This window comes from Benincasa hispida, chromosome 3 (genome assembly GCF_027475165.1).
Source record: "Benincasa hispida cultivar pf3 chromosome 3, pf3_genome.v1.1, whole genome shotgun sequence".
NCBI classification, from domain to species: Eukaryota; Viridiplantae; Streptophyta; class Magnoliopsida; order Cucurbitales; family Cucurbitaceae; genus Benincasa; species Benincasa hispida.
In genome coordinates, this window is record NC_143480.1 from 78,782,624 (window position 1) to 78,854,712 (window position 72,089).

The window sequence follows — 72,089 nt, forward strand, 5'->3', positions numbered from 1 at the left end:
CAACGCCCAAAGCCCAAGATTGAGACTATGATTCGAAATTCAAATTCGACACCTAATGACCCAACATTTTCCTACATGCCCTACGACCTAGCCACTCCATCCTTGCTTGTCTTAAATGCTTCTAAATCCCCATAAACCAACACAAGTCCTGTTAGTATATTTTGTCCTTACATGCTTCTTAGGAAAATTTCCAAGAGGTCACCTAACCTAGTATTGTTCCAAGCTAAACATACTTAACTATAGATTAGTTCTTATGATTGAACTATCGAAAAGAAAGGTACACCTTATCAGTGTAGGTAGTAACGTTCAGTTCTTTTAACCCTTTCTTAGCCATATTTTCATATCTTCGAGATCTCTCTCATTCAGATGTGATGTCGATTATTCATACTCCCGATCTAAACTTGAGGTGTTGTGGAAAGAAATCCGAATGAAGGGCAAATTCGTAACTTCATTCGTCCATAATATCAACGAAAGGTCAATTTTCAAAAAGTGGGAATTTTTCCCTCTGGGTCTCTAAAAATAGGTTGGTTGTGCAGTAATTTCTAATAACATCTATATATTACGACAAATAAAATAATAACCAATGCTAGTTGAAATCAAATCTACTTTTTCTATTTTGTAAGATCATGTACATCTAGCGAAAAAACAGTGACTTTTGCAATAGGAAAAAAAAGATGAGTTGCGTATATTTATATATAATTCTGGGTCCCTGCAGATGAGGGAAAACAGATTAAAATTCACGAAAATAAATAGTGGGATCCACCAAATAAAAGATGAAAATGGGTTGACAATAAATGGAAATCACCTCTTTTTTATTTCCAAATTTGTGTAAAAGCTAACAAATGACTGTTTTAGATGAAGAAATTTGAATCACTTTAGAAATAGCATCTACCAAACAAGAAAAATGGAAAAGAAAAGAAAACAAATAGTGAAGATATTTTCTCCCATTATATTTCAAGTGGTTGATTTCTAATACATTCTTTAACCAATATCAACATTATTATAAATAAATACAACCTTCAAGGAAGACAAATTTTTTTTTGTACGAATGACCTCATTTGGGGGGCCCAAATGAAAAATGACCACTTGTAGAGAAAGTAATGGAAAGTGGCCTTCTGTTTGTGTCATAAGCATGTGATTTTACCGATTCACCCCTGAGATGCATCCCTCGCGCCTACCAATACGAATTTACTTGATCCTCAATGGCTTGTCACATATTCTTCGATGGCTCGTCATACGTTCCTCGATGCACGGTCACTCGATACCCAACTTTATGGTCTCTCGATACGGCTGCAATTGACACATGTATACTCGATCATATCCACGTCATACTCAATGCTCAATTACTTTATACTCGATTATTTTGAATTCATAATCTGTTTGAAGGTCACTCGATATCCAGCTTCATGATCACTCGATACGGCTGCAATCGACACATGTATACTCGATCATATTCACGTCACACTCGATGCTCGATTATTTTATACTCGATTATTTTGAATTCATAACCTGTTTGAAGGTCACTCGATACCCAGCTTCATGGTCACTCAATACGGCTGCAACCGACACGTGTATACTCGATGCTCAATTAATTTATACTCGATTATTTTGAATTCATAACTCGTTTGAAGGCATTTAAAGTCCATTATTTCACCATTTCCCACGAGCTCAAACTATTCTCTCTGTTCGTTCGATTGTAAATCCTTCAACGACAACACCTCTACACTTGAAACTCCACTATCTCTACATTAGGTGATATTCGTCTCCTTTGTAGTTTGGCATCATTCACTTGAAACTCGACTATCATCAGGTAACATTCTTCTCCTTTTTTGTATTTTGGCATCCTTCACTCAAAACTCGACTATCTCTGTATCATGTTCCTCGATATAAGCTTCCATGTTACTCGATACTCGACCAACACGATTTTCATTTCTATTTCCATATCTTACATGTTTGGCTAGACTTCAAGTTTGTTTCATTTCATTTTTCATATTTTTGTTATTTCAAATCGTCTGGAGTTTAGGGTTTAAGTTGGATAATGCATGAAGGTGGAAAATCAAATCGAATGCTCGACAATTGACCATCTAGTCACTTGTAGTGTAGAGAGTAAGGGACACCTTGTAGCATGTATCAGGTATCGAGAAATCGAGTATCTTGTATCGTGCATCAAGGAACGTGCATCGTGTATCGAGTATTAAACAGAATTCTTATTTATCACTGTTTTTTGTTATTCTGTGCAGTATAGATAAACAATTCAAGATTCCTTCCCAGGATCATTTTCTAGGCCAAGCGACCAGCCTATCCTCTCACATTGGGATGACTAACAAGATTGTGAAAGAGAAGCTTACTCCCACTCAGCTTGCCCTCTTCAAGAAGACTGTATTTGGGCGATTTGTGACATGAACATTATCTTTAACAGTCTATTGGTCCATTACATTCTATTGAGGGAGGTTGAAGACCATAGGAACGATTCAATGACATTCGATTTGAATGGTACAGTTGTAATATTCAGCAAAGAAGACTTTCTATTGGTGATGGGATTGTGGCAGTCACCTAATCCAATAGTTGTGAGTAAGGCTGAAGGAACTAAATCTCTACGTAATAGGTACCTGAGGAATGATTTCGCACAGGACATCCATATCGGTACCTTAGAGATAATGTACAAGGAGATAGAGTTTGAGAATGATATGGATATTATGAAGATGACATTGGTTTACTACACTAAATTGGTTATGATGGGAAGGGAGAAGATGAGGGCCAATGTCGACAAGACCTTATTAATTGACGTGGAGGATTTAGATTACTTCAACTCCATGGATTGGCGAAATATGTTGTGGGAGAGGACGTTACTTGGACTACAAAGAGGATTCGATGGTAAGTCTGAGAACTACAAAAAAAAATGTCCAAGATCAACGAGAACTACATCGTCAAGTACAACTGGGGTTTCCTCATGCTTTTCAAGTAATATTCATTCACTGGCCATAGGAGATCTACTAATTGTAGTGTCAATGTCACTTACTACTTATGTTTTTCTTATAATCGTTTATGAATTATGGTAGGTGTGGGCATACGAGATCATTTCAACGGTTGCCGGAAAAGTTGCAACCCGACTCAATGGACATGTCGTACCTCGATTCCTGAGTTGGGAGTGTATATACTCACTCCCAACCAAAACAATAGTGCGAGACATAATTGAGTCCATCGAGGTTAATGTATTACATCACAATTTACTTGGATTTATGGTGAATGTCACATATAACTAACAAATTGTTCGTTGTTTTGTATAGACAAGGATTACACCCACACCATTGATCATGTTCAATAGGGAGAGGCGGTACAGGGACACTAGGGTCAATAAACGACCCGTATACGAGTGCATTGATGATCATACCATGATGAGGATGCTTGTAGTCACTCCAATGACTACGGGAGTCACGAGCATAGGGCCTACGAGCCAGAACTCGATGAGCATCAGTCTCATGAGCTCCCTATCGATGAGTATGAGATTCACCCACTTCATAACGAGTCTCACGAGCTCCCTACTGACGAGTATGTGCCCCCAACTGAGGAGCGAGGGTCGCCTCGGTTGAATACAGCACATTCTGAGCCCATGAGGGGTGTGGGCATTCGCACATCGCTCCGTGACATAGATCAGATAATGGCTATGATGGAGCATAAATTGGAAGATATACGGTCTGACTTAAGTGTCATTCAGGCCGACGTACAAACAATCACCAGCCTACTACGGTCATAGTTTCGGGTACGTAATATCATCTTAAACTTATTCTAATATAAATCTATATCATGTTGTGTTTGACCTAACATACTTTGTAAATTATATAGGGTTTACGCGTGGAGTCCACCAAGGCTATTGACCCCATACCTCCACATTCCATCAAGACTCGTGACCTAACCCCTCCATCAGCTACTGAGTCCCATAACCCGGAGTTCCAGGACCACATTCCTCCACCCACCATCGAGACCAATGACCCCATTCCTCCACCTTCCACTGAATCATATGACCCCATTCCTCCATCAGCCACCAAGATCCAGAACCTCATTCCTCCACCTTCAACGAAGCCTGTGAACTGTGAGGGGGAATAGAGACGAACAAGTAAGAAGAGGAAGCTAACACAGCCGTAAACCCCTCCAGTTGACACGGTAAGGGCGGCTGGAAAAAAGCAGAAATACATTCAGCTCAGTGAACGTTTGATTGATATCGTTTCCTACGACCCGACACACGCTATTCTAAAGGACTTAATGGATGAGTTCATGGTCTGGTTGAACAATGTGGACATGGGTCCTCACTGGTCGAGAATGAAGTCCTATTAAGGACAAATTGCACGATGAAAGAGTTCTTCCAGGAGCTGACATGCGATAGTAATTGGGTTGAAACGACGTAAGTTACCATCCCTTATTACATTTATATGCTTATTAATTAACTTGTGAACTACAAGTTCTCAATTTTTTATTCCTGTTTCTCCGACGGAAGTTTATTAACAGGTCGAAGATATGTGCTCATCGGTTTACGACATTGCCACATGGCATATTGGTATGTATTATAGAGTGTTTAAATTTTAATGTACAATTTTGCACTATTGGTATACACTTGAACCTATTGGTATCTATTTTGCAGTCACTTGAACCTCCAAGGTTCAGATAGCTTGTTCGAGGCCATACGTGGGAAAACGATGGAAGAAGCTACTAAAGTATGGGAGAAAGAGCACACATATGTCAATTACGTGCTCGGACTGGTACCTAAACATCAGCTCGAATAGGCAAATGTCGATTACATCTATAGCCCAGTCAACTACAAACAACATCGATTTATGTTGGTTGTGGACATGAATATCAGACGCATCCTTTTGTATGACTCACTACCCAAGCACATCACATCAAAGGATCTGTTAAAATTCTTAGCGCCCGTATGCTTTATTCTCCCTTCACTGGAAAAATTCTACGACCAATATGATGCAAAACCTGGCCATGCACTCAGTCCTTGGAAGTTGAGTCGTATCAAAACAAGCGCACTACAGGGGAATACACTAGATTGTAGGATATTCAATCTCAAGTACTTTGAATACTTGGTGACCGGGTCAAGTATGGAGAGCTTACAACAGGATAAGATGCATGATTTCAAATTGTAGTATGGTGTCGAGTTATGGACAGATCAATTTTTTTATTAGGGCATATCAATTTTTCTATGTAAATTTCGACATCATTTTGACATTATTTATGTGAATTTTTATACCATCTATGTGAATTTTGACACTATTTGTAAATCTGACACAACATTTTGATATTATTGAAGTAAACCCTAATTAAGGTTAATGAGAAAAATTAAGGAAAATTGGAATAGAATTAGTTCCTATTGAAGATTAATTTTAAGGTCTTAAATTAATTTTAGAGCAATTGAAGGATCACATTGCAAAGCAAACTCTACCTTGGATCGAATTAGAGGTTTGGGAAAAGTTTAAGTGAAATTCTATACTTGAAGATTAATTTTTAAATAATTGGATTATGGTCATTTGGAGGATAACTAGAGGATTATCAATATAATTTCAAGATAAATGGGAGTTGGAGGAAGCAAAAATCTGAGGAGCCGGTTAACAGTGAGTGGTTTACTTTCGAATGTTTTGATATAGAAACTAAAGTATGCTATGATTTATGAAATGTGATGGCATGATTTGTTTTACTTGTTCAATATTTCAAAAATGTTTAAATCATTATTTCTAAACTCTCGATGGTTTTATATGATCTTGATTTATTAATGTAGTTTGGAATCGGAGTTTACAAACTTGCGATTTGTATGGTTTTTATGAAAACCTCTTAATGGTGGAATCAAAGTTGTTGAATGGTTGTAGAAATTGTTTCAATCTACTAATTCTTGTACCCGAGAGATGATTATTTTCCCATGCTACTTGAATGTGTTTCAATAGCACTGCTCAAGCGATCAGGGGACTACGGGGTTAGAATTGGCCAGGGTATACCGAAAAGTCCATAGGAACCTGCGCCTGTAGCGCCACCTAGACTATCAGGGGGCTACCACCGAGGTCAAATGTGGCCAGAATATATCGGCGAGTCCAGAGTAACCTGGGCCTGTGGTGTGTATCTATACTTAGCCTTGAGGTAGCTCTGCGTGTACCTATGACCTTGTGATTTGATTTACACCGTGGGGGTATTCTTTGTCCAGAGTAATCCAACCAAACCGAATCCAAATTGTATATAGTATGATGTCAAGTGTGGGCAGATCATTTCTTTTTATTAGCATTTTCATGTAAATTTTAACACTATTTGTAAATATATACCACGTAAATTTTGACATTACTTGTAAATCTAAGACAATATTACTAAATATATGGTACAGGTAAATCAACCATCTATATAGTCAACATTTATCGAGCATTGTCGAGTATCGTGTAACATGCACCCAGTATATAGTACATGTAAATCAACCATCTATATGGTCAATGTTTATCGAGTATTATCGAGTATTGTGTAACATGCACCTAGTATATAGTACATGTAAATCAACCATCTATATGGTCAATGTTTATCGAGTATTGTCGAGTATCGTGTAACATGCACTGAGGATATAGTACATGTAAATCAACCATCTATATCGTCAATGTCTATTAAGTATTGTCGAGTATCGTGGAACATGCACCGAGTATATAGTACATGTAAATCAACCATCTATATAGTCAATGTTTATTGAGTATTGTCGAGTATCGTGTAACGAGTATATCCTGACGAGTATTGAGTATCAAGTGACTATGTATCGAGTATTTATCGGAACGTCTCTACATTATAGAATGAACAATCTATATAATACAAAGTTTAGAGGGTCTCGTATGAACAATCTATATAATACAAAATGAACAATGAACAATCTATATTGGACGTTTGTTGGGTCCCCTAATTTGTCCTTGCACGTTTGTTGAGTTTGGACGTGTCAAGTGGTTCGTTGCACTTTTGTCTGTTATGTCCCGATTGGCCACACCGTCCACATTTCTTTAATGTGACATGTTCTCCAGTAGACGGTATCCTGTTTACCCTTCGTCTACCAACCTGTACCACTCAGAAAAGGAAGTATTTTTACCTCAGTATACCTTGATGGCTTTTTCCATTCAAATACATGACCAAGCGGGTTTTAGGTGGCCATTTTTCATTTGGGCCTCCCAAATGAGGCCATCCGTAAATAAAAAAAATAAAAATAAATAAATAAATAAAAAAAACCAAGGAAGACCTAGTTAAGACCTAACCTAATCATGTCTTTAGATTCTAGGGCTTAGGGCATGCGTGGACTATTGCTATTGTAAAAAACATCATTACTTAGAGAGAGATTGTATGGTGATGTTACCATCAAACTCAACTACAAAAGGACAAAAGCAAGTGCTTTGTCAAAAAGCATTTTCGATACTTCTAAATGCTTGTCATTTTTTAAAAAAGTACGCCAAACATGATATGATAACTTTGAGCGGAGATTTTGGTGAAGCATAGCCTAGCTTAGGAAGCTTCTTGAGCACTGCAACACTAAAAATATGCATTACAAGTTACAAGGTACTGTACATTTCATTACTTCTTTTACATGGACTCTTATATGAAAGTGTAGTCGTGTCGTGTCCGTGTGTTGGTGTTGGTGTTGCAGATATCAAAATAGATCAACAATTAAAAAATAATAAAAATAGTACCAATGTAATCAGCCAGGGAAGGAGGTGGAAGGAGATGATAAGAGTCAAGAGATGTTTGCGTGTTTAAGGGAGGGGGAGGTGACAACACCAGTGGAAGTCCTCATTGGATGGGAACCCAAGACAGCAGTGCAACAACCATCTGTCTTCAGATGAGGCTGCACCATTTCCCATATTTTCTTCTTCTGAATCTGTGCAATTCATTCAAATTAAACATCTTATGTCAACAAATATATATTATCATTAAACAGCATCTACCAAGAATAAATTATACAACAACCGTGGATTGATGCAAGAAGTTAAAAAAAAACTCAGGAAATTTGATTGAAACTCCATGGTGGCTGCGCAATAGAAGATTTTACTTAGAATATTAAAATCCTATGAGTTTCTTGCTTGCAAGATAAGTTGAAGTGGGCGTGACTGTGAGCTAGCCTAGCTACTTGTGGATGTTAGAAAGAATTAAAAATTTACAGCCACCACACCACAAGATGCTCTTTAGTTGATTTTTTGCCAGTTCCCAAATATAAATAGGAAAAGCCAGATAAGAGAATGTTTTTGGGTGAACTTGCACCCCCAGTTCCCTAATAATCCAGCTTGGAGGCGAACTTGCACCAACATAACAAATTACAGAAAAGAAGCCCAACTAGTATAAATTTGGGTTACGAAGTGGAGGATCACGGAGAAGCAAAAAGAGTAACTAAAGTCTAAGAAATGTCAATTTTAGTTTCTTGATCACCAAAGATTATAGAGTTCCTTTTAAACCACAACCTCCAAAGGAGGGCAAAGATCCTAACTGGATCAAAGTATTTTCATCCGAGCATTTAACTGAGGACCTTCAACTAACTGCGAAAAGGATTCTGAAGCTTTCTTGGGACAACACCACTGACTTTTGAACAAGCTAAATAATCTCTCCCAACAATCGGCAACAAAGGGCCAGAAAAAAAAATAAAATAAAATAAAAAAAGGGAGAGAGAGCATAACTTCAAAGGATTCTCTGAATTCTACAGAAAATGTTTACCTTCTTGACTTTCTTAGGACAAAAGGCCTTCCAAATAAGATCAGATTTTTACCTTTATAAAGCTATTTGCTTCACAATGAGCTTTGGAGAGAGATTTGACTGAAAAGGAGCCATCCTTTTCCAACAACCACACAGACGTATCATCTCTTTATTTAGTCTAAAAAGTTGAAGCTTGTTCAAAAGAGCAACTCAATCATCAAATTCAGCATCAGATAAATTTCTTCTAAGCTTTTTCCCATGCTTAAAGAGAATCCAACCACTATTGACGAACCAAAGAATCCATCGAAGACCTCTACAATACCTATGGAGGACTTAAGAGTCACATGGAAAACCTTGAAAGACACAGGAAGACCTCTGCAGGTCCCAACAAAGAATTAGGTATCACATGGGGGACCTTGGAGGACCCATGGCATACCTCTATAGGACCCGTGGAGGACATGAAGGATCTTGGAGGACTCATGAGCAACCTCTGTATGACCCGTGGAGGACCTCAAAAGACCCATAAAAGACCTCAGAGTGATTGAGTTTGAAACCATCCAAATTTTCAACGGACGATCCAAAAAGGAGCCATTGAGAGAATTAAGGTGAAGAAGATCATTGCCACCGTCTCTCTTTATGATGTTTGTATCTCTCTAGCTTTTGGAGCTCCAGTCCTGGCAATCATCCTCGACGACGTAGTCAAATTAATCGCCAATGGTCTTTTGAAGCTCACCAACGACTATAACCTGCGAACGAGTTTGCAAACAAACTGCCCTCCTTCAATTTTCGGAACCGCTTAAATCTGCATACCAAGTTTCTAACCTACTTCCGCAGACCTTCCTCCTTCGACTTCTTCGGCATGTTTGTCTTCTTCCTCCTTCGACTTCTGTCCCTCACTTCTTTTCCATTTATGGCCGACTCCATGATGTGACTATTTCACATATTATGATTTGTTGTATAGGGTCCTAGATTGGATAGAAACTTCTTATAAGAATTACACTGATGCTAACAGCAATTACGACCGTTCAATGTCATATCTGCACCAATTATGCGAGAAGTTGAGAATTCCCTTTGACAACCGCAGAGGTTTTTTTGCTTCAAATCTAGAACCAACTAAACAAATGACTGTAGCACCATCGAGTGAAAGGCATGGCCGACCTCACAAATCCCCATGCAACAAATATTAAGATGGACTGCAATACTGTTTAATTTTCATTTTTAAGGCTTGCAAAATGTTGCAACAGAGAGATCTTCGATTTCTCTATTTATACAAAGAATATTCTCATTTATCTCGATACTTTAATAGTTAGTTTTTGAGTGTTCCTCTGACAAGCTTGATGAAGCAATTAGCATAAGTGTGAAAGTGTAGTCACCTTCTATGAAAGAGTTTAAGGATTTCTTTTTGGAGGTTTCACAATGTCTCAAGGTTTATGTGCATTGACCTTAAATAGCACATGATTTACAATTGTATTGTGGAATCACGAAAAACACAAGGATTGATAAAAGTATTGTGGGAGCTCAATCATAACTATTGGAAGTTCAAAAGGTAACTTACTTTCATTGATTAGATTTTTGTCCTATCTCACTATGCATCAGTTCAAACTGAAAGATTTAGATATTTAAGTTTATACTTCTTTCTTTGCTCAGAGAAATTAGTTTATAAATTTTTTCTTTAATATGTCAGTCACTCGTGGGAGGTTGTTGGGAATGACTTGTCAAAAGGTATCCTACATTGGAAGTTTTAAAATGTTTAACTGTACATTTTGACCAAAACATTACAAATTTAATATTTTAATCGTTACATTTTTTTTTTTACTGTTTGACCGTTTCAAATCTAAAATCAATTTTAGATCTGAAACATTTTTTGAATTTTCTTATTAATGGAGGATATAGATTTTGGTTTGAGAACACAGATTTTATCTTCTCATTGTTTTTCCATCTCTCAAAGTAAACAGTTTTGGCTACTTCTAACATATTTCTTTCGCAAACCTTCTTCCTCCTTCGACTTTTGTCCATTACTCCCTTTCCATTTATGGTCAACTCCATGCATATAGACATGATTATTTCACATATTATGCCTTGTCGTAATAGGGTCATAAATTCGATGGAAACTTCTTATAAGAATTACACTTACTCTAGCAACAATCACGACTGTTCATTCTCATATCTACACCAATTGTATGAGAATATGAGAATTGCCTTCAACAGTCGCAGAGGTTTATATGCTCCAGATCCACAATTGACTTGACCAACATCGATTGAACCAATACCAACTATTGTAGAGGACCCATGAGAGAGCCTAGTGGAGGGTCAAACACCCACAAGAGAGCTTAATAGTACCCATGAAGAACTTAGGAGTTACATGGAAGACCTCTACAAGACTCATGGAAGACTTAAGAGTCGTATGAAGGACCCATGGAAAACCTTTGCAAGTCCATGGAGGATGAGAAGATGCTTCTTATAGACACAATTTGTCACCAAATAAGGAAGATTGGACAAATGCTAAAATGTTGATTAGGTTTTTAAAGGTCTTTTATGATGTGACATCAAAAATTTCAGGGTCTTTGTACACCACTTCGAATATGGTTTTTCATCAGATTACAGTGGTTCAGAATTGTATACGTTTGAATGTTGGTAGTGCAAATGCAATGCTAGTTGGAATGGCCAATAGCATGAAGGCCAAATTTGAGAATATCGGGGGAATAATGAAAAAAATAATCTATTGTTGTATGTTGCTATTGTGCTAGATCCTCAAAAAAAGCTAAGGTTTGTATCTTTTTGTCTTTAAAATTTTTTTGGGCCAGAGGTTGCCAAATCTATGGAAAATGTAATGGAACAATGTTGTAGACGTCTCTTTCATGAGTACAGTATTACTCATACTCAGATACTACTACTAATACACCAATTGTCTCAGCCTCGGAGACCATGATTGATTGTGATCAAACTGAAAAGGTGGGTGAAGACTTTGTCTATGATACAATTGATCTTGATTTTGAAGGCCATGAGACTACACCTTTCGAACAGGGCTCAGAGATTGATATTTATTTGTTGGAAGCGAATGTTAAGAATGAAGATGATTTTGACATACTTCAATGGTGGAAGAGGAACAGTCATCAGTTTGAGGTTCTTAGTCGTATGGCTAGAGATATTTTGGCAATTCCAGTATCTACTGTAGCGTCTGAGTCGGCTTTTAGTACAGGAGGACGTGTTGTTGATTCATCACGTTGTTCATTGGCTCCAAAAACAGTGGGGGCTCTCATTTGTACTCAAAATTGGCTAAATTCTGGTCCAATAGATCTTGAAGTTCAGCATGACATGGATGAAGCTTCATTATTTGAAGAAGGTATTTATTCATCATTTGTGTAGTTGTAACTTGTTAGATTAAAATCTTAATAAGGTTTTCTTTCTCTTCTCAATCTTAATTATATGGGATTCAGAGCGGTAATGGACAATAAAAAAGACATTCAAGACCTTCCAGATTTTGCAAAGTTGTCAGATAGTGATTAAGCATTTATCATTTGATTTTATTGTAATTTGGTTGTATTTGGCAATTGACTTTATGTTTTATCGTAATTTGGTTGTATTTGACGATTGATTTTATGCTTTATTGTAATTGAGTTATATTTGACAATTGACTTTATGTTGTAATTTCTAGTTTGATTGTGTTATATGTGACTATGTGTCATGTGACATTTCTATTTGTGACGTACACTCTTGACTCTCATTAGTTTTGTTTTCAATTATATATGTAATATGTATTATGTATTAAAGGTTCTTTAAACAATTAAGCGAAGCGAGCAGTAACACAATCCCAAACAATGGACATGTTAATTGTTAAATATTAAGGGTTGTCAAATCAAATCATATCAATATCTTATTTTTAACCTCTAGGCTAGCTCTATTTTATAAGTATTAAAATAATAAAATGTGAAATAGTATCTTGAATTCTGATTCACAATCACAAATTAAAAGAGAAAACTAAACATGATTGATAAGATTTTGGTTTGGACAAATTAAAAGAGAAAACTCGACAAAAACCAACCAACCAACCAACCGACCGACCGGTCAGCCAGTCGTGTTTGCGTTCAGTCGCCGGCCGGGATCGGTTTGGACATATTCCAAACTGATTTTGGTCGGTTCGAGGTCGATATGGTCGGAAAACCGACCCCGACCCCGATGATCATCCCTACTGACAGCATAGGAAATATCTAGTCTAGTTTGAGATAAGTAAATCAACTTTCCCACTAGACGCTGACCGGTCAGCCGGTCATGTTTGCGTTCAGTCGTCGGTCGGGACCAGTTTAGACATATTCCAAACCAATTCTGATCGGTTCGAGGTCGATATGGTCGGAAAACTGACCCCGACCGGCCGATGATCACCCCTACTGACAGCATAGGAAATATCTAGTCTAGTTTGAGTTAAGTAAATCAACTTTCCCACTAGACGCTGATACCTCCCTTTATCAACAAGAACTTGTCAACAGAACCTCCCAGTTTCTCATTGAATTCAATAGGAGTGTCAGCAAGTCTACATCCAGTCATACCTATTTTCTTTAACACGTCAAAAGTGTATTTCCATTGTGAGATAGAGATCTCTTCTCTTGATCTTACCACCTCCATTCCAAGGAAATACTTTAGATTCCCTAGATCTTTGATCTCAAACTCATCAGCCATTTTCTTTTTCAGCCTGGTGGTCTCAGTTCATCATCTCCTGACAAAACAATATCATCAACATACACAATTAGAAGAGCAATTTTCTTGGATACTGACATTTTTGTAAACAACGTGTGATCAGAGTATCCCTGAGTAAAACCTTCGGACTTAACAAAGATAGTAAACCTGTCGAACCACGCTCTCGGGGACTATTTCAAACCTACAAAGACTTACTAAGTTTACAAACCTGGTGATCAAACTGAGCTTCAAAACCTAGGAGGGTGAGAGGGGCTCATATAAACCTCTTCTTCTAATTCACCATTCAGAAATACATTTTTCACTTCAAGTTGATGGAGAGGTCAGTCTTTATTAATTGCAATAGAAAGAAAGACCCGGACCATGTTTAACTTCGCTACAGGGGTGAAAGTCTTAGAATAATCTATCCCATAAGTTTGAGTAAACCCCTTTGCTACAAGTTTGGTCTTGTACCTGTCTAGAGTTCCATCTAATTTATACTTCAAGAGTGAACACCCACTAGCACCCAACTAATTTATGCCCTTTAGGAAGAGTAACAAGGTCCCACGTATTATTCTTTTCAAGAGCTCTCATTTCTTCCATGACGACAGTCTACCACTCAAGAATTTCCATGGCATATGTATGTTTTTCGATATTGTTACTATATCAAGGGTGGCAATGAATGCCCTGAACCCAAAAGACATATTACTGTAAGACATACAACTATACATGGGGTACTTGGTGCAGGATCTAATGCCCTTTCTCAATGCAATGGGCATGTCAAGAGAGATATCATAATCCTCTGGTTTGTCTAATTCCTCATCTGTAATGGGATTTTGATTACATTTTTCAGTCTGAGGAAGAATTCACCCTCTCGTGTTTCTGTCGAATCTCATCACTGCCTGCAACCTTATTATTTTCTGGAACTAACATATCATTCCTATCATTCTCAGCTAAATCAACAATACCATCCTCAACACACAAGTTAGTATTATCAGGGCCAGTAGTACCTTGCATTGGTTCATATTCATGGACCAGAGTCGGCGAGCAGTAGGGGACACCATTTCTTTTCTGAGATTCTTCTTGTAGTAGGTTCTTGTAGTAGGTTATCCAAGGGACATGTTTAGTGGGTAGAACAGTGTCATGGACACTCAGGATGGGTTCAAGAAGGAGTTTAGGAAGGTCAATAGGGAATGAAGATGTGGACCAATTAGTCTCTTCACTAGTACTCTCCCCCTGAAGATGACTAACGGGAAAGAAGGTTTATCCTCAAGGAACGTTACATCCATGGAGATGAAGTATTTTCGGGAAGAAGGGTGGAAGCATTAATAACCTCGCTGGTGAAGGGAATACCGAACGAAGACACATTTCTGAGCACAAGGGGCAAACTTAGTTTGGTTCGGGCCATGACTATGGACAAAGGCAATGCACCCAAAAAACCGAAGAGGGGCATCAGGAATAAGTCACGTGGTAGGGTATGACTCCTTGAGGCATTCAAGAGGGGTTTGGAGTTAGAGGACACGGGAAGGTATTTGATTAATAAGATAAGCTGCAGTTAGAACTGCATCCCCCCATAAGTAAGATGGAAGTGAAGTAGACAGCATGAGAAACCGTGCAACCTCAAGAAGGTGACGATTATTCCTTTCAGCCACCCCATTCTGTTAAGGTGTATAGACACACAAGCTTTGGTGGACAATGCCTTTAAAAGACAGAAAATCACGAAGAGTATTATTAAGGAACTCACGATCATTATCACTACGAAGAATAGTAATTTTGGTGTTGAACTGAGTCTCAACGGTAGTGTAAAATTGTTGAAATACCAATGAAACCTTAGATTTATCAGTGAGGAGAAAAACCCATGTAAGACAGGTATGATCATCAATAAAGGTCACAAACCAAGGTTTTCCCGAATAGGTGGTAATACTCGAGGACCCCAAACATCACTATGAATAAGGGTGAAAGGCTGAGAAGGTTTATAAGGTTGAGACGGAAAGGTGACCCTATGTTGTTATGCACGAATGCACACATCACAAGATAGAGAAGAGACATCAACTTTATTGAATAAATGAGAAAATAAATATTTCATATATTTGAAATTTGGATGACCAAGGCGAAAATGCCACAACATACAATCTTTTTCTGAAGTTGAAAAATAAGAAGACAACAAACTAGTCCTATAACAGTTCCTAGAGGAAGCATCATCATCAAGGAAATAGAGTCTCTTATTGTGTCGGACAGTGCCAATCGTCTTCCCCGAACTCAAGTTTTGAAAGAAAACATTATCTGGTGAGAAGGTAACTTGACAATTCAGATTTCTAGTTATCTTACTAATAGATAGTAAATTGTAAGATATTTTGGGTACACACCGCACATTCTGTAAAGTTAAACCATCAAAAGGAGAAATATGACCCTTACCCGCAATAGGAGCAAAGGACCTATCTGCAATCCGAATCTTTTCATTACCATCACTCGGAAGATATGATAGAAAACTATCAAAAGATCCAGTCAAATGATCTGTAGCCCCTAAATCAAGTCTCCATGGTTTCTTACCATTTATGGAGACTAGATGTACCTGATTAAGCAACCGCCCATGGGAAGAGATACCAGGGTCACTTTGGCAATTCACCTGAGGTTGTGACTGGGGGGGCACTCACAGATTCACTCATAAGAGCCCGACCAGGATTGGGCTTGTCATTTGGAGAACATCTTCTGCCATTCGGTGGTCTACCATGTAACTTCCAACATTGATCTTTCATATATCAAGGTTTCTAGCAATGTTCACACACTGAGATCTATTTCCCATTTTTCTTGTCACTATCAGAACCAGATAATTTCGAACAAAAAGTAGCAGAATCAATATCAGATACAGTCCTGATGTTCATAGCACTGGCTCTGTCTTCCTCTAGACGAACCTCAGAACACACTTCCATAAGAGAAGGTATAGGCCTCTGTCCCAGTATACGGCCTCGCATAGCATCGAACTTGGAGTTCAAACCAGCTAGGAAATCATAGACATGATCGACTTCCTCAATCTTGGAATACTGAACACCTCCACAAGGACAATCCCAGATAATTTCACGACACAAGTCCATCTCTTGCCAGACTAGGGACAATTTGTTAAAGTATGAAGTGACATCCATCGTCCCCTGTTTGCATTGTGAGCCTGTTTACACAAAGTGTAAAGACGAGACGCATTCTGCCTCTTAAAATATAATTTCTGAACTACGTCACAGATATCTCGAGTAGTCACAGCATACAATGGTTTCCCTATCTGAGGTTCCATATTATTAATCAACAGTGATCGAAGCAGGGAGTCTTTTCCTTTCCAAATGCACTCCTGAGGATCCCCTAGCCTAGGTCTTGGTATCTCACCAGTTAGATACTCAAACTTGTGACTAGGGATGACAAAATTCCCCGCGAGGTCGGGTCCCCACAGGTCTTCGACCCAATCGGGGCAGGGATTCCCCGATTTGACCGGGTATGGGATCAAACCGGAGATTTAAATCGGGTCCCCACCCCATCCCCAACCCCGCCTCGATTTTTTAAATTATTAACATATATAATAATAAGAATAATAATAATAATTAAAATTAGAAGAAAAAAACTTAAACAAAACTTTTAATTATTATTATTATTATTTATATATACTACTAAAACAGTAGCTTAGCTACTATTTAAACAAATATATGTAATAATAATACTAATTTATTACAAAAAATTTACAATTTTAATATAAATACTAATTTTAGTTAATTTTAGATAATAAAAATAATAAAATAAAAAACAGGAATTTTTCCCGCGGGGATTCCCGACCCCCCAAAATGGGGAATGGGGCGAGTACAGGGATTAAAAATCCCCACGGGGATGGGGAATGCATCCCCGCCCCAGCCCCGTTGCCATCCCTACTTGTGACGCCCCTCAAGAGCCATTTTAATGGATTGAGACTAGGACAAATAATTCTGACCATTCAACTTTTCTCCTGCAATTAACCCTATGGAATGTCCCATAGATCCAGATAAATAGTTTACAGTAGTTAAAGCAGGGAAAGAGGTTACTAGATTCTCTGGATACATCGATAGACTGGAAGGAATATAAGAATTCACTATACTAGAATTTAAGTTTGTGGAAGCACCTAGGGCTGCCCCAAGAGCAACAATTTGTTGCTGAAAACTTGCCTAAAGATTAGCCAACTGTTGTTGAACCATTACCAGATAAACCAATCGAATCTTGATGTTCATAACTAGGCGGCTCATGATGAGGAAGGCCAGTGGCTGCAGATAGATTGCTTGTGGCTAAAAGGGAAAGGAGTCAGGGATTCCCGGCATTGCCGCGGCAGGGGATTTACCTCTATGGTAGGCAGACGAATCACCAATCTCGGCTTCAAGGTGTAGGTTTCGACTGCTGGCAATAAGGTTGGAAGGATAGACAGCGGCAGCTCTCAGTAACAAGGGAGGAATGACGACGGCATTGTGAAAAATGGTGGTTGCGCTAGAGTTCCCATCAAAAGGTTGCGCTGGCGCTAGAGTTACCATCAAAGAGTTGCACTGGCACTAGAGTTGGACGGATATGCAAGGAGTGAAGGTACCGATTAACCACAGTTTGGACAGCAATAACAGCAACGGTATCGACGACGACGACGGCAGTAGCGTTGGTGGTCAGAGACCCCATCGGCAACTGTGGCGGAAGCGGAGCTGGTGCAGAACTAAGATTATCTTGCACCGGTTGGTTTTCACTGATGGCGGCTATTTCATCACCACGCTCTGATACCATGTTAAAAGATAGAAAATAAAGAACACTAGGTTTACGTGGAAAACCTTAGAATAGGGAGAAAAAACCACGATAGAGAGTCTCTTTTTATTATTTTAACACACAATGAAAGTTACAATAGAAGTCATATTTATAGGCTCTAGCAAGCCCTAAAATAAAAAAGGAAATAAACATAGGGTAAAGTAAAATATTAAAATAACTTTGGGGCTATAAACTATCGGCAAAGCCCCTTATTTTCAACAAATGTCATAACATAATTGATCCTGAACTGAGGGAGAACTAACACAACTTCAGCCCTTAACTTTTTTATCACTAGTCAAAGAGTCATCAAAGTAATAAAGACGATCAAGTAGACCAGCACGCCCAATCATCTCCCCCGAGTCCTGATCTTGAAACAACAATGAGCTATAGAGAAAATGATATGACAATTAGTGTCTTTAGAAAGTTTACTCATAAATAATAAATTACAGGTTAATTTAGGGATATGAAGTACGGAGTGTAATGCAATTTTTTCCATCAGATGAATAGTTCCTTTTCCTGCAATAGAATTGAAACTACCATCTGCAAGTCAAATTTTCTCAGTGCTATACAGAGGGGAATATGAATCAAAAAAGTGAAATGTACTAGTCATATGGTCTGAAGCTCTGGAACCTATGATCGAAGGAGATGAATTACGACAAGAAAAAACTCGACGAAAGTTACCTGTTTATGCCAAGGAAGTACTAGGATTACCCGATGGCGAATTGACCTTTAACAGCTTCAGTAGTTTATCGACTTGCTCTTTACTAAATGGATTGGAGTCGGCACTATTAGCAATGGGAGGTGCGGATTGATTGTTACCTTTGTCACCTGGCTTATTTTTCCACTTTGCAGGCTTTCCATGGATTTTCCAACAAGTCTCACGAGTATGGTGGGACTTGTTACAATGATCACACCATATTCGGGGTTTGTTTGGTGGCAGGGAAGCATTATTGGCTTTGGTTTCAATCACCATAGCAAATGTATCAACAAAGTCTGTGCTTTTCTTGCCCAACGTAACACTTCGACAATTTTCCTCCCAATGAACCTCAGAAAAAGCTTCATTGATGGAGGGGAGAGGTTTTCTACTAATAACTCTACATCTAACCTCATCAAATTCATCATTGAGGCCAGCGAGATTTGTAAACACGACCATCCTCCACCACCTTCTTGTAGTATGCTTGATCCTTAGTCGATTCCCATTCATAACTTTCAAAAAGGTCTAAGTCTTGTCAAATTCTTGTCAACTTGTGAAAATGTTGTGTAACTATGTCTCCTTCTTGGCGGATATCACCTAGCTTGAGATTCAACTTCAATACTCGTGATTGATTGTCAAGGTCTGAATACATTTGGTTGGCATTGTCCCATAAGTCCTTTGCTGTATAATAACATATATAGTTGGAACATATTTCCTCATTTATGGAATTGACCAACCACATCATGACCATGAAATTTTCAGCATCCCAAATAGCAAACAACGGATCTGTCTTGGCCGGTGCCTTGTTTTCACCAGTAAGATACCCAATCTTCTCTTGTCCACGAATACACATCCAAACGCTTTGGGACCAACGAAGGAAGTTGTCTCCATTAAGTCGAATTGTGGTGATTTGGACATTTGGAAGTTGACGATTGTCGGAAACTTTGGCCATTGATGATTTTTCGTCGGATATGTGTGCTATTGGATCTTAACAACACCACTAACCAAAAATAGAGTTAAAAAATAAAAATAACTCACAAAAACAATAGCATCTCCAGAAGAGAACAAGAATACTCGCGGTAGATCAGATTTCGGTGGCCAGAAAACCAATTGACAACGGCAAAAGAGGAAAGGCAGTCATTTGGTGTGTGCCAACGAGCAGATCTGAGATGAAATCGTGAAAGAAAACACCTTTACTCGCGTCAGATCCGAGGTGGTAAGCGAACATGGTGTAGAAACGAGCGAAATCGACAGTTGACGACGACGAAATCGGCGGCAAATCTGAAGGAGCGAAATCGACAGTTGACGACGACGAAATCAGAGTCGGATCTGAACGAGCGAAATCAGAGATGACGATCGGCGAAGATCTGAAGGAGCAAAATCACATCAAATTTGAGCGAAATTAACGTTCACAAGTTGACGACAACGAAAACGAGTAGATCGACGACCACGGCTCGTGACGACGATAGTGGGGGCTAGGTGCGATGACGACAATACTAAAATTAGGGTTAGGGTTTTTTACTTGATTCTCTGATACCATGTGAAATTATTTCACTTTTTCTTATTATTACAAGGGTCAAAGCCCTAATTTAAATAGAATACAGATTTAATGAAATAAGGAAAATATTGACAAAGAAGGAAAGAATCCTACCGAATAATTACAACAAATAAAATAAAATATTTGCATAAATCAACACTTTTTCTTTTCTTCCTTCGGAATTTATGTACTTTGAGTATTGGTCTCTTTTCATTCCATCAATGAAAAGTATTATTTCCTTTTCAAAAAAGAAAAGAAAACAGCAAAGTTTAATTTCCATGGAGCCACCAACAACCACCTTTGAAATAGCAAGAGGATTCAAAAATGCGTTGTGGAGAGTCCACAGAGAGCTGGAGGCTAGTTGGCTAAGTCGTCGGAGAGTGGCATAAAGAAGGCTAGAAGGCTAGAACAATGGGGGATAGGTGGAGAGAGGAGAGAAAATTTGTTTTCTTTATTGACACAACAAAACCCTAAACTCTCTGTTACTGTGAACAACTGAGGGCACTTGTGTTTATTTATTATTTCTTTTATAGAAAAACTCGACTTTCAAAGAGAAAAATGAAAGAATACAGTTTTATTATTTGTCCTTTCATTTGGCAGTTACATTTTTATTACTTGTGAAAGTTTGTTGATAATGTGGGGGCTGCTTTCAAGCCTTTTGCTGTGTTCAGTCAGTTTCTGTGGTATCATCTATTCTCATACAAGTTTTCTGTCGGAGTTCAAAACAAAATGTTCAGTGGAGCAGGTAGAAGTAGAAATTCTGGTATCACAATAGGATTATAAAGGCCGAAAAACATCAGACATGAATACAGTGAAGATGTAAAGCACAGCTACAATAAACTCATTTGTTATCAAGCACATGAATTTCTGTTTCCTTTAAAAGATGAAAAATTGTATACATCATGTAGGGATGGATATCATCCTCACGTAACGGTCTGATATTCAGAGCTCAAATAATTTAGATAATTAATGCGTAGATGTCTAAGTGAGTTTATGTCAAAATTTGCACTGAAATATGTAATATTAAAAAATGGCATTCAAGTCTTGCAGGATTCAAATTTTTCAAAAGAATTTTCTTCACCTGATTTGGGGTAGCAGCATCAGGTTGGTTGCCTTTTTCATCTTCAGATCCAAACCATATTCTTTCACCTGGAAACGAACCCTCATGGGGCAAAAGAAGTTCAATGTTTTCGTGCAAAGAATCAGAAGCAGCCATTAGCATTCCACAAGACTTGATGCCCCGCATATTTCTTGGCTTCAAATTTGTGAGGACAATAACTCTTCTATCCTAAATGTTGGTTACATTCGAGTCAAATGGAGGCAAAGGACATTGAGTAAAAAGTTTAAACCGTACATATAATACAAACATGATACAGTTCACAAAATCATCAATGAAAGACCCATTTAGTCTATAATCAATTCGATATTGGTCACAAATTTCCATGAGAAATTAAACAAAGTTTTTTTTTCTTTAATGGAAACAACTTTCACTAAAAAAAAATTAAAATGAAAGAATACAAGGGTATACAAAAACCAAGCCCACAAAAAAGGAACTCTCTACAAAAAGGGACTTCAGCTATGCAAAATAAATGCTTATAGAAAATAATTACAAAAGGTTTTTAAAATCGAAATCTACAGAGAAACATAAAAATGGACAGGGATCAAACTGTTAGGCACCTGCACTCGACCACCTTTCTAACCAGCTTCCAATTGAGAAAAACAGAGATGTATTAAGAAGAAAAGAACAGGGAATAATCAAAAATATCACGATCTTCTTATTGAACTAATTCTTCCTTAACAGCCACAAGATTCAAGAGTGTTCATACTCAAAAACAGAAGGAAAAAAATGAATGAAATACTCAGAAAACAATAAGACTAAAACGACCTAGCTTTGGATTCGAGAGATGCTGGAAATCCCTCCATGAAGATCGAATCTCCCCTTTTCTTCACTGAATTCTTCCCTTCCCTTCATTCCAGACTTCCCCTTTTTGTTCATCCTCCCGTGGTCCCTCCTCCAACGGCCTCCTCTTTTATTTTGCTTGTTGAAACCGTATATTCATCTCCCACTATCCCCTTAACCACATCCTTGTGTGAGTTTCCCTTTTTGCCCCTCCTTTTATAAGTAAATACAATAGGAGGTTTTACATTACCGCTCCTCTCAAAGTGCACCTTGTCCTCAAGGTGGAAAGATGGAAATTGCTGTCTTATGTTCGATGCTGATTCCCACGTAGCCTCACTATCTGGAAGACCCTTCCACTTTACTAGCCATTCTTGTGTATTCAGCTCTTCATTCCACCTTACTCCTAACACAACTTCATGGGCAACTTGTAGATCAAAATCTTCGGTTAGCATAGGAGATAAGTGTTGTACCTGTTGAGATTTGCCCAACTTTTTCTTAAGTTGAGAGACATGAAACACATCGTGTATAGCTGCTTCAGGTGGTAGATTCAAACGATATGCTACTTCTCCTATCTTCTCGGACACTTGATAGGGACCAAAAAATCTAGTGGACAACTTCTCACTTTTTCCTTTTGCCAATGAACGCTGTCGGTAAGGCCTTAATTTGAGGAAGACTTCTTCCCCTATCTTAAATTTCAACTCACGCCTATGCTAGTCCGCTTGCTTCTTCATTTTGTTTTGCGCTATTACTAAATTCTCTTTGAGCGCGTTCAAGGCTAGGTCCCGATCCTTTAAGAGCCTGTCTACACTGTCATTAGTTGACTTTGTTTCTCCATAGTGCACTAGCAGTGGGGGGTACGGCCATAGATTGCTTGGAAAGGTGTGGTTCTTATAGACACATGGAAGGTAGTGTTATACCAGTACTCTGCCCAAGACAGCCATTTATTCCATCTAGTGGGTTGTTCATTGCAGAAACACCTTAGATATGTCTCTAGACAGCGGTTTACTCACTCCGTTTGGCCATCTGGTTGAGGATGGAAAGCCATGCTTCTTCTCAACTTGGTTCCCAAGGCTGCGAATATCTCCCTCCAGAAGTTACTCAAGAATATCTTATCCCTATCTGTGGTAATCGACTTAGGAATGCCATGAAGCTTGATGATTTCTTGAATAAAGGTTTCCGCCACTTGTTTAGCTGAAAAAGGGTGTTTCAATGGAATGAAATGCCCATATTTACTTAGCCTATCTACTACCACCAAAATGGAGTCGAAACCCCCTGCTCTCGGAAGTCCCTCAATGAAGTCCATTGTCCATTCTTCCAGAGTTAGTTCGGGAATGGGCAGTGGTTGCAGCAGACCTGCAGGTGTTAGAGATTCAGACTTGTTTCGTTGGCAAGTGTCACAGCCTTCCATATATCTCTTTATATCATTTTTCATTCCCAGCCAATACAACTCCCCGCTCATGCGTTTATATGTTCTTAAAAACCCCGAGTGACCCCCAAGTATTGAATCATGAAAAGTATGCAGAGGGGATGGTATTAGAGTTGACTGTCTCGAAATTACTAACCTCCCTTTATAGAGTAGCTTCCCTTTTGGCCATTGGTAGATAGACTTGCCATCCGGATTGTCTTTCAGCAAAGAGATGATCTATTGTAACTCCTCGTCCTCTTCCACCTCTTTAAGTATGAGCTCCACATCTACCACTACCGAAGAGTACAAACTGAAGAGTTCTAATGGTAGTTGCACCCGTGAAAGGGCATCAACTGCTTTGTTCATCAGTCCCGGTTGGTAAAGGATCTCAAAATCGTATCCTAGGAGTTTGGTTAACCAGCGCTGGAATTGTGGTTGCACCTCCCTCTATTCTACTAGAAATTTCAATGCCTTCTGATCTGAGATTACCATGAATCTTCCTCCTAACAAACAATGTCACCACCTTTGAACAGCTAACACCACTGCTATTAATTCCCTCTCATAGATCGACTTATTTTGTGCCCGTTGTGAGAGCTTTTGACTGAAGAAGGTGATTGGCTTGTCTCCTTGAGTTAACACAGCCCCCACCCCTATTCTTGATGCATCAGTTTCTATGATGAAAGGTTGATTGAAATCCGGTAATGTGAGAACAGGGCAAGATGTCATCTGTTGTTTCAAATCCTCAAAGGCTCGGGTGGCTGCTTCATCCCAATTGAAACTATTTTTCTTGAGTAGTCTCGTTAAAGGAGCTGCCCTGGTGTTGTACCCTTTGACAAATCGATGGTAGTATCCAGTTAAGCCCAAAAATCCTCTCAATTCAGTTACATTTGTGGGACACGGCCAGTTTACCATAGCTTGGATCTTCTCCCCATCTGCTTCAACCCCTTGCTGTGAGATCCAATGCCCTAAGTATTGAATTCTCTCTTAGTATTGAATTCTCTCTTGGCAGAAAACACACTTCTTTTGGTTAGCAAACAGTTGGTTATCCCTTAGCACATTGAATACAACCCCCAAATGAGTCTCGTGGGATGAAATATCTGGACTATAAACCAAAATGTCATCAAAAAACACAAGTATAAAACGGCGTAGGAATGGTTTAAAAACCTGATTCATGAGAGATTGGAATGTTGCAGGTGCATTAGTGATCCCAAACGGCATAACCAAGAACTCGTAGTGTCCTTCGTGTGTCCTGAATGCTGTCTTCTCAATGTCTTCCTCCCTCATCCGGATTTGGTGGTATCCGGACTTCAAATCGAGTTTAGAGAAAACCACAGCCCCGTGCAACTCATCAAGTAGTTCTTCGATTACAGGGATAGGGAACTTGTCTGCTATTGTAGCTTGATTCAACCTTCGGTAGTCTACACAAAATCGCCATCCCCCGTCTTTCTTTTTCACCAACAATACTGGACTTGAGTAAGGACTTCGGCTGGGCCAAATGAAGCCGATTTGTAACATTTCCTGGACTAACTTCTCTATCTCTTCTTTCTAAGCATAGCCATACTTATAAGGTCGAACGTTGATTGGATTTATGCCCTCCTTGATGGTTATTCTGTGATCAACTGCTCTTTTAGGAGGAAGGGAGGTGGGCAAGTTAAAGATATCTTGATTTTGGTTCAACAGTTCCTAGATCATGCTGGGTAGAGTGGATCGAATTTGTTCCTTCTCCCCCTTCTCTGTCTCTTCAGAATTCTCAATCTCAAGGTGCTAGAAGTCCACTAAGAATCCCAGATCTTCTTCATCCCACTATTTACTCAACGTTTTAAAAGATACTTCAGCTTTAGTGAGTGATGGATCCCCTCTCAACATGACTTGAGCTTCCCCTGACCAAAAAGCCATGGTTAAAGAAGGCCAATGAATACCCATGAATCCTGTGGTACACAGCCAGGGCATCCCAAGTACTACATTCATTCTCCCCAATTCCATAGTCAAGAAGTCAGCCTTCACTGTCAAGTTCGGTAGTGTGAGCTCTACCCCCTTGCATATTCCCTTCCCTTCTATTTCGCTCCCATTTCCTATAACCACCCCGAATTTCTTTTGATGTTCCACCGGTAATCGAAGTTCCCTCACTGTATCATGATGGATAAAGTTGTGAGTAGCATCGGAGTCGATGAGTACTACCACCTCTTTACCTCTGATTTCTCCCTTTAGCTTCATGGTTCCCTTCGCAGAAAACCCAAGTAGTGAGTTCAGTGATAGCTCGGCCTTCTCCCTCACCTTGACATTCTTCATTTCAGCCACTTCTTCCCCTTCGGCCAACTCTTCTTCCTCCATTTCTTCCTCTTCGTTGGTTATGAATAGCATCAGTTGCCTATTCTCCTTGAATTTACATCGATGCCCGGGTGCATATTCTTCAGTACAACAAAAACAGAGCCCCTTATCTAGCCGGTCTCTGAACTCCGCATCACTCAATCTCTTCATAGGTGCCTCCTTTTTTATGGGAAAATTGGGTTTCCCCAGAGTGGGTAATATCGGCTTCACCGGAATCCCAACTTGCTTCATGGAGGGGTTATCCTGAATCCGACCTTGGTTTTTTTCGCTCATATCCTTCTTATCGTTCAGGCCCATTCTCTGGTTCAGCCCACTACGGCCCATTTCTTTCAGTGCTAACTTAAGGGCGATGTTTCGGTCATTCACCAATTGTGCTTCCTTCATACAGTCATCCAAAGATTTAGGATTTCGACTCACGACTTCAGCTTTGCAGCTCCGGTTCCAGTCCGTTCATGAACGCATCCCTCAAAATTTCCTCCGATAGGTCCGGCAAGGGTGCCGAATAATTGACAAACTTCTTCACATACTTTTGGTAAGAACCTTCCTGTCGGATTTTGAGTAGTCGTGCACACAGACTCCCTTCTCCTACCTTCCGATAATGTTCAAAGAACCTTCGCTTCAGTTCGTCCCAAGTGGTGATGGCCCTTCGGTTATTACTCCAATGGAACCAGTCTACTTCATCAGAGGCGAAGCTGATCACTGCAACCTTCACTTTCTCGACGTCGGAGAGATCATGTATCTCAAAGTAGTGCTCCACGCGATAAACCCATGACTCCGGATTGTCACCTGTAAACAGAGGAATTTCAAGACGCTTGAACTTACCTCTATCCGAGCTTCCAACTCCTGAGATTTGAGAGGACTCCACTTCTTCTACCTTTCCTTTCATTTTGAGGTTGCTCCCCTCCGTTAACATCGACTCCTCCTTCTTCCGAGCAACATTGCTCTCCCGGACTTCCTCAGTGAGCTTCTCGAGATTTTTGCACAATCCCATCAACAGGTCTTTTAGCCCCACCATCTCCTTCTCCGTGATGTCAACCCTCTCTTCCAATTGTTTCTGTGTCATGGCGCGCGTTTTCCCCAGGATTGCGGCTCTGATACCACTAATGTAAGGCACCTGCACTCGACCACCTTTCTAACCAGCTTCCAATCGAGAAAAACAGAGATGTATTAAGAAGAAAAGAACAGGGAATGATCAAAAATATCACGATCTTCTTATTGAACTAATTCTTCATTAACAGCCACAAGATTCAAGAGTGTTCACACTCAAAAACAGAAGGAAAAAGATGAATGAAATACTCATAAAACAATAAGACTAAAACAACCCAGCTTTGGATTCGAGAGATGTTGGAAATCCCTCCATGAAGATCGAATCTCCCCTTTTCTTCACTGAATTCTTCCCTTCCCTTCATTCCAGCCTTCCCCATTTTGTTCATCCTCCAGTGGTCCCTCCTCCAATGGCCTCCTCTTCTATTTTGCTTGTTGAAACCATATATTCATCTCCCACTATCCCTTTAACCGCATCCTTGTGTGAGTTTCCCTTTTTGCCCCTCCTTTTATAAGTAAATACAATAGGAGGTTTACACAAATTCACCAGGGTCCCTTTCCACCCCTTGAAGATCGAATCTCCCCTTTTCTTCACTGAATTCTTCCCTTCCCTTCATTCCAGCCTTCCCCATTTTGTTCATCCTCCAGTGGTCCCTCCTCCAATGGCCTCCTCTTCTATTTTGCTTGTTGAAACCATATATTCATCTCCCACTATCCCTTTAACCGCATCCTTGTGTGAGTTTCCCTTTTTGCCCCTCCTTTTATAAGTAAATACAATAGGAGGTTTTACACAAACTTCACCAGGGTCCCTTTCCATCCTCTAAACAACTATTTCGCTCTCCCCACAAAACTCATAAGGTCGTTGTTAAACCTTCAATTGTGAATGTATATGCTAGAAGGGGCAAGAAGGACAAGGGCAAGGACAAATAAGTTATTTTTGTAGTTATTATATTTGAATTTTGTAGTTTGTATTAGGGAGTTATAACTTCCTTGCCATGGCGGCCAAGGAGGACATGACAAGCGTCCATGTCTAACACATCACAGATTATTTGGTCCTTGTAGTGGCTCCCAATGGACAGTGGCAACGTGCATATTTCATTTACTATGGCTTCACCATCCTTTTTTATCCATCCCACCTTATAGAGATGTGGGTGTGTTTCTACCTTAAGTTTGAGGGCTTGCACTAGCTTCTTTGATACCATATTCTCAAAGTTGCCGCTATCAATAATCACCAAACATACTTTGCCGTTTACAGTGCAACGGGTTTGAAATAGAGCATGGTGTTGAGGATTGATCTCAGTTGTCAGTGCAAGGAGGATCTTTTGTACAACGCACGATAATTCATCTCCATTGTCTGGATTTGTGCCTTGGAATTCATCATTTCCTTTGACATTGTAACTGTCTTCCTCCCCTTCTTGGATCGCTAGGTTCCTTCTTTGAGGGCAGTCATTAGAAAGATGCCCAACTTGACCACACCTGAAACATTTGCCTAGGTTAGTTCTATTATAAGGGTTAGCATTTTTAGTTTGTAAGGTATTAGAACTTCCCTTGTTGTTGGCATCGTTCTTGGCTGATTCTTTAGGTTTAGTGTTAGAAGAAGTTGAAGGAACAACATTCTGGGCATTCTCTCCCAAGATCTCTGGGCTTGTGTTGTTGTCTTGTCCCAAGTTGTCCATCTAGTATTCCAACGCTTTTGTCTTTGAAATTCACCATCTTCAATAGTAGTGGCTATAGATACTGCTTCAGAAAGGCAGTTCATTGGATGGATGTGTACTTTCTCCCTAGTTTCTGGCATAATCCATCAACAAACCTGGCAATTTGGTGATTTTTGCTTTCAGCTAGATTATTTCTTGCACTTAAACGTTGAAACTCCTTGGTGTAATCTTCAAGGCTTCAGGCCCCTTGTTTGCAATGTTGAAATTGGTTATATAAGAGTCTTTCATGGTGTATAGGAAGAAATCTCTTCTTCATTAGCCACAACATCTTTGGCCAACTTGTAATCGATTGTTTTCCATAGATTTTTCTATTCGTTTGGAGCTGATCCCACCATGCGGAAGCCCCACTTTTGAGTTTAAAGGACACCAACTTAACCTTCTTATGTTCCAAGGTGCCCATGTACTCAAAGAAACTCTCAACTTCCTTCATCCAATCCAGAAAAACCTGAATGTTCATTCTTCCATTGTAGGTAGGGAGACCTACCTTCATTTTGTAGTCAAAATCTGCCTTCCAAGGTGGTCCACGCTGGTTATGACGGTAATCCTGCCAATCTTGATAGGTGTTCTGCCCATAATACCCCATGTAAGGACCTTCTTGAACCCGTTCTTGATTTTCTTGGTTAAATTCTTGAGTGTGCGGCCAACTTTGATTGTCTTCTTCCAAGGATTCAGAGTCATAACCCAACGGATTTGGAGGAAAAAGTCTGGTCTGTTGATGATGGAATCTTGCCATGACCCCTGGGCAAGCTGCTACACCACCAGACCCATGTCTGGCCATTGGAGCTTCCTGAAAAAACATTCAGGGCTGATTTCTTGGAGGGGAACGCACCTGATCTTGAATTCTTATGCCCAAATGTCTCTGCTTATCGGTCTTTCTTACTTCAGCAATCAATTGTCGTGGATCTCAACTTCCTTGCCTTTGTTGCCCGACATCTTCTTGAACTCTTTAGTCATTTACTCCATTACTTGGTGCATATCAGCCATGGAAGCCTGCATTGTTGTGAACTTCTCATTGAGCAGATTGATCACCAACTTAATGGCCACAAATCTTTTGTTGATCGATCGTGGAGGTGTGGATGCTTCCGCATCTGAGGGGGGAAGGAAGGGTGACGCCCTTCACCATGCGGCCCTATCACGTAGAGTGCTCTGATACCAATCTTGAAGTAGACCCAAATCTTGGAGCAATCTTGAAGTAGGAGTATTATTATTAATGATTGAAAACGAAGACAATGGTCCTTTTAAATAGACCCAAAGGGAAAGGGTTGTTACACACCTAATTAACTAATTCTAAACCTAGGCCCCTTTAAATAGACCCAAAGGGGAAGGGCTTTGTCACACTTAAACTAAAATAAAAATTAAATGATAGAACAATTATAAAAGATGACATAGTTTGACTAAGACACCCCTACATCATCTTTGATGTCCATACGTAGGCCTCCAACAAATCTTGCAATCAAATGTTCCTCATTCTCCATCAAGTTCATCCTTGCTCCTAGCCAATGGAACTCTTCAATGTAACCAGCCACCGACCGTGCTCCTTGCCTACAATTTTGATATTGGTTGTACAATGTTTGCTCATAATTTGGAGGGAGGAACCGTTCTTTCATCAATCTTTTCATCTTCTCCCACGAATGAATTGATCATTTACCATTTCTTCTCTAGTTGATTTCGAGTTGGTCCCACCAAGCCGAGGCACTAGCTTTCAGCTTCAAGGCAACTAGATACACCTTCTTGTGCTCGGGAGTATTCATATTGGTGAAGAAATTCTCCGTGTTCTTGATCCAATCAAGAAATGTCTCGATGTCACGCTTCCCACTGTAAATTGGCAAGTCGATCTTCATTTTGTAGTCATTCGAGTCGCCTCTCTCTCCATGCCTATCTTCTCGTTCCCCTCATGGGGCATAGAACTCCTCTTCTTGATCATCTCCACTTGATGGATCCCAATCTCGATTTTCTTGAAACCTTTCTTGAACAATTGGTTGGCTTCTTGGATTTTCTTGGAGCTGTCTATGCATTCTTGGAGGTCTTTCTTAAAGTACTTCTTGCTGGTTTCGACCATATCTTGGTTGTTCGCTGCCTCTCCTTCCTCTTCCTCCCCATTCTTGAACGAATGGTTGAGCATTCTCCCGATTTTGAGGTGCTGCTGCCAACATCTCAACCCTTCAAGCAAGTGTTTCCATACTTTCTTGAAGGCTCATTAATGTTCCATGAATTACCTCCAAAGAGTTTTCAACAAACAACAAGCGTCATGTTGTAGCTCTTGAAGAGAGGGTGGGGGTTTCTTCCAATCTTGGTCTTGCTCATGAATGTCTCCTCTGACTGGATGGTTGCCTCTTCTTCCGGCCACTGGTCCCCGAATCTTGGAGAGCTCTGGTACCAATTTTGGTGCACTACCAAAAGTCTAAATTTGATGAAATGATTCTCTTCCTCTAAATGAGGGAAGAAGGCTTTATTTATAGAAGAGTTATGAATACAAGTTGTAGAATGACAACTAACTAACTATTTTAACTAACTCACTCTTAGCTCACCACAAGGCTTACTTTTAAGCTTATTTACAAGACTCTCGGTACACCATTTAAAGATTACAATCTATCAACTAGTGACCAAAGGTCAACCTTCTCTCCCAACATCTTGAACAAGGAAAAAAACATCCCCATCCCACAAAATACAAGAGTTGTCTGTGGTACAAACTTAACTACCCAGGGAGTTACAACTCCCTAAAATAATTACCCAAGCTCATCTGCTAGCCAACTTTAAAAGTAGATAAAGCTGGGTAGTTATCCACGCTTGGGACTGAATTTCCACTTTAACCCTTCTTGGAATACACCTTTGTGTTTGGAGGTCTAACGGAACTTAAACATAAACTAGATCCAACCAGTACTAAGGCCCAAATACAAAATAACAGCCCAAGAGGCAACAACATATGCATATCACAAGACATGAGTATTGGTAATATGAGGCCTAAGACTTCAAAGTTCCATCTTCTATATTTCTAAGCTCCCAACCACATAAACCAGAACATACATATGAGTTATTAGTGTGTAATGATTATGCTGAACTACACGATATTGTTCTCACGCAGTCATCCCAAGATCTTGGAATAAAGATTCTAGAAAGCAGGAAAAAAAAAATCTTCCTCTCAACTTTAGTTCAATCACGAGGCTTCTTCCATCCATACACTAATTAATTCACCGATAAGATAGTTCCTTCATCTATGAGACATGAGCTTGGAAATCCCAATCGCCATCCTTCAACAAAACCGAGTAGAATTACATTTTTCCTCTACCTTTTCTACTCTCTAAAACTGATATCTGATGTTTGCTATAAGAAGGAGTTGGTTCCTGAGGTTTCCATTTCATATTTTCCGGAGTGGGAACGATAGTTTCCTCCTCAAAATTGATCAAAAACACCACGTACAAGATGGGAGGAAATAGAAAAGACCCCAATTGTTATTAATTAAAAATGTACAGAAACTATATGCTAAAGGAATCAATCTATAACCCATAAAACAGAATGATTAGACACTACATGGGTATCAAGTTATGCTAATGACAAGAATAACGGTAACATAAGAAATGGGGAGAGTTTCTCTTTTAACCATCTCCCCCCAAACATTTTCCTTATTATCTATCAACAAGAAATTATATCTATTGGTTAGAAGACTTATAAGAAGGAAAAATTAAGTACCAGAAGTTGATCAAGAGGGATGTATTTAACAAGGCCACTGCAAATAAGCCTCGGCTCGGGTTCACCAACATCGACCTCTTCTACATAGAGAGAATCAGCCTCCTGATGTCTCCAAGCCTTAATGATTTGCCCAACCCTAATATCGAGCGTGCCGGCCGCATCCTTAATTTTCTTTTCCAGATCGTCGTCGTCATGACCACCGTCCTTATCCAATGATGTGGAAGACGATGCAATGACGGCGTCACTGGTGACAGGCTCAGTGGATCCGGTAGTGCAAAATGAGGGCGAAAACCGCCCACCATTTCTGGAGATTCTTCCTCTTCTGCGTTCAATGGAGGCGACATTATCCTTAGGAAGTGGTGGAGTAAAACGAGAAAAAGTTCGACGTAGAGCGAAGAAGGGGCGATCGTGGTCGAAGTTATGGGAAAGGGAAGAAGAGAATAAGAAGAAGCGGGCATTGGTGGCAGTTTTTGTAACATTGGCAATTGCAGCAGCGGCCGTTGGGAGAGAAGCCATGCTTGTCAATGGAATCGTTCTGCCGTTCACAGCTGTGGATGTTTGGGAACACAATCTCTAATCCCACCACGCCCGTAGAGATGAGGGTCGACCGATGGACTCAAAAATTAGAGAAAAAAATGCGAAAGAATCCGATTTTCTAAAAGAATATCGAGTGATCTTTCGCTGATGTTAAATTGCGTGAAATTATCCAAATATACTTGTGTGCATGTGAAAAAGTAGTCTTGCTCTCACTCGTTTCGCTCTTTTTTCACTCATAAATTACTATATCTCTTGTTCTAGCTCGTCTCGCTCTCTCTTCATTTCATCACTCACAAAATCACTTCTCTCTTGTCTCTTGCTCATCGAAGTTGGTTGCATTGGAGTTGCATCGGAGTTGCTCGCATGTACTCGTCATGTCGAGGAAGAAGAAGTTGTACAGAGGAGAAGTCAGAGAAAATGAAGACGACGTGCAGAAGAAGATTTCTCGTGTCGGAGAATAATAGGAAAAAGAAAAAAAAAGGATAATAGCGTAACTTCATGTGGTCATGACATCAACAAATGGATATTTTACATTTTTTCCAAAAACATGGCTATTTGCCATTTTGTACTTTTAAAAAAGGGTTTTCTCCATCTCCGACTCCATCTCCACTCCAACTCCGTCCCTAATGGATGTATATACTAAATTAACACATATACGCATAATACTTATAGTACCACAACCTACATATATACATACATATATCATATTTTGTGGGTTCATTTTGACTGTGAGTTGAAGTGAGTTTATTAAACTCACATTTTGTGAGTTGATTACATATATATATTATAAAAATCATAGCATCAACAATTATTTATTTTTTAATTTTCATTTTAAGTTTTGCATATTTTAATACATTTTTAAGATATGTTTTTAGTATTTAAGGGGGTGTTTAGGACGTTGAGTGGGTTATAATAGTCAGTGTTTACTATAGTATGTGGGTTATAATAGTCTATGTTTGAGGTGCAAATTATTTTAGTATGTCTTATAATAATTTGTGTTTGAAGTGTAGATTATTATAGTCTGTGGTATAGTAGTATGTATTTGGTATGCAGGTTATTATAGTTTGTGGTATAATAGTTTGTGTTTATTGTGCAGGTTATTATAGTCTGAGTTACAATAATCTATGTTTGGGGTGTAGATTATTATTATAACCGATTATAACAGTATGTAAATTAAATGCATGTTAGCTTAGTATATATCACAATTGATTCAATTTTTTCGTATATAAAAGGAAAAAATTAAATGAAATATCATATTTTCACGAACCTAAATAAAATTTTTTGCTCCACTAATTTGTACAAAATGTGTTAAACATTGCATTATCCTCATTCTACCAATTTTAACCTTATTTGATGTAACAAACTTCGTGAGCATGTAGCAAATACAATTCCATTCTCTTCAAATGATATTTAAAGTACAAGGCATAATTTAGATATGTCCAAATTAAACATGAAAAAGCAGGTGATGAAAATAGTTAGTCAGGTGTTGTCTAGAAAAATAAGCTCGCAATACTCCTATTTCATATCTGCTGGAACAGACAAAAAAACTCTCTATATTATGCACATTGCAAAATAGGATATTTATAAACTTCACCTTCTGTTGGGTTTGCAGTTCTGGAATATCATTAAATTTATTCACAACCTTGGCACGTAGCTCAACCCCGTTGCACGCTGCTCTTTCGACCATTCAGCAATGGACTTCAGTTGGTCATTTGCAAAGTCCATTGCATTCTTAAAAACCTCAACCAACTCAGACTGATATCCATAACGCTTTCTCTTACTACCCCTTGATGAATTACCTCCTTTGGAACCAAGTGTCGTCGGGATTCCATCAAACTCATCCTGTGACAGGTCATGTTCCTGTGAATCGCCAGTAGAAGCACCTTCATGCATACGCCCTGGCATATTTGAGGCCATGTCACTAGGTATCTCTACCACTTCTCCAGTTGTCCGATCCTTGCTGAAGACGTGGACTAAGTCATCAAAATATGGGAATGACTTGTCTTGGAGCCTTTTGCTGCAGGATGGCTCTACATGGAGAGTGTGGTTGGTCAATATAACAGGTGATGATGAGTGGGAAAAAAATGTTCATGAAATTTGACCTTCACCCAACAATCGAACGTTTCTTTTTCCACAGTGATGCATTGGAATTCTTCATTCCAACCGAACCCGCTGCATATCGGTCCTCGCATTTCTGCTATAGCTTGGTACGTTCTTTTAAGGCTCCTTACCCTACAATCTATGGTGGAGGTCCCTTGTATTCTATAGCCAGGTATCTTATCATCCATCATACGCTATAACTGTGCCAAGTACCCAGGGCGAAAGGTCCTGTTGTCTGATCTCCATCCACTAGATTCAACCAAAGTCACCAAACATAGCATGTATACTCGATCATATCGACATCATACTCGATGCTCAATTACTTATACTCGATTATTTTGAATTTAAAACCCGTTTGAAGGTCACTCGATACCCAGCTTCATGGTCACTCGATACGGCTGCAATCGACACGTGTATACTCGATCATATTGACGTCATACTCGATGCTCAATTACTTTATATTCGATTATTTTGAATTCAAAACCCATTTGAAGGTCACACGATACTTAGCTTCATGGTCACTCGATACGACTGCAATCGGCACATGTATACTCGATCATATCAACATCATACTCGATGCTCGATTACTTTATGCTAAAAAATATAAAACAAAAGAATAAATTTGGGTTCAAAACTCTTACCTTTGAAGACCATTCTTCAATGGATTCCCTCGTACAATGGACATCACAATGGCTACCTCGTTATTTTCTAGGATGAGAACCCAAGAGTTGTGGGCTCTGGCTATTTTGGTAGAGAGGGAATGATAGAGTAGAGAGGAGATGGAGAAGGGGTTTCAATTTGTTCTAGAAAATTTCTTTTTCATTCTTCTCTATAAAACAACACTAGAGAAGAAGAACCAAAACTGTCTATAAAACAACACTAGAGAAGAAGAACCAAAACTGTCCCATTATCACGTAGTAGTTAAGAGAGAATAAGGGAGGGAAGTTATTTCCCTCCCATCAAAATTTAAAAAATGAAAATAAATTATTTTAATTTATAATTGAAATCATTATATATATATAACCATATGTTATATTATAACATATATAACGTACAACCTATAGTTTAATATTGCATCATATACAATATAAGCTATAGTTTTAATTCTTTCATCAATGTATTTAATATAAATCTAATTTATATTAAATTAAATTATATGAATCAAATTCACATAATTAATATTTGAATCATATTCATATATTTATTTTCTCTCGAGTAAACTTTATATTATAATGTAGCAAATACATTATAGTAATTATATCATATATAATTAATTCTCTCAATTAATTTGAACAATTCAAACTAATCCAAAAACTAATTCTCATTTATTCCCGTTGAGCTACCAAAGAAACCTCATGGACCTGTAGCTTGAAGCTCCAACGGTACGTGAATAATTCATTAAACTACTTTAATTAAATTCTTCACCATCCGTTAACAGTCGGACACTCCACTAAAGATCGATATCTACACTCTTCTAACTATACATATATATTTATGTGTCCATTGGATATAACCAATCAACAGTACGATAACTCTTCACAAATTGATCGTAAGTACAACTGGGCTAAAATTATCGTTTTTTCCTAATAATTACATCTCTTTAAGTACCACTGAATCCTTTAATGAACAATAAATCATGATCCAACTATGACCAAACCCCTCTTGAGCCAAGAGAGGGTGTGGCGCCACATTGTTCAAGTCCCGGAATCAACCCTTAAGGGAGCAATTTATCTACTTACCCCGATGTCGGAGAAGGAGTGAATTCCTTCTTGTGTAGCTATGTTCCCAACTCCTCAATCAGACGAATCCCCATAATAGTAGGTTCATTGAATCGGCGATCTAGCCACTCTCACCCATAAAATCAAAGAACCGCCTTCATAGGCAGAAATTTACAACTCACTCAGAATTCATGTCATGTTACCTATTGTTATCCTGTTGAAATGTAAGTCTCTATTTTGAACGGCGTTATATAATGAGACTAAACATTTCGTGGTTCGGTCTTATATAAACTTCTTTATATAGAATATCCACATTTACATGTCTCCACATGAATGATCAGGATCAGATCATTTGTAGCACTTTATAACGATTGTAACATCTACAAAACGGGTCATACTCGTAGTGTCACCAGGATAAGGTATCCAGCCTTATCCATCTACTACAGACAATTTATGTTTATCACTTAAACATGATTCACCCGTATGTCTCTACATACGTGTTTAAGCTACAAGATAATCTTGGATCTTAGTTTATTGGTTTGTGGTTAATGCAACTAAAATTGAAATAAAACATTATATATTTTATTAAATAAATAAGACGTTTGTACATTACAATTATAAACTATAGGACCTATGAGATTTAGGGCATCAACCCCAACAAATGATCCTTGTAAAAAATGGAATATTTTCTAATACTCACGTAGTACCATACTTCCTACATTCATTCACACTATAAATCTACCTTCATAAATATTTATAGACCCCATATTGATGTTAGTGGATCCTACTATATTTTTAAAAACGTGTTGACTTGGCACACAATAAGTGGAGGTAGTGTGGAGAATTTTCCATTCTACCGTAGTATATGATATTTTCCCTATAAAAAAACTAAAATGGTTTTTGGCCACTCCCCTTTTTGGAGTACAATAGGAATAGAGATAACAACAGATAAGGCTAATGAACACCCTATATTATATTTGATGTCTAATTTTTCTATTATTTACAAGAATGTCTAAGTAGACTTCTTAATTACACAAATATTAGGGTCCATTTCTCTTTTTATTCTCAACCTATAATCAATTACACATACTTTTAAAAAGAAAACTCAAAGGTTTCCTTGATTCACATGAAAATTTTATTTAAACAAAAAAAATTCAAAATCATCCCATCAAGACCCCCCTTTAGTAGACCCATGCGACACCCCGCATTCTTAAACTCTCTCTCTATCTTATTGAGCTAGATGCCCTAAATCTCGTGGGTCTTGTAATTTATAATTGTATTGTACAAACGATTTATTTATCTAATAAAATCTAAGGCTTTTATTTAACATTTAGTAGTATTAACCCATAATACCAAAAACTAAGATCCAAAGTTATCTTCTATAACTTAAACATGTATGTGGAGACATACAGATGGATTGTCCAGGATAAAAAAATGACGTCGTGAGTTCAAATTAACCCAAAACAAATAAAATTTGCAAAATACGCACAACTACTAATACTAACACATAGTAATTGTGGAAGCACGAGGTCGATCCACAGAGAACCTCTACTGATTCACAAAATTCAGTTTTGAAATCCAAATTGAGGGGAAAGGGTGAAGGAACTCTTATTCAAGAGTACCTACGAGCAGAAGTAGATCTTTCCAATTCATTGTGACAAAATTTTCTCATATACATTCAAACATACTAAAATGCATTCAGAATGCTAAAGAGATCGAAAGATCATACCAGTTGAAGACTTCTTCTTCATAGAAAATCTCTCTTTTTCTGAGATGGTAAGCTATTGCTCAGAAAAACCCAATCGTCTACCTCAAACAGCCACCATATGAACAGAAGGAAACAGAGATGACACCACCACTCAGAGCCCTCAGTATTCTTGGAGTGAGAATACAAAGGGTGGGCTTTGTTCGAATTTAGTAGAGGAAAGTAAGAAGAGAGATCGTATACAACGATCAAGCAAGTGGAAGATGGGTTCGTCTATCATATAGACAAAATGCTTGATCGTTTAGGTGAAGTATACAATCATGTAGGAAAAAGGTAAGCGATCGTCTAAACGATCGTGTAGGAAAAGATAAGCGATCGTGTAGAAAAACTAGGCGATTGTCTGTATGATCGTTTAGTAAATATTGGGCGCTAAACAATTTCTTAGAAAAAGATAAACGATCATTTAGTAAATACCGCACAGTTGTAATCGTTAAGCGATCGCTTAGCACTATCGTATAGGTAAGCGACCGTGCAGACACTATCATATAGGCACAGATTTTCTAAGCGATGAAACACTTCAACACAATGACTGCGCATATCCCATGCTTAACACACCGTGATCTATTTATGCGTCTCATCTTTCATCTTACTCATCCGTTATTAAAACAGAAGAGACATCGTCTCATTACCCTTTTAACCATCCAATGAATATGATCACATCATAGTCACAACTTATGAATTAATATCATATATTAGTCATATTATTTTTCCTCCACTAGATATAAATCACATTTATATCTAATTTTCTCTAAATTAATGTATCTCATACATAAAGCTAATTATATCATATATAATTAACTAGTTCAATTATATCATATATAATCGAACTCCTTCTTGTCAATTTGAACATTTCAAACTGACCCAAAAACTGACTCTCAACTTGTAACCATGAATAGTTAACTAAACTCTTTAGTCACGATATCCACCATCCGTTAACTGCCAGACATTCCACTAAAGATCGACAGTTGAACTCTTCTTGCCATAGATATATTTCTATGTCCATTGGATATAACCAATCACCAATATGACGACATAGATGCTCATAATTACAATAGGCCAATTTACCGCTTTTCTCCTGTAGTTACATCTTACTCCTTAAGTACCAGTGATCCCTCTAATGAATAATACAACATAGTCCTACTATGTGTGAACACCTCTCAGACCATGAGAAGGTGTGTGGCGCCATATCATTCAAGCCCCGGGATCAGCCCTTAAGAGAGCAATCTATCTACCTAACCCTACTTCGGGGAAGGAGTGAACTCCATCTTGTAAAGCTGAGTTCCCAGCTCCCAAATCAGATAAATCCCCAAAGTGGTAGGTTTGAGTCGGCGCTTTGGCTACTCGCACCCATGCAAATCAAATGATCGTCCTCAATGGCAGGAGTTCCCAACTCACTCAGAATTGAGGTCATGTTACCTATGGTCGTCCTAGTGAAGTGAAGTCTCAGTCATGAACAGAGTTATATGACGAGATGTTAACACTTCGAGGTTAGGTCTTATACAAACTCTTTATATAGGACGCCCCTGTTCGCATGTCCACTACACAAATGATCAGGATCAAACCATTTGTGACAAGTCACAACACTTGTAACAATTCCACAAAGCGGGCCGCGTCCATAGTGTTACCAGGACAAGGTTTCCCTCCTATATCCATATACTACAGACTATTTTGGTTGTCACTTAAGACATGATCCACTTGTATGTCACTAGATACATGCTTAAGTACATAAAGATAACCAGGGATATTAAGTTTATTGGTTTGTGGTAAAATAAAACATCTAAATGTGCAAAGTCAAGAAGTGGAGTAAATATTATATATATTATACATCACAAGCGTTCTTACAAATTTGTTTACAAAGACTTTAGGACACATACCCCAACAGGGGTGTTCGTTTTAGAAAAAATAAGTAAAAGTAAAAACGAATTTATATGAATTTTTAGTAATGAGATTGATATGAGAGAGAGTTTTAAGAAATTCAATGGAAAAGAATCTTGGGGGATTTTATGTTGAATAATCTAATTCTATCATTGATTTAATAGATTTCATCCAATTAAATTGTCCCATAGCTCATTAAGGACGACCCTAATGCCCTAATTAGTTAACTAATCTAAATTGGTCAATTAATAGCCAATTAACCTAATTTGATCAATTGACCCTAATTTAGTTCATAATTACTTCCTAAAGACATTCCACAATTAATCCCTAAATTACATTAATTTCTTGGGTTTTCTTAACCATGACATTCTTGAAATTAAGAAGACTAAAATGAAGATTGATTAAATTGAATGTTCTAATCCAGCAAACTTTTTAAGAAAATAGGAAAAGATCCAAATTCTCATTCAAGATTACTAGTTCTTACAACCTTATTACAAATTTGCTATAGAGCTATGTAATTTTGCATACAAAAATCTATAAAAATTGACTTGTCAATTCAATCTTTAAAAGATTTTATTCAAATTTCAACAAGAACATGTTGGGATTGGTGTCCTAATTCTCCCGGAGTCTCGTTGTTTTGTAAAGATACACATTGTTCAATGAATAAAATAAGTGTTATTTAATTCTGACATTTACTCATATCCAATAAACAAAGCTCCTTGGTTATCTTATGTGAACTTAAGCATGTATATGTGATATACAAGTAGATCATGCCTTAAGTGATAACCTAAATCGGTCTGTAATATAAGGATTAAGGTGGGGTACTTGATCCTGAGGACACTATGGATACGACCCACTTTGTAGAGATATGCAAGTATTCTAAACTACTACGGATGGTAGATCTTGACCATTCCTGTGGAGACGTGGAGGGGGGTGTCCTATACAAAGAGTTTGTATAAGACCTGGACCATAAGATGACTAGACTATGTATATAACGCTGTTGATACTAGAGACTTGCATCTCACCTAAACGACCATAGGTGACACGACCTCAATTCAGAGTGTTTTGTGAACTCCTGCCTTTGAGGGCGGTCCTTTGATTAGTATGGGTGAAAGTGGCCAGATTGCCAACTCAACATGCCTACCTTTTTGGGGACTTGTCTGATCTGGGAGCTGGGAACTCAATCCACAATATGGAATTCACTTCTTTCCCGAAGCAGGGATAAGTAGAGATATTGCTCCCTTAAGGGCTGATTCCGGGGCTTGAACATAGTGGCCACAACTTCTCTTTGGAAGACAAGATTCAGTCATAGTAGGACTATGACTTATGTTCATTAGAGGGATCAGTGGTACTTAAGGAGACAGATGTAACTACAGGGGCATAATGGTTATTGGCCCAGCTATACTTACGAATTATCTGTGAGGGTTTGTTACACTGCTCATTGGTTAAGATGGACACATAATATATTTGTAGTGAGGAGAGTTCAGTTATTGGTCTTTAGTGGAGTGCCTGGCAGTTAATGGATGGTGAATCCCGTGACTAAAGAGTTTAGTCAGTTATTCACGTACCGTTGGAGCTTTGGATCTACAGGTCCATGAGGTCCCATTGGTAGCTTGGATTCTGTTGATGATTAGTTCTTGGTGTTGATTTAAAATGTTCAAATTGACAAGAGGTTTTTTTTTATTATATATGATATAATCGGTATGATGTATAAGATACATCTAGTGGAGGATTGATGTAAATGAGATTTACATTAAGTACCATGGAATAGAAAAAGAACTATGGTTTATATGTTTCATGAGATGAAATATTAAAACTATAGGTTATAAATATAGGATGATAAGTTGGTTATCATTTATGTTTATAATAATATTAATTATTAGATAATTAATACTTTTTCTTTTAAATAACCAAAGTAATGGGTGGTTATTGGATCATGGTAACCATGAGTTTAAAAGGAAATTGGATTCCTATTTTGAAAAGAAGTTTTTTTAACAAAAGTTTGAAAAGGAATTTGAGTTTTCTCTCTGGCGAAAAGAAACTCACAGAAGTCGTCAAGTAAATACAGATTTACTAAACGATGGCTGAGCGAGCTAAACAATCATGCAGGTGCGAACTAAATGATCGTGCAGTGTTTACTAAACGATCACATAGCTTTGCTAGACGATCGCAGGCCCAAGGTAAACGATCATGTAGAGTCTGTACGCGATAGACCGAGCTAAACGATAGAGCTAAACGATCACATAGCTTTTTGTAGACGATCGCATAGCTTTATCTAAACGATTGGGCATCGACCTATACGATAGGTCCCCGACTTCTTCCACTTATCCAGTCGTGTACGCGATCGTTGTTTCCTTCGTTTTTCTGCCTCACACTAAGTCCGAACAGAGCCCACCCTCTGGATTCTCACACCGAGAATACCAAGGTTGCCTTGTTGGTGGTGTCAGACTCAACTCGACATCGTCGAGGTTTTCTGGAGGTCGTTCGTGGTGCTGTGGATGTCGTTCGTGTCACTAAGGACGAGCGCGGTGTTCGTTCGTGTTGTGGAAGAGATCGTGACCGAAGAGATCGTTGAGGATGAACGTGAAGTGTTCGTGCTGTGTTCGTGTGGTGTTGCGGTTGTGTAGATCGAGCACTCGTGATTGCGCTTATTCGATCAGAGTCGCACATCGGAGCATGAAGACGTTTCTGCATATGTGCGTAGAGTTCTCTTTATGCATTTGTTATTCATGCTGTAATTTCTGGAATTATTTATAACCATTTGTTTGAAGTTGATTCATGATTGTAATTTGGAATTGTCTTGTTCCGCTGCTCATGAAAATCCTGAGTTCGATTTTCTTTAATTGGTATCAGAGCCAGGTTCTCTGATATTCTAAATTATAGATCTGAATCGAACATTTTTTACAGTCGCGGTGGGTTTTTGCATTTGTCATTAACCGTTTTCTACATTTGTGGATGAAATTGATGAACGTTTCAGGTTTAATCTGCCTTTTTTGTTAAAGCTTTCAGTATTACAAAGTGTTAATTGTAAGGGCCCCTGTGTTTTTAGGCGAAATTAACTTTGCAATCGAGTCTGTAATTCAAAAAGTTCGAGTTCGCCGAGTCATTCATGATGAAGCTTCTGCGCATGTCGATGCAGTTCTCAATGAAGAAGAAGATCAAGCGTTGATCGAATCGTGTAGCCTCAGGTAAACGATCATAGGGATTTTACTAAGCTATGGTTTAGATTTTTTTTAGACAATCGTGTAGTATTTTCTAATTGATTGTTTAGCTAATGCTAAGCGATGGGGTAAATCGTTTACTATATCGCGTGGCATTGGTTGCACGATCGCGTAGGCGCTGGAGGTAGGCGATTGTAGTAGGAGCATGTGATGCTCGTTGTTTAGTAGAAGGCGTGTACTAGACGATCATGTAGTTAACAAGCTTCATTGCTTAGTTACTACCTATGCAATCGTGTGTATGTGATACGGAGACGCTAGCTAAGCGATCGCTTAGGCGATATTGCTTCGCGACATCGTAGTTGCTTAGTCGATCGCGGAAGGCGGGTATCATGCGGAGTGCACTAAACGATCGTGTACTTCAGGCTTCATCGTTTAGTTACATTACACGATCGTATTGTGATATATAAACGATCGTTTAGATTTTTCTAGATGATCGTATAGTAGATGCTAAACGATCGTTTAACTCTGGGAGCACTGGTAAGCGATAGAGCAAAGAGTTTGTATTATCATGTAGATGATCGTAGGGTGCTTAGTACATGATGGATGGTTGAAGAAGCGATGCTTTGCCGAGTGATTCAAGACCCGGTTCTCCTGTTTGAACCAGAGACTCCTTGTCTTTGTAATATTTAGCTTGTCTTTTGTGTTTTAAGGCAATTTTACCCGGTTCATCAACTTTGATTGCTTATACATGTGATGTATCGTGCTTATATGTCAAAGTGTTTGTCATATAGTTAAAAACCCACCTTAGGTTGTGTAATTATTCATGCATCATGTATTATAAATGTTATAATCTTGCATAAAGAAATTACTTGAAAGCATGCACATGCATCATGAAATATAAGAGTTATATTTTGCATGCATTGAGCATTATCATGCATCATCCTTTTATTATAATTGTTATAGTCTAAGGGTGAATGGAAGCATGTTTTGCTTGTTTCATTGCGGATTTTGTATAAGTGTTATATAAAAGAAGTAGCAATGAATGGACAATACATTGAGCATGACACTTAGGTCGTTTATAAGTGTTATGAATACCTTGCATGTGTTAGCTTCGCGTTGTGGTTGTTTTCGTTTATAAGTGTTATAAAGGAAATTAGACCTAAAATTAATAATTCAGAGTTGCATGCGGACTTAGGGTGAACTCAAGTTTTTTTTAAAAGGGTTTTAAAATTGGATTGAAATAGACCTAAGTTCAAATGGTTCTAAAGAGTTTAGTAACCTAGATTAATCTTTTAAAATTGGTTTAATAAGATTAAATTGGTTGGAATAAAAGATTAAATTTGTTGTAAACCTATCTATAAGGGACCTTTTGTCTAAGGCAGGTTTTGGCTAGGCTGGGGTTCTTTAGTTGACGGAAACATAACACCCCTACCTGGGAACCTACCTGGAAAGGTGAATTAGATAGATTTTCAACAAGTATGCGATGTTTTGGTCAAAGACTCCGTTAAAGAGTTTAATGGATGATGATCAAAAGTTTTTCAACTATCTAAGGTAAAAGTTACTCTTGGGAAAACCTAAAAGTCACTTAGTTAAAATCCTTAGCCGTGTTTTTTCTAAGTAAATTAAACCCTAGGTTATAAAATACTCAGTGGGAGGAGGAGACGTATCAGATATGTCTATGATTCCACTCACGTTTCTCCCTGTATGTTCACACCGTGAGATTCATGCTTGGCCTCGAAATGCCCCAGAATACATCCCCCTTCGGATAATGTTTGCATGAGTCAATATCAAGGTGAATGGAGAGAGTGTTTATAGTAAGTGAGTGAAGGGTGTGTGACAACACGTCCTATGGTCTTTGTCATTGGTTCACACCGTGAGATCATTGATAACGGCAGAAATACACGTTATCATAGTGCTAAGTTCTTAAACAATGTTGGATTGCGTTGATAGAATATGTTAAATTGCGTCCATTAAGCATAAATTCTATACTTTTGCGGTCGCATGCGTTCAACACATTAGAGCAGTTGACCTTTATATTTTTGTACAGAATAATGCATTAACGCAATGCAAAGAATGCAATCATAGGAATACATTGGTCGAGCGCAACTTCACTGCAAGACTTTGCATTGATCGTGCTCGCAAACATTCACCCAAGAAGAATCACCGCAACATGGTGGATGCATCCGGACGAAAGGACAATTAAGATCGATGGGACAGAAAACTGACGACAGTCGGATCCAAATTAAGTTGAAGCCAATAACGGTCACAAAATACATCCAGCTTTATCGGTGACAATTATCCGGCACATCAGTTAGGAATTAAAGCTGTCACATCTATACAACCAGAAGAGAGAAGCCGCCTTTCACCTTTGATGCCCTATAAATACTAAGTGGATTCTTCAGAGAAAGGGTTAAGCAGTCGATTACTTCATCACTTTACAAGTTCACACCTCGGTTCATAGTTTTCTTTTCCATTTTTCTGGCGGAGCAAGAGAAGAGTGGTGATGCTGGAGATCGTCCAGGGCAGCTCGAGAGAGAACCTTGGGGCGTAAGAGCAGAGAGCGGGCTGACTCTCGCGAAAGCGAGAATATCTTTAGAGCACGAGTAGAAACAGTGTAATGCTTGGTGACAAGAAATTTCTCCTGGCTCTTTACTATACTTGCATTGTTATTCTGTACTTCATCTTATATCTATTCAATGGAAGTTCTATTTCTACATTTGCTCACTCTCTTAATATGCATGAGTAGTTAAACTAGTTAAATGGGTTGAGAAGAACTAAGCTAACATGATCTAGGAAGTTCATTGCTCGCGATTGTCTTGTTTGATGCTGTGTAAAATACCCCTTAGAGTTACTTGAGAGAGAATCTAAAGAAAGAACCTAATGTCTCGAGAGAGCTAGGTTATAATCTGGACTCGAAAGAGCAAGATTAGGCTTGCATAAACAAGAGATAGGGACTTAGAGATAAGCTCTATTTTTCAACTTGCATCGCATGCATCCTAGGAATAGGAATGATATTATGTGGTCGCATATTTGTGTGAATGTCAGGTTGTCATCGCATAAATAGAGATAGAGGTTTATGTGTAAACCCTGTAGACTTATCGCATATTTATCGCATGCGTTCTAGCTTTAGAAGCCGTAGCATTCACGCCGAGAGGTGGTTTATTATTATATGCATATTGCATGATCACAAGGCATGAATGCATCCTAGGGAGTGTTAGCCGAATCCTTTCTCAACCCGTTCACCGCATATTCATCGTATTTCCCGTTTACTAACTCTTTTCAAACTCTACCGCATTTATTATTATTTTCATCAATGCAACAATCACCCAACACTTACTATTTACTTGGTTACCACAAAGTTTTCATAAATATTACCAACATAACTATTTTCACAAGTCCATGTGTTCGACCCTGGACTTACTAGGAAACTCAGAGGAATTTACACTTAGATTCCGCTGGGGAAACTTGAGTGCATAACGCTATCCATCAACACATATCATCCATAATTCCACATGCAATAAAATCAAGCATCAATCATTCTGTATGCCCTCGTGTTGCCTTCGATGCGGCCTCCTTCGGATGGGTTTTGTGCAGTTGGTCAATATCAAGGTGAACTCAGAAATGGATAGGATTGCTTTAGGTTTTGCCCCAATAAGATTTTTTCCCTTCTGATTGGCCTTTTGTGACGGACCTCTAGGGCTTAAAATGGCGGGTCACACTTACGGGAGATTGTTAAGTAAGTTAATGATCTCTTGGCCAAATCAATGATGGCTTCTCGTTATAGGAACAAGAGTTGGTATTAATGATTGGTTGAGATCTTCTCAATTCAGAGGAAGGATAACTGACCTCCCTTTGGCGGCTTTTGTCCTAAACCTTTAAAGCGTCATTGTGAAACTAGATGTCACACGGGGTTCATGTTAGTTTTGCTAAAACCTTATTGGTTGTTGTTTTGTTTTACAACGGGTATTTGTTTAAAACCTAACATAGGTCAATGTGTTTTTCTTTTTAGCAACTCGTTAGTATTTCCATTTAAAGCTTTTAAAAATGACCGATTTATTATAGTGGGAAGAATCACGTGAAACGAATTTCGTGGCAAACGACCTCCATCCTACTACTCTCCAAAAGAGGAGACAAGAAAGTAACTATGATTTATTGGTCTTGGAGACATGTCTGGTAGAGAATGATGATTCTACATGGATCCTTGATTCAAGTGCTACCAATCATGTCAGTTCTTCTTACCAAGGATTTAGTTCTTGGCAAACATTGCCACAGGGAGAGATGACTCTTCGAGTCGGTAATGGTGAGGTTGTTTTAGTTGTTGCTGTAGGCAGGTTGAAGTTATTTGTTGACAAGAAACGTTATTTGTTACTGGATAATGTTTTTGTAGTTTCTCATATTAAGAGGAACTTAATCTCGGTTTCTTGTCTCATTGAACAAGGCTATACCGTCTCTTTTTCTGAGAATAAAATGTTTATTTTCAAGAATGGGATGGAGATTGGTTATGGTTCAATGGAAAATAACTTATATGTACTAAGACCGTTAGTCAAAAAGCCTTGTTTAACACTGAAATGTTCGGTACGACAACAACAGCTAAAAGACCAAAGGTTTCTCTAAAGGAAAATGCCCATCTTTGGCATCTAAGGTTAGGTCACATCAACCTCAATAGAATTGAGAAGTTAGTGAAAAGTGGACTTCTAAAGAGTTTAGAAGAAAACAACTTGCCAGTATGTGAATCATGCCTCGAATGCAAGATGACCAAATGAACTTTTACTGGAAAAGGTTACAGAGCCAAGGAAGCCTTGGAGCTTGTATATTTAAATCTCTGTGGTCTGATGAATGTTAAAGCTCGAGGTGGGTATGAATATTTCATCTCTTTCATAGATTATTATTCAAGGTTTGGGTATCTCTTCCGGATGCAATGTAAGTCTGAAGCCCTTGACAAGTTCAAGGAGTATAAGGTTGAAGTTGAAAACTTGTTAGGTAAGAAGATAAAAACACTAAAATCTGATCGTGGTGAAGAGCATATGGACCTCAAATTCCAGAACTATATTATAGAACATGGGATTGTGTCCCAATTCTTGGCCCTAGGTACACCTCAGCAGAATGGTGTATCTGAAAGGAGAAACAGGACCTTGTTGGACATGGTTCGGTCTATGATGAGTTATGCTCATCTTCCAGACTCGTTTTGGGTTTATGCAGTGCAGATTGCATGTTATATCCTAAACATCGTTCCCTCGAAAAGTATTTCTGAAACACCTTTTGAGTTATGGAGAGGTCGTAAAAATAGTTTACGCCACTTCAGGATTTGGGGCTGTCTAGCACATGTGCTAGCGACCAACCGAAAGAAGTTAGAACCACGTTCGAAGGTTTGCCTCTTTGTGGGCTACCCCAAGGAAACGAGATGTGGATACTTCAATGATCCAAGTGAGAACAAAGTGTTTGTTTCCACTAATGTCGTCTTCTTAGAAGAAGATCACATCAGGGATCATAAGCCACAAAGTAAGCTCGTTTTATGTGAGATCTCTAGTGAGACTAAGACTACTGAAGGTTCAACAAGAGTTGTTGAACAGGCCAACAGATCAACAAGAGTTGTTGAGGTCGGAATGTCTAGTCAACCAGCTTAAGAGTTGAGACTGCCTCGACGTAGTGGGAGGGTTATGAACCCACTGGATCGCTACATGGGTTTGACTGAAGCCCAAAACGTCATTACGAATGATGGGGTCGAGGATCCATTGTCTTTTAAGAAAGCAATGGAGGACGTTGACAAAGATGAATGGGTTAAGGCCATGAACTAGGAAATGGAGTCTATGTACTTCAATAACGTCTTGGAGCTTGTTGATCTACCTGATGGGGTCAAACCTATTGGGTGCAAGTGTATCTATAAGCGAAAGAGAGGTGTAGATGGAAAGGTGCAAACCTTTAAGGCTAGGCTCGTGGCAAAGGGTTATACCCAGGTTGAGGGAGTTTACTATAAGGAAACTTTCTCACCGGTTGTCATGCTTAAGTCTATCAAGATTCTACTATCCATAGCCACATTTTATGATTATGAATTGACGTCAAGACTGCCTTTCTGAATGGTAATCTTGAGGAGACCATCTATACGACTCAACCAGAGGGGTTTGTAGTTCCAGATCAAGAGCAAAGAGTTTGCAAGCTTAATAAGTCCATTTATGGGCTGAAACAAGCATCTTGAACATGGAACATTAGATTTGACACTGCTATCAAGTTGTTTGGCTTTGACCAGAACGTTGATGAGCCTTGTGTTTACAAGAAGATCATCAACAACTCAATAGCTTTTTTGGTACTGTATGAGGATGATATCCTACTCATTGGGAATGATGTAGGATATCTGACTGACATTAAGAGTTGGCTAGCTGCCCTAGTTCCAAATGAAAGATTTGGGTGAGGCACAATATGTTCTCGGGATCCAGATCATTCGAGATCGCAAGAACGAGCAGTTAGCCCTATCTCAGGCATCGTACATTGATCAAATTGATCAGGTACAAGATGCAAGATTCCAAGAGGGGTTTGATACCTTTCAGGCATGTAGTCATTTTGTCTAAGAATCAATTTCCTAAGACACCTCAAGAGGTTGAGGAGATGAGACGGATTCCCTATGCTTCTGCTGTAGGAAGCTTGATGTATGCAATGTTGTGTACCAGACCCGACATTTGCTATGCAATAGTGATTATCAGTCGGTATCAGTCCAATCCAGGATTTAATCACTGGACGGCGGTCAAGACGATCCTCAAGTATCTTCGGAGAACGAGAGACTACATGCTTGTGTATGGAGATAAGGATCTGATCCTTACAGGATACACGAACTCTGACTTTCAGACCGATTGAGATTCTCAAAAATCGACATCGGGGTCAGTGTTTACACTGAATGGAGGGGTTGTAGTTTGGCGAAGCATCAAGCAAGGATGCATCGCAAACTCCACTATGGAAGCCGAATACGTAGCAGCTTGTGAAGCAACTAAAGAGGCTGTTTGGCTGAGGAAGTTCCTTACAGAATTGGAAGTTGTTCTAAATATGGATTTACCTATCACTCTTTATTGTGATAACAACAGGGTTGTGGCAAATTCGAAGGAGCCTTGGAGTCATCGTCGAGGTAAGCACATAGAACGAAAATATCACCTGATCAGGGAGATTCTGCATTGCGGTGATGTGATAGTCGAGCAGATCGTATCGGAGCACAACGTTGCTGATCCCTTCACAAAGGCCCTCACGGCTAAAGTGTTCGAGGGTCACCTGGAAAGTCTTGGTCTGCAGGACATGGGGCATCTTGCCTAGGGAAAATGGGAGATGATACTGGGGTATGCCCTAGTTTATTTTATATTGTACATTTTTATATTGTATTGTACATTAGTCTCCCGAGTCATTAGGATGAGTGGGAGATTGTTGGGATTGGTGTCCTATTTCTCCCAGAGTCTCGTTGTTTTATAAAGATACACATTATTCAATGAATAAAATAAATGTTATTTAATTCTGGCATTTACTCATATCCAATAAACAAAGCTCCTTGGCTATCTTATGTGAACTTAAACATGTATATGTGATATACAAGTGGATCATGCCTTAAGTGATAACCTAAATTGATCTGAAGTATAAGGATTAAGATGGGATACCTGATCCTAGTGACATTACGGATACAACCCGCTTTGTAGAGGTTTGCAAGTGTTGTAAACTACTACAGATGGTAGATCCTGACCATTCGTGTGGAGACATGGAGTGGGGGTGTCCTATACAAAGAGTTTGTATAAGACCTGGACCACGAGATGACTAGACTCTGTATATAACGTTGTTGATACTAGAGACTTGCATCTCACCTAAACGACCATAGGTGACACGACTTCAATTCTAAGTGTTTTGTGAACTCCTGCATTTGAGGGCGATCTTTTGATTAGTATGGGTGAGAGTGGCCAGATTGCCAACTCAACATGCCTACCTTTTTGGGGACTTGTCTGATCTGGGAGCTGGGAACTCAATCCACAATATGGAATTCACTCATTTCCCGAAAAAGGGATAAATAGAGATATTGCTCCATTAAGGGCTGATTCCGGGGCTTGAATATAGTGGCCACAACTTCTCTTTGGAAGAGAAGACTCAGTCATAGTAGGACTAGGACTTATGTTCATTAGAGGGATCAGTGGTACTTAAGGAGACAGACGTAATTACAGGGGCATAACGATTATTGGCCTAACTGTACTTACGAGAGATCTGTGAAGGGTTGTCGCACTGCTCATTGGTTAAGATGGACACATAATATATCTGTTGTAAGGAGAGTTCAGTTGTCTGTCTTTAGTGGAGTGCCTGATAATTAATGGATGGTGGATCTCGTGACTAAAGAGTTTAGTCAGTTATTCACGTACCGTTGGAGCTTCGGATCTACAGGTCAATGAGGTCCCATTGTAGCTTGGATTCTGTTGAGGATTAGTTCTTGGTGTTGATTTGAAATTTTCAAATTGACAAGAGGTTTTTTTTATTATATATGATATAATCGGTATGATGTATAAGATTCATCTAGTGGAGGATTGATGTAAATGAGATTTACATTAAGTACCATGGAATAAAAAAAGAACTATGGTTTATATGTTTCATGAGATGAAATATTAAAACTATAGGTTATAAATATAGCATGATAAGTTGGTTATCATTTATGTTTATAATAATATTAATTATTAGATAATTAATACTTTCTTTTAAATAACCAAAGTAGTGGGTGATTATTAGATCATGGTAACTATGAGTTTAAAAGGAAATTGGTTTCCTATTTTGAAAAGAAGTTTTTTTAACAAAAGTTTGAAAAGGAATTTGGTTTTTCTCTCCAGCGAAAAGAAACTCACGGAAGTCGTCAAGTAAATACAGATTTACTAGTCGACGGGTGGGCGAGGTAAACGATCGTGCAGGTACGAACTAAACGATCGTGTAGTGTTTACTAAACAATGGCATAGCTTTGCTAGACGATCGCAGGCCCAAGGTAAACGATCGTGTAGGGTCTATACGCGACAGACCGAGCTAAATGATAGAGCTAACGATTGCATAGCTTTTGCTAGACGATCACATAGCTTTATCTAAACGATTGGACATCGACCTATACGATAGGTCCCCGACTTCTCCCACTTGCCCAGTCGTGTACGCGATCGTTGTTTCCTCCATTCGTCTGCCTCACACCAAGTCTAAACAGAGCCCACCCTCTGGATTCTCACATCGAAAATACCAAGGTCGCCTTATTGGTGGTGTCAGACTCAACTCGACATTGTCGATGTTTTCTAGAGGTCGTTAATGGTGTTGTGGAGGTCGTTTGTGTCCCTGAGGATGAGCGCGGTGTTCGTTCGTGTTGCGAAGGAGATCGTGACCGAGGAGATCGTTGACGATGAATGCGAAGTGTTCATGCTGTGTTCGTGCGGTGTTGTGGTCATGTAGATCGAGCGCTCGTGGTTGCAGTTGTTCGATTAGAGTCGCACATCGGAGCGTGGAGACGTTTCTCCATATGTGCGTAAAGTTCTCTTTATGTATTTGTTGTTCATGCTGTAATTTCTGGAATTATTTGTATAACCGTTTGTTTGAAGTCGACTATAAATGATTTGTTGATTCATGATTGTAATTTGGAATGTCTTGTTCTGTTGCTCATGGAAATCCCGAGTTCGATTTCCTTCCGAACATTTAGGAATACCAAATTGTAAGAAGAAAATTAAAGAAAACCCTCAAGAATCATAATCCCCAAGAAAAGAACTTACCTACTCATGGAGAGGGTAAATTTTCAAGCAATTCATTGAATTTTGCACCAAAATGTACATAGTTTGAAGGATTAAAGACAATCTCTAAAAAAATATACAGAGAATAGCTCTCTAATTTCGTCAAAATTGGTATCTCTCTTGTTCTCCACACTCTAATCTCACTTCCAAAACTAATCAATCTCCTTCATTTGTTGAGAAAAACTGAATTTTTAACCTCTGCAGGTCGCAATTTTGCAATGCTCAATGTCAGCATCACAATGCTTGCTTACGCAAGGTCCACACGTGCTTTCTTTTTCTTTATTTTTTTCCCATCAACCTACGTAGCATTACAACGCTCTGGGATAGTGTTGCAACGCTGCCCTAATTTGCAGCAAACTGGTGCTTTCTATTTTCTAACATCGTGGCAGTGTCGTGTCTTCACAAATTCCAGCGTTGCAATGCTACTTTAATGGCAAAATGATAATTTTCTTGACTTCTTCTAATTAGGTGATTTTTGGCTCGTTTTTGCTCTTTTTAGCTCCAAACTTCTTCTAATTGCTCTAAAGTGCTTCTAGGACTCTGTTACCTATAAAATTGACATAATAAGCAAATTGATAGTATAAAATTGATGGAGTTATGTACTAAAATGTAGTTCTTTTCAAGACCTATCAAGATACCCCCAACTTAACTCTTGAACATCCCGACCAAGTAAAATTGAAAACATACATACAGTCAAAATATGAATCACTTAATTGTTTATTTATTTGTTTGTTCATTCAAATTGGTTAGATACTAGTTTGACATACACAAATATTTCATTCTTAACTTTTTTCTCAGCAATCAAGGAAGCATTGATACAATACAAGTATTTAAAAGTTTAAAATTTACTAACAATCAATTGAGACTTATTTTTTTTAAAAAAATCTTTTTCTATCAAAATCATGAAAGAAAATATTGCAAGGTTTTTAGTTTGTTTTGTTCGGATTGGTATCATAAATCTCTTGTATTCTCATAGTTTGTAAACATTTTATAAACAAATTGTTATTAATAAAATAATTGTTCTTTTATGAGCATACACTCAATCCAATAAACTAAGATCCTAAGTTATTTTAATGTAATTTAAACAAGTATGTAGAGACATACAGGTGGATCTTGTTTTAACAATAACCTAAATGGTCTGTAATAGATGGATAAGGCCTGATACTTTATCCTGGGGACATTACAGATACACCCACTTTATAGATATTACAAGTGTTGTAAACTGCTATAAATGATTTGATCCTGACCATTCATGCAGAGACATGTGAACGGAGGTATTCTATACAAAGAGTTTATATAAGATTGGACCATTTAATGATTAGTCTTATTATATAACACCGTTAATAATAGAGACTTACATTTCACAAGGATCACCATAGGTGACATGACCTGAATCATGAGTGAGTAGTGAACTCCTATCTATGAAAGCGGTCCTTTGATTTGTATAGGTGAGCGTGGCTAGATTGCCAACTCAATATGCCTACCATTTTGGGGATTTGTCTGACTGAGGAGCTAGAAACACAACTACACAAGACGAAATTCACTCATTCTCTAATGTCGTGGTAAGTAGATAAATTACTCTCTTAAAGGTTGATCCTAGGGTTTGAATAATGTGGTCATACCCTCTCTTGGCTCGAAAGGGATTTGTTCATAGTTGGACTATGACTTATTGTTCATTAGAAGAATTAGTAGTATATAAGAAGTTAGATATAACTATAAGGGAAAAACGGTAATTTTGGCCCAGTTGTACTTACGAGCAATTTGTGAAGGGTCATTGCACTGTTGATTGGTTATATCTAATGGACACAAAAATATATTTGAAGTGTGAATAGTGTCTTTAGTGAAGGGGCTGATAGTTAATAGATGTTGGGTAATTTAATTAAAGAGTTTAACTATTGTCCAAGTACCATTGAATGTTCAATCTACAGAGTCATAAGATCCCCTCTGTTACTCAACAGGAATAAAATTGAAAATTAATTTGGGATTAATTTGAATTGTTCAAATTAATTTAAGGAATTAATTAAATATATATATATATATATGATATAATTAATTAAATTAATTAATTATATGTGATATAATTAATATAATGTATTTAATACATTATAATATAAAGTATTTTGAGAAGAATTTGAATCAAATATTAATTATATGAATGAGATTCATATAATTAAATTTAATATTAATATGATTTATATTAAATATCATAAATAGTTGAGAGAAATTAAATATTTGAATATGATTCGAATATTAATTATATGGATGAGATTCATATAATTGAATTTAATATAAATATAATTTATATTAAATGTCATGTAATGTTGAGAGAAAATACAAACTATAGGTTATATTGTACTTGATACAATATAAAAACTATAGGTTATATGTTATATTTGATATAACATGTATGTATGTATGTATATATATATATATATATATATATATATATATATATAAGTTGGTTATTATATTTATATATATTTATAAATTATTTAATTTAATTTTTTGAATTGAACTAAATGAGGAAGTTATAACTCCCTCCCTACTTTTCCTCTCCTTCACTTGACGGGTTTGGTGGTTAGAGCTCTCACAATTGGTTTTTTCCTGTCTTCCAAGAAAATTACAAAAAAAAAGGAAAACTCTTCTTCTTCTTCCTCTCATTCTCTTTCCCTCTTCCAAAAGTTTATGTAGAGCCCACCACTCCTGCATATTATGATTCCTAAGAGAATATAGAGGGTTCTCAAGTGGTGGTGCCCAATTGGGATTCCATATTTTGGAGATCGAGATCCAAAACGAAGGGTTCGTGATCCGAATCGAGGGAATTATGCGAAGAAGGTATTCTTCAAGGGTAAGCATGATTCTTTTTCCCCATTTCTCCTTTTAATAGCATGTTGTAAAGTTTAGATTGATAATACATAATTGTTCTATTCTCTATAATTTAAAGTCTGTGAAAAAAATTAAAATTGGGAACGATCCCTGATTTTGATCCTAATTTTTATTATTTCCAAAATTTAATTACAATAATGGGTTGCAATCTGTAAATTTTTAATGGTTGATGAATGTTTATTGAATGGTTTGTACTATGGATGTTTTCGGGTTGGATCTTAGTTTTAGAGTTTTTTTTTACAAATTTGATTTGCAAGGCTTGTTGTTTGGGCATGAAATGCTATCGAGTCTGAACTTTTAATGTCTTGAGTCGATCATGCTATTTTTGGTGACTTTCTGGCGAAAACGGGGCTCAAATTGGACGAGATACAAAGAAGATCGAATCTATACAGTAGGCGATTGTATAGTAGCGTCGCGACACTGTGCCCTAACGTCGTGATGCTACGATGTGGCAAATGGAGTTCTTCTCCATAGCATCACGACGCTAGGGCACAGTGTCGCGACGCTTCGAGACGGAGAAGAAGCACGTTTTAGCGCCATTTCACATGCAATTCAGTTCGATTTGGAGCTGGTTCGAGTTCGATTCGCTTAGTTTGAGCGGTTTAAGAGCGGTTCGGTTGCTGGATGGTCTGGTTCGTTCTATTTCAAGACCTGGTTCACTTTTTTCGAACCGGTTTATCTATTTATTAATGTAGTAGATAGATTTGATTAATTAAATTAATATAAACATTATATTAATTTAGTTATTACTTTAGAAGTCCAATCCCGATCCATAATTGCTATTTAAATTATGCATATGTTGTATGGTTTAGTTATGTTATATATGTCATAATATATATTATATAGTAAAATCCCACCATAGGTAATGCATTATTCATGCATCATTTATAAATGGTATAATATATAGTTGCATAATTTAAGTTTATAGCATGCTCATGCATCATATAATATAACTGTTATATTATATGCTTGCATGCATTAATAACATAATCATGCATTTATATTATAAGTGTTATAATATATAGATGTATATATGTATGGATGTTATTAATTGTTTTATTACCTTATTATATACGTGTTATATATGGTTTGTAATGAAATGGGAATTGCATGATGCATGACATTACTTTAGATAATTTTATAAAGTATGTCATTCGATACAATGTATGATTTTAATTTGTTTCATGTTCTTTATAAGAGTTATAACTAAATGAAATTAGAAATTAAATTCAATAATTTATAATTGCATGCTAACTTAGGTAAAATCATTTTTTAAAATAGTTTTAAAAATTTGATTCACATAGACCTAAGATCACAAATTTCTAATGAGATTAGAAATTAGATTAATCTTTTTAATCAATTTAATAGGATTAAATTGGTTCTAATAAAATATAAAAAATTGTAGCAAACATATGTCTAAGGCTAGTTATGTCTAGGTTGTGGTATTTAAGTTGATGAAGACGTAACACCCCTATTTGGGAATTGACCTAGAAAGGTGAATTAGATAGATTTGTTCTAAGCATACAATTGTTGATTAAGATATGTTAAAGTGTTTAACGAACATTAATCAAAATTGTTTGATTATCCAAAGTAAGTATTACTTTTGGACAAACTTAAATAATCACTTAGTAAAAATAATTAGCCATATTTTTCCTAAGTAAAATAAACCTTATATTGTTAAAATACCTAGTGGGAGGAAAAAGATGTATATGATACATCAATTTTCACTCACATTTTTCCCTTTATGTTCACACCGTGAGACTCATGCTTGGCCTCGAGGCACCTTGTGAGATCTTCTTAAGTGGGAGATGGATGTGTGCCAACATGTCCTGTGGTCTCCTTTGTTAGTTTGCACGGTGAGATCTTCTTGACAACCTCGAGGCGCCTTGGGAGTATCCCCTTTTGGATGGTTTGTACAGTAGGTCAATATTAAGACGAACTCTAGAAATGGAGAGAATCGCTTTAGTTTTTGCCTCAATCGGATTTTCCCTTCGGTTGGCTCATTGGCATGGAACTCTAGGGTATAAACTGAAGGTCACACTTACGAGAAATTGTTAAGCTAGTTAATGATTTCGTGACCAAATAAATGATTACTGATTGTTATAGGAATAAGAGTTATTCTAGTGTAGTAATTCGTTGAGAGTGCCTCAGTTCAGTGAAAGGACAATTAACTACCCTTCGATGGCTTTTGTCATAAATCACTGAAGCATCTTTGCAAAATTAGATGATAAATGTGGTTCATTAAGTTTTTGCTCAATTTGATTGGATATTTTAGAGTTATGCTAAAATTTAATGTATTTTTTTTCCAACAAATATGTCAAATTGTAACTTTCCATTAGTTGCCTCTAATTTAACCGTTTTTAATTATTCGACGTGGAAAGATTCAATTAAAACCCTTTTCGTAGTTAACGACCTCAACATTGTCATGACTGAGGATTGTCCTAAAGTCCCAACCCCTGATACAACACGAAAAAAGTCTTAATTGTCAAAACAACTTATTAATGTATTGTAAAAAGGTTGAAATGAAGATTAGAAAATGATTACTTTTTTATACCACAGTTTTTGTAAAGTTATATAAATAAAATAATAATAATAATAATTAATATCATGAACTCATATTCTAGAATATGGGTTTGTATTAATAATTATTATTATTATTATATATATATTCATCAGGGTGGGATGGGGAACTTGGGTGGGGGTGGGGATGGGAACAGAGAACTCTAGAAATCTTGTCAAACAAATATGTTTGATCAACCCTTCTTCATGAATTGGTTTTGGATAATAATCTACCATTTTCATTATTTTTGGAATCATGTATCTATGTTGACAGTATTTCTGTGTGTTATTACCTGTACTTGACAACTTTCATTTCTAGATATACGTTTTTGTGCAATATTATAGAGCTAGAGAATTGATTGCTTTTGCACCTCCAAATATAGTTCTCTTACTTAATCAATTATATGAATTTTTAATATAATTTCACATATTTTATACATCTTCAGGAAAATTAATATGTCCCCAAAAGGACCAAATAGATGAAGAATAATGAGACTTATCATCCAACACATTCTTAAAAATTAATTGAACAAAATTTTTTATTTCTATTTTTAAAATATGATATTTAAGATATTAATACTTTTCTTCAACTACTTTTCAATAATAACAGACAATAGTTATTTGATTTGAAGAGCACAACAGGAACATGGGTATAGAGAAAATATAATATAATAATATATTTATATAATAATATTAAATATATAAAATAATATAACATCAAATAACTAAAATTATAAAATCAGATAATATAAAAATTAATGGAATTTTGAAGTGGAATTCTCACCAATGTATGTGTGATGTTAAGATCTACCAAATGCCACTATTTATAACAAAGTGACAAGTAGGATGTGGACTTTAATGGACACCAAGCATGAATAATTACAAGGCACATGAACAACATGAAAGGTGACACAAGACTTTTGGGACACTAAACAATGGGCATCTATTTATTATTATAATATTCATAATACTCCCCCTTAGATGTCCATATATATATATGAAATATGTATCGTTAAAACCTTACTATGAAAAACCCTAGTGAAGGAAAAAGAGTACATATTTCATATAACACATACTCCTAAAAGAATACAATATATTTACTATTGGGATTGGTGTCCTAATTCTCTCGAAGTCTCGTAGTTTGTAAGCTTTATACACATTATTATGAATAAAATAAGAGTTATTTTATTTGCATTTACTCATATCCAATAAACAAAGACCATGGTTAATGTATGTAAACTTAAGCATGTATATGAGATATACAAGTGGATCATGTCTTAAGTAATAACCTAAAAGGTCTATAGTATAAGGATAAAGGAGGGATACCTTATCCTTGTGACACTACGAACACAACCCGCTTTGTAGAGGTTTACAAGTGTTGTGAACTACTACAGATGGTCTGATCTTGACTATTCATGTGGAGACATGCGAGCGAGGGTGTCCTATACAAAGAGTTTGTATAAGACCGGACCACGAGATGACTAGTCTCTTTATATAATGTCGTTGATACTTGAGACTTACATCTCACCTAAATGACCATAGGTGACATGACCTTAATCCTGAGTGTTTTGGGAACTCCTGCCTTTAAGGGCGACGCTTTGATTAGTATGGGTGAGAGTGGCCAGATTACCAACTCAACAAGCCTACCTTTTTGTGGATTTTTCTGATTGGGGAGCTGGAAACTCAGTTACAGAAGACAAAATTCATTCCTTCCCCGAAGCAGGGGTAAGTAGATAGATTGCTCAATTAAGGGCTGATTTTGGGTCTTAAACAAAGTGGCCATCTCCTTTCTTTGGAAGAGAACTCAGTCATAGTAGGACTGTGGCTTATGTTCTTTAGAGAAATTGGTGGTACTTAAGGAGTTAGTTGTAACTACAGGGGCATAATGGTAAATTGGCCCAGCTATACTTACGAGTGATCTGTGAAGTGTTATCGCACTGTTGATCGGCTGATATGGACACAAAAATATATATGTAGTGAGGAAAGTGCAGTTGTCAATCTCTAGGTAGTGCTTGACAATTAACGGATGGTGGATCCCGTGACTAAAGAGTTTAGTCAGTTATTCACGTACCGTTGAAGCTTCAAGCTACAGGTCCATAAGGTCCCCTTGGTAGCTCAATGGATTCAAGTTGAGAATCAGTTCTTCGGGTTGATTTGAAGTGTTCAAATTGGCATGAGGAAAATCAATTATATAGATAGAGTTGGTGTGATGTATGAGATACATCAAGTGGAGGATTAATGTAAATATGATTTACATTAAGTACCATAAAATAGAAAAAGAATGGTTTGCATGTTTCATGAGATGAAATATTAAAACTATTGGTTATAAATATAATATGGTAAGTTGTTTATCATATTTATTTATAATAATATTAATTATTTGATAATTATCTCTTTTTCTCTAATAACCAATTGAGAGGAGGTTATTGGTGGTTTTATGGTTATCGTGAGATAAAAGGAAAAATGTTTTCCTAAAATTAGAAAGTTGCCACTTCTGGAAAGGAACTCACGATAAAGCTATCAAGTGAAGGTGTTTCACTAAGCGATAGCTAATAGAGAGACTAAATGATTGTGGACATTGACTATACGATAGTTCATTCAGCTGATCATAGCTAAACGATCGCGTGACATTGTCTATATGATAGGCTATCATTTACTACACGATTGGGCATATTGTCTATATGATAGACGCGTTCTATCTCCCAATTGCTCGATCATCTATGCGATCATTGTCCTCCTGTCTCTTCCTCTAACTAAGTTCATACGGAGCCCACAACTCCTGGATTCTCACACCGAGAATACCAAGGTAACCATTGTGGTAGTGTCTTCACTCAACTCGTTGATTTCAAGATTCTGGAGGCCATTTGTTAGGTTCGTGATCATTGTGTTTGTGGTGCTGATTATGTTGCATCGATTGTTGCATTCGAGGGCTGAGATGCTATTCTTGGACGATTCGAGATTGATCGAGGAAGATTTGAAGAATGCTTCTTGAAAGGTACATATATTCTATCCCTTGACACTATCTTAAAGCATGCTGTAATTTCTTGTTGTGCATGACCAGTTCATTTCCGTTTTTTTACTGTAATTGTTTATGTTCAATTTCAAATGGATTTTGGAACGATCCTTCCGCTACTCATGGAAATACTCATGTCTGATTTTCTTCATTTAGTCCCCCTCATGAAAACATCACTTAAGATCTTTGAGTTGCTGCAGTCCAATGTTGTGCACCAATTTTTCAAAAGTTGCGGTTGGTAATGCCTTTGTAAATAAATCTGCCAGGTTATCCTTCAAACAAATTTGTTGTACAGTGATGTCGCCATTTTCTTCAAGATCATGAATGTAGAAAGTCTTCGATGAAATATGTTTTGTTCTATCTCATTTCATATATTATCCTTTGATTTGGACTATGCAAGCTATGTTGTCTTTGTATAATATCATTGAAGGATTTTTATTAGAAGACTAGCCACACGTTTCACGAATATGTTGAGTCATTGATCTTAGCCATATACATTCTCGAATAGCCTCGTGAATTGCAAGAATTTCAAAATGATTTGAGGAAATGGTCATTATAGTTTGTTTCACCGATTGCCATGATATAGCAGTTCCTCCACATGTGAATAAATAACCTGTTTGAGATCGAATTTTGTGTGGATCAGATAAATATCCAGAATCTGCATAACCAACTAAATCAAGATTTGATTTATTTTAAAAAAACAAACACATATCGATTGTTCGTCGGAGATAAAAGAGTATATGCTTAATTCTGCTCCAATGTCTTTTTGTAGGAGAATAACTATGTCTAGCTAATAAATTTACTGAAAATGCAATATATGGTCTTGTATTATTAGCAAGATACATCAGTGTGATCAATTGCACTAAGACATGGTACTTCAAGACCAAGAAGTTCTTCATTATCTTCTCGAGGTCGAAATATATCTTTCTTTATATCCTATGAATGGACTTCTATTGGAATATTTAATGGATGTGCTTTGTCCATATAAAATCTTTTCAAAATTTTTCCTATATAAGTTGATTGATGAATAATTATTCTATCTGCTAAATGCTCAATTTGAAAACCAAGGCAAAATTTTGTTTTTCCAAGATTTTTCATCTCAAATTCTTTCTTAAGATATTCTATTGCCTTTGAAAGCTCTTCAGGAGTTCCAATTATATTCAAGTCATCAACATATACAATTATAATAACAAATCCTAATTGTGATTTCTTTATAAAGACACACAGACATATTGGATATTTTAATATCCTTCTTTCAATAAATATCCACTCAGGCGATTGTACCACATCCGTCCTGATTGTGTCAATCCATATCGTGATCTCTGTAACTTTATTTAATACCATTCCTAAGAATTTGATGTATATATTTCAGGTACCTTAAATCCTTCTCAGATTCTTATATAAATATCATGATCAAGAGATTCATATAAATATGTTGTGACTGCATCCATAAGATGCATATCTAGACTTTTATACAAAATCAAGCCAATTAAATATCTTAATGTAATTGTATCCACCACTGGAGAATATGTCTCCTCAAAATCAATACCAGATCTTTGTGAAAAACTTTGTGCAACTACTCTTGCTTTATATCTTGTGACTCATTATTTTTCATTTTTTTCCTCACAAATACCCATTTGCATCCCACAGGTTTAACACCTTCTGGTGTTCGGACTACTGGTCTAAAAACCTGATGTTTTGAAAGTGAGTTTAATTCTGCCTCGATTGCTTCTTTTCATTGAAGCTAATATTTTCTATGTCGACATTCTTCAATAGATTTTGGTTCAGAATCCTCATTTTCAGATATAATATCAAGAGCAACATTATATGCAAAAATTTATCAATAATTACATTAGTTCGATTCCATAGTTTTCCTATCATGACATAGTTTATTGAAATTTCGTTATTATCTTTAGGTATTTCACCTTCCTCACTAGTCATGTCGAGGATTTCTTTATAGGTATTTACATCTTCAACCAAGTCTTTTTCACTATTAATTATTTTTCGTTTTCGAGGATTTTCATCTTTGGAACCCACTGAAGGAACTCTTGAACAAAAGCATCCATGAGCGCATTCGGATCTTTCCTATTTCATTGTGACCGAATTACCACATACACATTCTAACAATCAGGTATACAATTTAACACTAATTATAGGCATGCTTTCACAAATAAAATACAATAGATTGAGTTAACGTACCAGTTGAAGACTGTGTTCACTATGAACTAGACCCAGTGGAAGCAACCCTCTACGTTCTTTATCACCCAGCAAATAGTTGACTACCAGCAACACGATCGTCTACACGAACGACAACAAACGAACAAGCAGGACCGGGGATGACACCACCATTTAGAGCCATTGGTATTCTCAAAGTGAGAATCCAAGGAGTGGTCTTTGATGGAATCGGTAGAGGAAGGAGGAAAGGGATGATCGTGTAGAACGATAAGCATGTGGGAGAGGCTATCGTATATCGGATGCTTATCGTTTAGAGAAAGCTACACGATCGTGTAGGTTTTACTAAGCGATCATTTAGTAAAGAGTAAGCGATCATTTAGAAAACTCAGCACGCTAAGCGATCGTTTAGGGAAACTGAGCGATCGTTTAGAGAACGCGTGCGATCGTTTATGACACAAGGTGTGCGATCATTTAGGCGATAAGGCACTATCGTATAGCCTCTCAACTAAGCGATCATTACGTTTTCACACCTTGAGCAATTTTTCCGAACTCCTTGCAAAATGAAACAAATTTTCATTTTATTCTTCAGTTACAATAACCGAAAATGATTTTCCCACTAACGCATGATTCAAGAATATCCGACCAATTATCACATAACCAACCAATTAATTAATAAATGAATATAATCATATTATATTCTTAACCTATAATTTGATATCATATATCTACTATAGTAATTTCTTCTTTACTTGATATAAATCATATTTATGTCTAATTTCCTCCAAAATAATGTATCTCATACATATAGTAGTTCAATTATATCATATATAATTGAACACCCTCTTGTCAATTTGTACATTTCAAACTGACCCAAAAACTCATTCTCAGCTTTATCCAAGCTACCTCGGGGACCTTATGGACCTATGGCTCGAAGCTCCAACGGTACGTGAATAGCTGACTAAACTCTTTAGCCACGAGATCTACCATCCGTTATCTGTCAGGCATTCCACTAAAGACTAAAAGCTGAACTTTTCTTACCACAGATATATTTCTGTGTCCATCGGATATAACCAATCATGAGTACGATGACCATTCATAGATGTTTGTAAGGATAGTTGGGCCAATTTACCGTTTTGCCCTTGTAGTTACATCTCACTCCTTAAGTACCACTGATTTCTCTAATGAACAATACAACATAGTCCAACTGAAAACCTCTCGGGCCAATAGTAGGTGTGTAGCGCCACATCGTTTAATCTCTAGAATCAGCCCTTAAGGGAGCTATCTATGTACTTGCCCCTACTTTAGGGAAGGAGTGAATTCCATCTTGTGTAGTTGAGTTCCCAGCTCCCAAATCAGAGGAATCCCCAAAATGTTAAGTTTTAGTCAGTTACTTGGCCACTCGCACCCATAAAAATCAAAGGACAGTCCTTAATGGTAGGAGTTTCCAACTCATGATCCACTTGTATGTCACCACATACATGTTTAAGTTACATATTGATAACAAAGGATTTTATGCTTAACTTACATATTGATAAATTATACATCACAAGCGTTTGTACAAACTGTTTACAAACTATAGGACACGAGAATTTAGCATGGCAACAGGTGAGAAAGTCTCTTCATAGTCGACTCCCTCTACCTGGGTATAACCCTTTGCCACAAGACGAGCCTTGAAGGTTTGCACCTTCCCATCAGCACCCCGTTTGTGCTTGTAGATCCATTTACAACCTATATGTCTTACCCCATTAGACTGATCAACAAGATCGCATATTGAGTTGAAGTACATCGAATCCATCTCGAGATCCATTGCTTGACCCATTCATCCAAGTCAACATCCTCCATTGCCTTCTGATAAGTCAACGGATCCTCAACGTCGCCATATGCTATCATAGCAAGGATTTTCGTGAAACCTAGATAGCGAACGAGCGGGTTCACAACCCTCCCACTGCGTCGAGGTTCCCTAAACTCTTGAGGTGGAACCGACATACTAAATGAACTCCCATCAACAACTCTTGCTGATGTAGTAGGCTCTTCAACAACTCTTGTTGAAGTTTCAGTAGTTTCATTGGAAAGCTCACGCAACACGACTTTACTTTGTGGACTGTGCTCCCTAATATGATCCTCCTCTGCGAAACTAGCGTTCATGGAAACAAACACCCTATTTTCCGATGGATCACAAAAATAACCCTCTCGTGTACCTTTGGTGTAGCCTACAAAGAGGCATAACCTCGACCGTGGTTCTAACTTCTTGGGATTTGCCTCAAGCATATGTATAGGGCAACCCCAAATACGGACGTGACGTAAACTAGGTTTACGCCCATTCCACAACTCCAGAGGTGTTCTTGCAACACTCTTGAAAGGAATACAATTGAGTATGTATACCGTAGTCTCCACTGCGAAACCCCAAAACGAGTCCAGTAAGGAAGCGTAACTCATCATCGAATGAACCATGTCCAACAATGTTCTATTTCTCCTCTACGCTACACCATTTTGCTGAGGTGTACCCAATGCTGAGAGTTGAGAAACAATTCCATGTTCTATCTGTTGGGTTTTATGTCCTAAAACTCGTGGTATGTAAACAATGAAGCTTATTCTGATAATTCAATAAAGGTGTTATTGAATAAATCTATTGCTTAAATAGAAATCCAATAAACCTAAAAGTCCCTCGACTATTGGATGAGTACTTGAACTTTATGTGGAGACATAAAGGTGGATTAGGTTTGAGTAAATAGTCAAAATGATCTATAGTACATCGTTAAGGTTGGGTACCTTATTATGGTAACACTATTGGATACGGCCTGCTCTGTAGTTGTTACAAGGAGTTGTAAAGTGCTTCAGATGAAGTGATCCTAATTCATTCATGTTGGACATGAGAAGTGGGGTTGTCCTTGTGCAAAAGAGTTTGTAGAAGATCGGACCACGAGATGAGTCACTCTTACTTTATAACACTGTTTACTGTTTAAGACTGACTATTTCAAAGTGATGACCTAGGTAACTTGATCTTAATCCTGAGCTAACTATGAACTCCTGTTTATCTGGGATTGCCCTTAGATTTGCATAGGTGAGGGTTAGCTCAACAACACCGGCTAAATATGACTGCCATTTCAGGGGTAAGACCGAATAGATAGCTGGGGACATAGGGTGCAAGAGGGAATTCACTCCTACCCGCTTTAGGGATAGTAGAGAGGTTGTTCCCTTAAATGCTGATTCTAGGGCTTGAACAAGGGATCCCGCCCTCTCATTTGGTATGAGAAGGACTCGGTTTTTTGATTGGATCACAAAACAATTGTTCATTAGGGGATCAATGGGGACTTAAGGAACAAGAGGTAATTTCGGTGGTAAAACAGAGATTTGACCTAGCCTTTATTAAGAACAACCTGTGAAGGGTTAACTTACTAATCATGGTTATATCGAGTGGATATAATATATCTACAGTAAGGGGAGCTCAACTATGGGCTTTAGTGGAGTGACCCATTAGTTAACGAATGGGGTTTAGATCGGTCTAATGAATTTAACCGATTAATCTCAGATCATTGAGCCCATGATCTGTAGGTCCATGAGGTCCCCCTACTAGCTCGAAAATGGATTAGCTCTAGAGTAGTGTGACAAGTTAATTTGAAACGCTCAAATTAGAATCAAACAGAATTGGAGAAAATATATTTAAATATGATTTAAATAAATGAAAATGACTTTGTGTAAAAATTAATTTAATATCAGATATTAAATTAATTAGAACTATTTAAATAATTATTTATTCTTTTTAATACAAAATTAATTTGTAAAATTAATAAATTTTGATTTTAGAAATAATGTATGATTTTAAAATCAATTTTTGGATATTTCAAGTCATCTTCAAAGTAGCTTACAAGGAACCCACTTTCTCCTTTGGTTTACTCCAAGCATGAGCTGCATCCCATGCAGCAGATCTCTTTGCATGATTGTTTACCATATATTAAAGAGATTGGAGTGAAGAATGGAGGATGAACAGACCGAATTTTTGCTGAAAAATTCGGATGAAGAAGGTGTTCTTCAATGGGTTCTCTTCAGTGAGCTTTCTCCATATTCCCTTTGATTCCAGCATATTTTGAGTCCACAACTCAATCTAGAGCACCAAGAGAATAGTAAGGAAGATCTTGTGGTGGTCTACATAAGGATTCGAAGGAATTTGCAGCTGAAAATGGAGATTTCATTAGTTCGGCCAAGGTATGTTCATGAAACACATTATACTCTGTTTTTAACATGTTTCTTTTCAACCAAAATTAATGAATTGGAATGCTTATAGATCATAATTTCTTCGGCTGCGTGCTGATATCCATCCAACAATTGGTATCATAGCATCTTATAAGCATTCAGTTCGGATTAATTCTGGTTTGGTGGGTGTTTTGTATGAAAATAAGACACTGCTGTAATGATATGGTTTTCTGAGCTTTGGCCTTTAATTTCTCTTTGATTTCCCATTTAAATTTGTAATTGGCTCTTGCTTGATGAGCTTTAATGTCTTCCCAAGAGTTTATAATTTATTTAGAGTCATTAGAGTTGCAATTAAGCTATAATTCGAAGAAACAAGCAAAGGGGCCGAGTTGAAGATTCCAGATGATCAGCCTCTGTTCATACCGTCATTAAACTTCAGTAGCAAAATGATTGTTTAGCTTCATGCGTTAGACGATATGAAGGAAAAGCTAAATGATCGTGTAGCTTCGAGCGTTAATCGTTTAGGTGTTGTGCGCTAGACGATCATTTACCTCGGGAGCTAAACGATGTGTTGTTTTGCTATGTGATGGCACTGCACGATCGTGTAGCTTCGGGTGGGAGCTAAGCGATGAGGCAAAGAGCTATGCGATGGCACTGAGCGATCACTTACACGATCGTTTACCTTTGATCCGGAGCTAAGCGATGCGGCGAAGAGCTATGCGATGGCGCTGAGCGATTGATTACAAAATCGTTTACCTATGAGCTGCAGCTGAGCGATGCGTCAATTGCTATACGATAGCACTAGGCGATCGCTTACCTCGGGTGCCCGCTAAATGATCGATGTTGTGCTAAACGATGGAGCTATGCATAGTGTTTGACAGTAAGCGATCGTGTAGCATCCTTCGGCGCTAGACTATGACACTATATGATAGAAGGCAAACACTATACGATCGTGTAGCTTTGTTAAACGATAGATGTTGGTTACTAAACGATCAAGCCAATCGCATGACGATGGTCGTCATTGCTAAACGATCAGACTTGGTGAGATTTTGAGCGAGACCAAGAGAAGCCGGTTCGACCGGTTCTCTTGAGGTTTGGTCCGGTTCAGCTTCAAATGGTTTGTGGTTGGTCCGGTTCAGTCTCTGTTGGTCCGGTTCAGATGGTTCGAGTCCGGTTTAAGTGGTTTTGGAGCGATTCGAGCGATGTTGAAGCTGTTTTTGTAATAGTTAGGCTTTTGCTTGCTTGTTTTTGCCAAAACTAAAACCATATCAGTACGTGTTTAATTATTTATGCATTGGACGTATTTTATAATTAAATAAATCTTGTATGTGCATATAGTATGCCATTTAGATTAAAAATCCCACCATAGGAAGCATGCAACATGCATTAAAAGTATGTTATAATTTGTTATAATATATAGTATGCATGTTAGGGTTTCTTGTATTTAATATAAGTGTTATATTAGATATTGAATGTCTGTATGTTGAGGATGTTTAACATGTCTAAAGTTTTATAAGCTGTTATAAAGTTGGGTTAGACATTTAAAATCCATAATGAAGAACAGATGCATGCTCACGTAGGTTAACCATTTGTTTTAATTAGTTAAAATAGGTCGTTAAACTTGTACAACTAGGGTTACAAACTCAACCGATATATAATCCTGTCGAAGGTTAGGTGTATTTAAGTTGACGGTCTACGAAACACCTCCTACTTGGTGATTATGGCCAAATAATTGAGCGTTGGTAACCAGTTTTATGAGTATTCGTGAGCGATGTGAGGTAATAAAAGCGTTTATCACCTAGACATCGTAGGTTTAAGTCCATTTATAAGAGTTATACATGGATAAACCACATAGACTTAGGGTTATTTTTAATTAGCCGGAAAAGAATCTAACTACAAAGTTACCCAAACATTAGAACTCTTCTGTGGTAGTGAATAACTTCTATATGATAGAGTTATTAGAAAACTTCAGCGGGAGATTAATAACATACGCGGTATGTTATTCTTTGCTCTCGCATCCCTAAAAGTTCACAGTCTAGATTTAAGCAATACTTCATGTCACCCTGGAAGTGACCTCCCTTCGGAAAGTATTTTTTAGCTTAAATTTAGATTCGGGTGAATAAAGGAAAGTTGTTCGATCAGAGATCAAGTGTATGATTTCAGCGCCACGTCTCTATATAGTTCACACCGTGAGATTCATATGATGCTTCATGTCACCCTGGGAGTGACCTCCCTTCGAAAAGTGTTTTGTATGAGTTAATATCAAGGTGAACGGAGGAAGTAGTTCATAGTAAGTGGGTGAAGGAAATATGTCAACATATCCTGTGGTCTCCTTCATTAGTTTGGACCGTGAGATTTTTTTTGTTGCGCTTGCTGGTTAGCTTTAAGCGACCCTTTACTAGCTGTTTAACAACGGCCATCCCCTCGAAGGGTTGTAACATAGGATTCAGAACAACTCAAGCTCCATAAATGGATAGGATTTCTTTGGTCATTAGTCGCCTTTGACATCCGAAAATGGTGAGTCTACACTTATAGAATTATTAAGTGTTAATAATGTCTGACCAAAAGCGGTACCTAAATGACTATCGGAATATGAGTTATTCTGAAGGTAGTATTTAGTCAAGATCTTTAGTGGAGTGACCCATTAGTTAACGAATGGGGTTTAGATCGGTCTAATGAGTTTAGTCGATTAATCTCGGATCGTTGGGCCCATGATCTCTAGGTCCATGAGGTCCCCTAACTAGCTCGAAAATGGATTAGCTCTAAAGTAGTGTGACAAGTTAATTTGAAACGTTCAAATTAGAATGAAATAGAATTGGAGAAAATATATTTAAATATGATTTAAATATATGTAGATGAATTTGTGTAAAAATTAATTTAATATTAGATATTAAATTAATTAGAATTATTTAAATTGTTTAAATAATTATTTATTAATTTATTATAAAATTAATTTTTAAAATTAATAAATTTTGATTTTAGAAATAAAATATGATTCTAAAATCAATTTTTGGATTTTTGGAAATTGAAAAATTACACAAAATTAAAAATGGGTTTTTTCAAGTCATCTTCAAAGTAGCTTACAAGGAACTCACTTTCTCCTTTGGTTTACTCCAAGCATGAGCTACATCCCATGCAACACATCTCTTTGCATGATTGTCTACAATATATTAAAGAGATTGAAGTGAAGAAGGGAGGATGAACGACTGATTTTTTGCTGAAAAATTCGAATGAAGAAGGTGTTCTTCAATGGGTTCTGTTCAGTGAGCTTTCTCCATATTCCCTTTGATTCCAGCATATTTTGTATCCCACGACTTAATCTAGAGCACCAAGAGAATAGTAGGGAAGATCTTATGATGGTCTACACAAGGTTTTGGAGGAATTTGCAGATGGAATTGGAGATTTCGTTGGTTCGGCCATGTTCATGAAACCCGTTATACTCTGTTTTTAGCATGTTTCTTTTGAACCAAAATTAATGAATTAAAATGCTTATGGATCTTGATTTCTTCCACTGTGTGTTGGTGTTGATCCAACACTATCAAATAGTCCTGGAATGCCGAGTCTAAAAACTCTCCACCTCGATCCGATCGAAGGGTTTTAACCCGTCTATCCAATGCGTTTTCAACTTCAGCCTTGAACTCTTTGAACTTTTCAAAGGATTCAGACTTCTATTGTATAAGACAAACATACCCATACCTAGAGTAATCAATAGTAAAACTAATAAAATACTCATAGCTACCTCGAGCTCGCACATTCATAGGACCACAAAGGTCAGAATGTACTAACTCAAAAGGCTCTTTGGCTCGATAACCTTTTCCAGTAAAAGGTTGTTTAGTCATCTTACCCTCAAGGCAAGATTCGCACACCGGTAAAGAATTTTCTTCTAACTCACTTAGA

General features: G+C 37.7%; 1 protein-coding gene across 1 annotated transcript; it reads right to left on the bottom strand.

Moving 5' to 3' along the window:
• Nucleotides 1–6,788: 6,788 nt before the first annotated feature.
• Nucleotides 6,789–33,247, bottom strand: LOC120073853 (Nucleic acid-binding, OB-fold-like protein). The gene is made up of 4 exons (XM_039026736.2): nt 32,455–33,247; nt 21,457–21,663; nt 7,695–7,882; nt 6,789–7,071 (listed from the first exon to the last, which is right to left on the bottom strand). Exons 1-3 carry the CDS (start codon nt 32,968–32,970, stop codon nt 7,739–7,741), a joined length of 867 nt encoding a protein of 288 aa, XP_038882664.1. The 5' UTR covers nt 32,971–33,247; the 3' UTR covers nt 6,789–7,071; nt 7,695–7,738.
• Nucleotides 33,248–72,089: the final 38,842 nt, after the last annotated feature.

What these genes read in the sequence shown, in the direction of transcription:
- LOC120073853 (XM_039026736.2), bottom strand. Translation starts at nt 32,970, where the DNA reads ATGGCTTCTCTCCCAACGGCCGCTGCTGCAATTGCCAATGTTACAAAA. An exon ending in TCCCTCTTGATCAACTTCTG is followed by an intron (nt 21,664 to 32,454) that starts GTACTTAATTTT and finishes ACCAACATTTAG; the next exon opens with GATAGAAGAGTTATTGTCCT. An exon ending in ATGCTGCTACCCCAAATCAG is followed by an intron (nt 7,883 to 21,456) that starts GTGAAGAAAATT and finishes TGAATTGCACAG; the next exon opens with ATTCAGAAGAAGAAAATATG.